General features: G+C 41.2%; 1 protein-coding gene across 1 annotated transcript; it reads right to left on the reverse strand.

Annotated features, from left to right (window-relative positions):
- Positions 1-25,722: 25,722 nt before the first annotated feature.
- ptger3 (prostaglandin E receptor 3 (subtype EP3)) lies at positions 25,723-39,304 on the reverse strand. Its single transcript, XM_024136032.2, is given in 2 exon segments — positions 25,723-29,582; positions 38,452-39,304. Coding segments are annotated over 2 exon segments (1,095 nt in total). The 5' UTR covers positions 39,244-39,304; the 3' UTR covers positions 25,723-29,279.
- Positions 39,305-72,089: the final 32,785 nt, after the last annotated feature.

Raw genomic sequence — 72,089 nt, forward strand, 5'->3', positions numbered from 1 at the left:
TAAATAACAAAGTGAAAAGAAGGAAGCTTGTACAAAATCGTAGAGAAAAACCTGGTTCAGTCAGCATTCAGCAGGACAATAACCCAAAACACAAGGCCAAATCTACACAGGAGTTGCTTACCAATATGGCTTTGAATGTTCCTAAGTGGCCTAGTTACAGTTTTGACTTAAATCGGCTTAAATATATATGGCTGTCTAGCAATGATGAACAATTAACTTTTTTGTAATTTGGACCCCCTTTTTCGTGATTACGTGTACCCCCTTGTCTCATCGCTGCAACTCCCCAACAGGCTCGATAGAGGCAAAGGTCGAGTCATACATCCTCCAAAACATGACCCACCAAGCTGCGCTTCTTAACACCCGCTCGCTTAACCCAGAAGTCAGCTGCACCAATGAGTCAGATGAAACACTGTTCAACTGATGACCGAGGTCAGCCCACCACAAGGAGTCGATAGGGCGAGATGAGCCAAGTAAAGCCCCCCTGGCCAAAACCTCCCCTATCCCGGACGACGCTGGGCCAATTGTGCACCGCACAGTARTACATAGCGCCATGGCTACATGGAACTCTATTTTACATCATGTAACTCACGTAAGCAGTAAAATCATATATTTTTTTAACGATACAAATGCACATTATGGAACAGTGAGGACTGTGAAGAGTCACACACACAGGTACAAATATACAAACACGCATACATACTATACACACGCGTACACCTGGATTGTGTATTGTAGTTGCTGGAGTGAAATCTGATGTGAAATGTATTTTCATGTTTACAAATTGTATTATAATGTATATTACTGTCTTCATTTTTMATGGAAGAGTAGGCAGAGTAGGGAGCAAGAAACACAAGCATTTCGCTACAACCGCAATAACATCTGCTAAACACGTGTATGTGACCAATAAAATTTGATTTGATTTTTAATAGATCAAACAAAAATGTGCTCCTCTCTACTCCCCAGTCCTACACCATCAATTACCCTCCCCCAAATTCCCTGGCAATGACACATCTGATGAAGCTGCATTTATGACCATCTCAGAGACCAAGACGTAAAGACCCCCACGTTTACCTGCCATTCATTTCCTGCTCAGAGCTGTCCACACCTCTCCATTTCCCTATTTCCTCATCAGCACAAGCTTTCAATAAAAAAATATTTTGAATGTGAGGCTAAGGATCTCATCCCAGCTCAACAGCAGAGGGAAGGTAAGGAAATTCCTCCTTGAGGAGACAAACAAATGATGTGGCGTGAGCCGCGGCGCCACAAACACACACAACACAAACACACACACACACACACACACACACACACACACACACACACACACACACACACACACACACACACACACACACACACACACACACACACACACACACACACACACACACACACATACACATACACAACACACACGCATCAAATACAGATGGATCCAACAAATAACATCAGTCAGGGAGTGGAGTAGACAAGGCTTCAGTAACTCCAAGACCACAGTCTTAGAAATGATACCCCCCTACTGTCATTTCACATGGGAGAACAGTGTGTATATAGTGTATATTGATGTGTATGTTTGATACATGGCTCATTTGGTCTCAGCATGACTTGTCAAAATAAAGGTTGAATAAAATAAAACAATATGTTTTGGGTGCCTCAAAGGTCATTCCGGCAAGCCTTTTACGAGCCTCCTGATGTTTTATGATTCTTTTGATTCACACGAGTGGCCACTAGCCAGTAAAGGGATAGCTATCCTTCTTTCACATGCAATAACAGACCTGTCCTGGATGTCTTGTAGACATGATGCAATTCTCCTTCTCAACAGGTCTATGTCTTTAGTCAGAGTTGCTCTGCTTTCTGTTGACTTAATGACGATAGTCATCTACACCTCTCAAGGGCTTCCCAAATTCAAGAAACAAACGAGGATAATGGTGATGATAATATTGTTGGTAGGGATTTCAATCTCTGTTCGATCTCACTTCTTACTATGAGAGTACTACAAGTGTAGGCTTCCCCACGCGTGTGTGGCATTGCTGGAGTTAAAATAATGCATTTAGGGTTTTGAAGATAATGGTATTTGTTATGTTGTTTGTTTTGTCTTCATCCTCTGTTATCCCACTGCAGGTTCAAACAGGTTCTCCATGCAGGTTCTCCATATGAAAAGCAATAGTTGCACAGGTATTTGTTCTCAACTTGCAAAGCCTTTCCACTCTCTTCCTCTTTGTGTGTTTCCCATTCCAGTGGTATTGACAAAACCAGTTCATCCTTCAACTAAATTATAGATGCTAAACAGTCAATATTTTACGTGAAGCAAACAAGAATTGTTCAACAAATGATCAATTGGGATTGTCATTACAGAGAAACAACACAAATCAATTGGCAATTTCAGAGATGACTACCACTGGTCATAAATCCATGCAAAGCCAATGTTGAATATTGGTTATTGTGTCGTTCCAATTAGGTCAGGGTTGCTTGCATCCATCACACAATTAGCTAATTATTACAAACCATTGAAAAAAAATCTATGTCTATGTCCATTCCTTGGAAGTCTGTCTGTGTCCATTCCTTATATACAGACCTTGAATGTATAATTCCATCTGAATAGAATAGAATGAAAACTCCACAAAAAAAGATGAAGAGGAATAGCTATGTTTCCTTTAACTGGTCCAGTCATTTTTTTGTTGACATTTAGAAAGCTGACATAGAAAATAGATGTGCCAATTGCTTGCTAGGGTGCGTTTCCATGTAACTATCTTGTGTCCTACATAATGACGTCACACCAATAAAAAAAAGAACTACATTGTTGAATACAAATGTAATGGTTGAAGTGTTTCCATTACCCATTTAGGTAAATTGCGCATGAATAAATTGGCATCCTGTATGCCCTCCCACCTTTCTGTTTCATATCTCAGGTAGCACGCGAAAGCTAGCATGGATAGAATGCAATAATTGATTAATATTTGCCATATTCTAATAATTCTCATGTGCCAGCGTATCACCACGGATCGGCTGGCTACGCTAGTCCGTGCCATTGTGAATCTTACACTCCTGTAGATCTGAAATAGTTGAATGGTGAAACTTGCTAGCCAACCAGAAAAYGCAAGGCGAAGCAATTCAGGCATTCCTGAAAGTCAGAACAATCCTTGTCCTACAAAGAAACATTTTTACAGCTGAAAAAATATATTTTATAAGACGTAGGCATTTGGAATGAATTGTGGAGTGGAACTTTATAGTTATGCGGTGCCCAGCGCACCTTAAAAATGATTAGCAAATCATAATGTATTAGAAAAACACTTTTTCCATCATAATTTGTCGCAATAAAGAAGTAAAATATCCACCCCTGTCGAATGGATAAAAATGTTGTCGATCTTTAGAAAGTTTCTCCTATATCTATTTTTTGCGTCATTACTTTTGTAAAATAAACCCATCTACTGTATGAACTCCACATCCAAACCTGACTTGTTTGGTCCAAACCTAGACAACGGGAGAGTGAGAGGGCTATTATGAAAATATGTGGTTCAATCTGCTGCTTTACAGTCGTAGGATCTCCAGAGGGACTGCAGAATGCAACACTCATGTCTATTCCAGAGCTACAGTATCTGGGAAAATCAATACAATCAGCCACTGGAATTTCGGATGCAGAATTTAGATGAACGAGGGAGCAGCTAATTTAAACATCCAAGAGATGGAAGAAAAAAAAGGGCAGAGGGCATTTTAGACATAGACTCAKACATCAAAAACAAGATAACATCACTGAAATACTAGAGAATACTGATTGAACCACACAATCTAGTTAAGAATTATTGTGGTTATAAGGCAAAATCTTATCGTTCTTTAATACTATTTTGGAGAACATGCATATGTCAGCAAATGATAAAATCAATTGAGATATGAATACCTCATGTGTGGGCTATTACAAGACTGACTGTCCAAGAACCATATCCATAAAACATTATTATAATCTCATTTGTTGGATTACCGTCAATAAATATAGGTGTATTGTTACTCTCACAGAATTAACAGATCAGTCAGCAGTACCAATGTGCATTGATGTATTTCCTTTTAATCAAATTAATATTCAGTACACAAAGTATCTGATTATGTTATCATTATTCATAAAATGCTTTATCAACAGAATGCAAATTACTCTCTTAATTGACTACAACAATATGTTCAAACAATTTGGTGTGGCAGCACAGTTAGTCAAGGTGAGAGGAAAAGTTATCATGTGGTTGGAGTTGGGCATATGCATGTAGAATAGTTTTGGTCAGCTATAGATTGTAGATAAAACAAAACAAACTGTATTAAACCAGGTGAGTTGACTGAGAACACATTCTCATTTACAGCAAAGACCTGGAMAAAGTTACAAAACATACTGTAATAAAAAACCTAAGTTAACCTACAAAAATATGCTGTATTAGAAAGCAAAAAACACAAACACAATCAAATAAACATAAGATCAAGCATAGAATCATCAGAAACAAAGACATTATTCCTTTAAAAGGTCTTCACAAAGCCTTTTGAACGTCCTCGGAGGCACCAAATCCTCTAATTTCAGTGAACTCTTTAGACCATTCAACAAGCAAGGTACTAAATAATGTATATATATTTATTACATTTAAAAAAATGTGAATCACATCGCAAGTATTACATTTTTTTAATGAAAACACAGTGACACTAGAAGTTGACTGACCTTCCATCAAGCCAACTGGAGACAGGGAAGACCAGTTGACTGACTGACCATGATCAATTAAACCAACATTTCTTTCAAATTTAAAGCCTGCCAAGATAAAATGCTGATTAAAAGCATCAGTTATCTATTTTTCAGTAATGATGGCAGATTCTGCTTAGGCAGGGAAGGAYAGGAATTTCTACCCTTCAGATAATTTTCTGTTTTCCAAAATGTACACAGATCAGCAGAGTCTGAGTTAGAACTTAAAATGTAGCTCGTCAAAAAGTTCTGATATGGTGTCAATCTTTACGCATATGTATTGCAAAGTGGATCTTATTTGTGGTATAGGCTACACAATAATACAATAACATTATCAGATTTCTCTGAGTTGGAATGAAACACAATACTTTTGGTTGATTGTGTCTTCGTAAACACTATTATCCTTGGAATCATCGTAATCACTCCCCATTGACAGCCAAACAATAATGGAGCTGAACAATTCCTTGGCACAGTTGTTATTTGTTTTCCACATCCAGAAAGAGTTGTTCCACTTGTAACAAGCAAGCAGTGGTGTTACCATGGCAATTTACCATCAAAGTGTGCATTTACGCTTGTTTTCTTAGAGCATCAGAGTGAGAATGTTAACTTTAGACTAATCCTATTAGTAGTTCACCTTACAAAACCACTGAGTGTGCAAATTATTAAATGTTTGTCTTGTCAACATTCCCGGTTTGCTTTGAGCCACCTCAACATTGATGCAATAAGCGACTAAAAGGTCATAAAAATAGGCATAGCTTTTTCCACATAACTTTGAGAGTTTGCGAAATAACCTTTCCTGTAATTCTGGATGATTTTAGTATGCAGACAGTATTGTTATGACTGTGATTGACCTTGATGCAATGAATACCGATTTCAATTGTGCATATACTGGATGGGAAATTTGCTATTTCCACTTGATTGATCATATTTCATGCATAATAAAGTGATGTTATTCTCAACCTGACCCAGACTCCATAAACTCTGACTGATACTGACAATCTAGGAAGTTTTAATACTCCCTAACATAGTTGGAGTTGTCCTTGATTCAAGGTTTACAACTGGGCGTTATGGACGTCAACATTTTCATACATCAAGACAAAAATAACAATTTCCGTAAGCATTACATTAGCTGAGAATAAGTCTCTGACTCATTGACAAAGTTTTTAATATCAGTAATGATGAAGATTCAACGGCAGCTGTCAAAACAAACGTATCCTAAGCCATTGTTTAACAACTCCAGTCCTCGGGGGTACTCCGGTCCTCGAGTACCCCCAACAAGATGGCACCGACAGAGAGGGCCTCCAATCCTTAGGAAACTGCAGTATTTAAAAAATATATATTGTTAGCACATAAAATCTTAACATACAGCCGGGAAGAACTATTGGATATCAGAGCGACGTCAACTTACCAGCACTACCACCAGCACTATGACCAGGACTACCGACCCAAAACAAGCAAAATGTGATTAAAAAGACAAAGTTGAGTCCCAATTCAATGGCTCAGACACGAGACACACGTGGCAGGGTCTACAGACAATCACGGACTATAAAAGGAAAACCAGCCACGTCACAGACACCGACATCTTGCTCCCAGACAAACTAAACATCTTATTTGCCTGCTTTGAGGATAATACAGTGCCACCGACATGACCCAGACGTTATCCGTAGCCACGTCCTCAGAGCATGTGCAAACCAGCTAGCTGGTGTGTTTGCGGACATATTCAATCTCTCCCGATCCCAGTCTGTTGTCCCGACATGCTTCAAGATGGCCACCATTGTTCCTGTACCCAAGAATGCAAAGGTAGCTGAACTAAATGACTATCACCCCGTAGCACTCACTTCTGTCATCATGAAGTGCTTTGAGAGACTAGTCAAGGATCATATCACCTCCACCTTACCTGTCACCCTAGACCCCCTTCAATTTGCTTTCCGCCCAGTAGGTCCACAGACGATGCAATCGCCATCACACTGCACAATGCCCTATCCCATCTGCACAAGAGGAATACCTATGTAAGAATGCTGTTCATTGACTACAGCTCAGCATTCAACACCATTGTACCCTCTAAGCTCATCATTGAGCTAGAGGCCCTGGGTCTCAACCCCGCCCTGTGCAATTGGGTCCTGGACTTCCTGACGGGCCGCCACCCAGGTGGTGAAGGTAGGAAACAATATCTCCACTTTGCTGATCCTCAACACTGGGGCCCCACAAGGGTGCATGCTCAGGCCCCTCCTGTACTCCCTGTTAACCCATGACTGCGTGGCCATGCACGCCTCCAACTCAATCATCAAGTTTGCAGATGACACAACAGTAGTAGACTTGATTACCAACAACGATGAAGAGACAGCCTACAGGGAGGAGGTGAGGGCTCTTGGAGTGTGGTGTCAGGAAAATGACCTCTCACTCAACGTCAACAAAACAAAGGAAACTATTGTGGACTTCAGGAAACAGCAGAGGGAGCACCCCCCTATCCACATTGACCGGACAGCAGTGGAGAAGATGGAATGTTTAAGTTCCTCAGCATGCACATCACAGACAAACTGAAATGGTCCACCCACAGTGTGGTGAAGAACGCGCAACAGCGCCTCTTCAACCTCTGGAGGCTAAAGAAATTTGGCTTGTCAACTAAAACCCTCACAAACTTTTACAGGTGCACAATTGAGAGCATCCTGTCGGGCTGTATCTTCGCCTGGTATGGCAACTGCACCGCCCACAACCGCAGGGCTCTCCAGAGGGTGGTATGGTCTGTACAACGCATCACCAGGGGCAAACTACCTGCCCTCCAGGACAGCTACAGCACCCGATGTCAAAGGAAGGCCAAAAAGATCATCAAGGACCATCACCCGAGCCACTGACTGTTCACCTGTTTACCATCCAGAAGCCGAGGTCAGTACAGGTGCATCAAAGCTGGGACCGAGAGACTGAAAAACAGCTTTTATCTCAAGGCCATCAGACTGTTAAACAGCCATCACTAGGACAGAGTGGCTGCTGCCTACATATAGACTTGAAATCATTAGCCACTTTAATAAATGGAACACTAGTTACTTCAATAATGCCACTTTCATAATGTTTACATATCTTGCATTAATCATCTCATGTACAGTTGAAGTCAGAAGTTTACATACATCTTAGCCAAATACATTTAAACTGAGTTTTTGACAGTTCCTGAAATTTAATCCTAGTAAGAATTCCCTGTCTGAGGTCAGTTAGGATTACCACTTTATTTTAAGAATGTAAAATGTCAGAATAATAGTAGAGAGAATCATTTATTTCAGCTTTAATTTCTTTCATCACATTCCCAGTAGGTCAGAAGTTTACATAAACTCAATTAGTATTTGGTAGCATTACCTTTAAATTGTTTAACACCCTCTGTCGGATATGTCCGCATGGCCATCATCCAGTGAAAATGCAGAGCGCCAAATTCAAATAAATTACCACTAAAACTAAACTTTCATGAAATCACACATGCAATACACCAAATTAAAGCTACACTTGTTGTGAATCCGCCAACATGTCAGATTTCAAAAAGGCTTTATGACGAAAGCACACCAAACGATTATGTTAGGTCAGTACATAGCCACAGAAAAACACAGCCATTTTTCCAGCCAAAGAGAGGAGTCACAAAAAGCAGAAATAGAGATAAAATTAATCACTAACCTTTGATGATCTTCATCAGATGACACTCATAGGACTTCATGTTACACATACATGTATGTTTTGTTCGATAAAGTTCATATTTATATCCAAAAATCTCAGTTTACATTGGCGCGTTACGTTCAGTAATGTTTTGCTTCCACAACATCCTGTGATTTTGCAGAGAGCCACATCAATTTACAGAAATACTCATTATGAATGTTGATGAAAATACATGTGTTATGCATGTACCTTTAGATAAACTTCTCCTTAATGCAACCGCTGTGTCAGATTTCAAAAAAGCTTTACCGAAAAAGCACACCATGCAATAATCTGAGTACAGCGCTCAGAGCCCAATCAACCCAAGAAGATATCCGCCATGTTGGAGTCAACATAAGTTAGAAATAGCATTATAAATATTTACTTACCTTTGATGATCTTCATCAGAATGCACTCCCAGGAATCCCAGTTCCACAATAAATGTTTGTTCCATAAAGTCCATAATTTATGTCCAAACACCTCCTTTTGTTCGCGCGTTTGGTAACCAATCCAAACTGACGGTCCAGGCAAAGATCAGACGAAAAGTCATATTACAGTCCGTAGAAAAATGTCAAACTAAGGATAGAACACATCTTTAGGATGTTTTTTATCATAAATCTTCTATAATGTTACAACGGAGAATTCCTTTGTCTTCAGAAATGCTATGAAACGCAAGCTACCTCTCATGTGAATGCGCATGACCAGGTCCTGGCACTCTGCCAGACCTCTGACTCAATCCCCTCTCATTCCCCCCTCCTTTATAGTGGAAGCATCAGACAAGGTTCTATAGGCTGTTGACATCTAGTGGAAGCCGTAGGAAGTGCAACATGACCCAATTTCCACTGTATCTTGGATAGGCAAAGAGTTGAAAAACTACAAACCTCAGATTTCCCACTTCCTGGTGGATTTTTTCTCAGGTTTTTGCCTGCCATATGAGTTCTGTTATACTCACAGACATCATTCAAACAGTTTTAGAAACTTCAGCATGTTTTCATAATATGCTTATATTAGCAACTGGGACTGAGGAGCAGGCAGTTTACTCTGGGCACCTTTTCATCCAAGCTACTCAATACTGCCCCTGCAGCCATAAGAAGTTAAGCCATTTTGCCACAACTTTGGAAGTATGCTTGGCGACATTTTCCATTTGGAAGACCATTTGCCCACCAAGGTTTAACTTCCTGACTGATGTCTTGAGATGTTGCTTCAATATATCTACATAATTTTCCTCCCTTATGATGCCATCTATTTTGTGAAGTGCACCAGTCCCTCCTGCAGCAAAGCACCCCCACAACATGATGCTGCAACCCCTTGCTTCACGGTTGGGATAGTGTTCTTCGGTTTGCAAGGTGTCCTGCTTTTTACTCCAAACATAACGATGGTCATTATGGCCAAACAGTTCTATTTTTGTTTCATCAGACCAGAGGACATTTCTCCAAAAAGTACGATCTTTGTCCCCATGTGCAGTTGCAAACCGTAGTCTGGCTTTTTTATGGTGGTTTTGGAGCAGTGGCTTCTTCTTGCTGAGCGGCCTTTCAGGTTATGTCGTTATAGGACTCGTTTTACTGTGGAAATAGATCATGTTGTACCTGTTTCCTTCAGCATCTTCACAAGGTCCTTTGCTGTTGTTCTGGGATTGATTTGCACTTTTCACACCAAAGTACATTCATCTCTAGGAGACAGAACGCGTCTCCTTCCTGAGTGGTATGATGGCTGCGTGGTCCCATGTTGTTTAGACATGCGTACTATTGTTTGTCCAGATGAACGTGGTACCTTCAGGCATTTGGAAATTGCCCCCAAGGATTAACCAGACTTGTGGAGGTCTACAATTATTTTCGGAGGTCTTGGCTGATTTCTTTTGATTTTCCCGTGATATCAAGCAAAGAGACACTGAGTTTGAAGGTAGGCCTTGAAATACATCAACAGGTACACCTCCAATTGACTCAAATGATGTCAATTAGCCTATCAAAGCTTCTAAAGCCATGACATCATTTTCTGGAATTTTACAAGCAGTTTAATGGCACAGTCAACTTAGTGTATGTAAACCTCTGACCCACTGGAATTGTGATACAGTGAATTAGAAGTGAAATAATCTGTCTGTAAACAATTGTTGGAAAACTTACTTGTGTCATGCACAAAGTAGATGTTCTAACCGACTTTCCAAAACTATAGTTTGTTAACAAGTAATTTGTGGAGTGGTTGAAAAACGAGTTTTAACGACTCCAACCTAAGGGTATGTAAACTTCCGACTTCAACTGTATATCTGTATTCTATACTATCTATTGCATCTTAGCCTATGCCGCTCTGTCATTGCTCATCAATATATTTATATTTATATATTCTTCCATTCCATATTCTTCCTTTACTTAGATTTGTGTGTATTAGGTATCTGTTGTGGAACTGTTAGATATTTCTGCACTGTTGGAACAAGAAGTACAAGCATTTGCGCTATACTCGCAATAACATCTGCTAACCATGTGTATGTGACCAATCAAATTTGATTTGATTTGAACAGCACGCATTCTTGTCGTAGGTCCAGACAAAGTCACCTGGTTCAACCGTGTCAACTTATCATCAAGCCCTGGATGAGTTGAATCAAGTGAGTTTGTCCGGTGCTACAACAAAAACGTATGCTGTTGTGGCTTCTCGAGGKCTAGAGTTGTGAAACACTGCACTAAGCTAGTATATTAAACTCAGAGCTATGCCAAAAAATCCCCAAAATGTATGTATCTTACCTGAAAAATCTTTCAAGTAATATATTCACGAACGCATTGAGAAAAAATAGGGTAAATGGGGTAAATTCTAGGTCATGATGTTGGCAATGGCAACCTTGAAAACTGCATGGTGAGCAGAGGACATTGAACATGTTGCTTGTGTCACAAATTGCCCTCCCTTGTTTTTCCCCCAATTGGAGACCAGCKCTTTTTGTGTGTATTTATTARGTATGRGGAGTTTGGAGTGACTTTTCATTTTAGAAATTGTGTGTCTTTTTACTTTGCATAATTTACCTTGGTTTGCAGTGTTTTCTTAATTGACTTTTTGTAGACTCCACTCCCTTGGCTGAACTCCTTGGAGATGAGAATTGGCCCAGGTCTGCCACACCTGGGACTGATTAACTAACCACCTACAAAAAAGTGATAAAGTATTTAAAATAAACTGAAGTAAAAAATAAATACAATTTTTTTTTGAAAAATATAAAAATAACAAAGAGCAACAATAAAATAATCGTAGTGAGGCTATATACAGGGGGTACCAGTACAGAGTCAATGTGCGGGGGCACCGGTTAGTTGAGGTAATATGTACATGTAGGTAGAGGTAAAGTGACTATGCATGGGTAATAAATAGAGAGTAGCAGAAGCGTAAAAGTATGCAAATAGTCCAGGTAGCCATTTGATTAGATGTTCAGGAGTCTTATGGCTTGGGAGTTTAAGCTGTTTAGAAGCCTCTTGGACCTAGACTTGGCGCTCCGGTGCCGCTTGCCGTGCGGTAGCAGAGTGAACAGTCTATGACTAAGGTGGCTGGAGTCTTGGGTAATTGTGATGTAGCCACATGGAAGGAGTCTCTGCCCAGGCCCTGGTAAGGAGAACTATCCGTCAGGCAAAGAGGTCATGTTGGTGTCGGTTCTGTGACACCWTTGGAAGGGCGACACCTGTGGGACAAGTGTMGGGGATGATTAAGAGGATGAGTGGGGTCAGAAGACAGTGGGATTATCCAGTGTTGATGAGTGGGAAGGATGTAATTTGCATTTATTATGGGTCCAAGGCAGCAGCTACTCTTCCTGGGGTCCAGCAAAATTACGGCAGTTATATATTTCTTTATTATTATATATTCTTTAAACATTATAATACATTCACAACAGATTTCACAACATAAGTGTGTGCATGTGTCTGTGCCTATGTTTGTGTTGCTTCAGAGTTCTCACTGTTCCATAAGGCATATTTTATCTGTTTTTTAAAGCAAATTTTAATGCTTGCATGAGTTACTTGATGTGGAATAGAGTTCCATGTAGTCATGGTCTATGTAGTACTGTGCGCCTCCCAAAGTCTGTTCTGGACTTGGGGACTGTGAAGAGACCTCTGGTGGTATGTCTTGTAGGGTATGCATGGGTGTCCGAGCTGTGCGCCAGTAGTTCAAACAGACCGCTCGGTGCATTCAACATGTCAATACCTCTCATAAATACAAGTAGTGATAAAGTCAATCTATCATATTATAAATGTTAGCTTTCTGTGTACATACAACGGGCCAGCCGTGCTGCCGTGTTCTGAGCCAATTGCAATTGTCCCTCTTTGTGGCACCTGACCACACGACTGAACAGTAGTCCAGGTGTGACAAAACTACGGCCTGTAGGACCTGCCTTGTTGATAGTGCTGTTAAGAATGCAGCGTTTTATTATGAACAGACTTCTCCCCATCCTAGCTACTGTTGTATTAATACGTTTTGACCATGACATTGTGACCTTCTCCTCAACTTGCTCAATTTCCACATTATTCATTACAAGATTTATTTGAGGTTTAGGGTTTAGTTAGTTGAGATTTAGGGTTTAGTGAATGATTTGTCTAATGCCTTTTGATTTTGGACTAACATTCCTTGTCACCCATTCTGAAACTAACTGCAACTCTTTGTTAAGTGTTGCAGTCATTTCAGTCGCTGTGGGAGCTGAGTTAGTAGTGTTGAGTTATAGTGTTGAGTTATCTGCATACATAGACATACTGGCTTTACTCAAAGGCATGTCGTTAGCAAATATGGACCAAAGTAAGGGGCCTAGACAGCTGCCCTGGGTGAAATCCTGATTCTACCTGGATTTTGTTGGAGAAGCTTCCATGAAATTACTATAATTAGTTTTATCATTAATATCTCTCAGCCAATCATGAGTCATTTGTYTAAGTGCTGGGCTTGTTTAATGTCCTTCCCTATAGGCATGCTGAAAGTATGTCGATTTGTTTACTGTAAAATAGCATTGTATCTGGTCAAACACAATTTTTTCCAAAAGTTTACTAAGGTTTAGTAACAGACTGATTGGTTAGCTATTTGAGCCAGTAAAGGGTGATTTCCTATTCTTAGGTAGAATAACTTTTTCTTCCCTCCAAGCCTGAGGGCACACCCTTTCTAGTAGGCTTAAATTGAAGATATGGCAAATGGGAGTGGCAATATCGTCTGCTTTTATCCTCAGTAATTGTCCATCCAAGTTATCAGACCCCGGTGGCTTGTCATTACAATTTTTCAATTCCTCATCAATCCACTGGGGATTACATTTTTAATTTAAAGTCCATTTTCTTAATGGGTGCATGCTTATTAGTAACTGGGATAAACCATTTCATAAATGTGTCAATTGCAGCATCTGGTTGCTCATCATTAAACACCACGAAACAACAAATATTCTTTACATCAAAAACATAGGAATCACTACAAAACTTATTGAATGACCTCTTATACACTATATTAGGCCTAGCCTTTGGAACTTTGGTTTTCCTAGATATGGTTACTATATTGTGATCACTACATCCGATGCATTTGGATCCTGCTTTCTAACAAATTTCTGCAGCATTAGTAAAGATGTGATCAAAACATGTTGATGATTTTAATTCCTGTGCTGTTTGTAACTAGTGCAAAGGAGCAAAATAAATAACAGATAGGGATAAGATAGTTAGATGGTGTTATGTCCGTTGTTGAAATGAGACCAAGGCGCAGCGTGGTAAGCGTACATCTTTCTTTATTTAGACACCAAAAAAACAACAAAAGATAAACGAACGTAATGTTCTGCAGGCTACACAGTAACTATGCAAAAACAAGATCCCACAAACTAAGGTGGGGGAAAAGGCTGCCTAAGTATGATCCCCAATCAGAGACAACGATAGACAGCTGCCTCTGATTGGGAACCATACCCGGCCAACAAAGAAATAGACAAACTAGAATGCCCACCCAAATCACACCCTGACCTCACCAAATAGAGAAATAAAAAGGCTCTCTAAGGTCAGGGCGTGACAGATGGGCTATTTACAGATGGGCTATGTACAGGTGCAGTGATCTGTGAGATGCTCTGCCAGCTGGTGCTTAAAGCTTGTGAGGGAGATATGAGTCTCCAGCTTCAGTGATTTTTGCAGTTTGTTCCAGTCATTGGCAGCAGAGAACTGGAAGGAAAGGCGGCCGAAGGAGGAATTGGCTTTGGGGGTGATCAGTGAAATCTACCTGTTGGAGCGCGTGCTACGGGTGGGTGCTGCTATGGTGACCAGTGAGCTGAGATAAGGCGGGGCTTTACCTAGCAAAGACTTATAGATGATCTGGAGCCAGTGGGTTTGGRGACGAATATGAAGCGAGGGCCAGCCAACGAGAGCATACAGGTCACAATGGTGGGTAGTATATGGGGCTTTGGTGACAAAACGGATGGCACTGTGATAAACTGCATCCAATTTGCTGAGTAGAGTGTTGGAGGCCATTTTGTAAATGACATCGCCAAAGTCAAGGATTGGCAGGATAGTCAGTTTTATGAGGGTATGTTTGGCAGCATGAGTGAAGGATAATTTGTTGCGAAATAAGAAGCCAATTCTAGATTTAATTTTGGATTGGAGATGCTTAATATGAGTCTGGAAGGAGAGTTTACAGTCTAACCAGACACCTAGGTATTTGTAGTTGTCCACATATTCTAAGTCAGAACCGTCCAGAGTAGTGATGCTGGACGGGCGGGCAGGTGTGGGCAGCGATCGATTGAAGAGCATGCATTTAGTTTTACTTGTATTTAAGAGCAGTTGGAGGCAACGGAAGGAGAGTTGTATGGCATTGAAGCTCCTCTGGAGGTAAGTTAACACAGTGTCCAAAGAAGGGCCAGAAGTATACAGAAGAAGGTTGCAGGCACTAGTTACAGTTTGAAGCTTTCTCTTGAGTGAGCAGCCTGATGAAAGCAGACAGAGTAGTTATTTGCTCTGATTCATGTGCAGTGTTGAGGACTGCAGGAGTCTGCAGTCCTTTAGCTCACATAGCAGACAAGACCTGCTTTATGAGGTTCTACAAACCCATGGAAGGATTAGACGGATGGGTATACAGATAAGATTTACTTGTGTCCCAGCCCATGTGGGGTTGGAGGAGAACGAGGCAGTTAATGTACTGGCTAAACAAGCACTTAGTAGTCGGGATGTTGATGTTGTTGTTTCAATGAGCAAGGCAAAAAGCCTAATATAGACAGTGATGGTGCAGAGATGGCAGGGGCAGTGGAATAGAGATACTAAGGGCAGGCATTTATTTCAATTACAGAGGAAAGTCGGGGAGGGGAGGACGGCAGGAAGGGACAGAAGAGAGGAGGCTATTTTTACAAGATTAAGGGTGGGACACAGATGGTTGAATAGACTATAAATGTGATAGGAAAGAATCCAACAGGAAAGTGTGATTATTGCAAGGAAACAGAGACCGTGGAGCATGTATTGCTACACTGTGGGCAGTATCAGAGGGAAATAGAGAGGATTATGTATAGTATGAGGGAGAAGGGGATAGAGGAAATTAGTTTAGAGTACATTGAGTAGAACTTCATGAGATATAGTCTCAAATATTTAAGATTTTTTAGAGCAACGGGGCTGGCAGGTAGGATTTAGTTTCTCCCCGTCGCCGCCCCACACTCCATTACAGTAGGTGGCGGTAATGCACCATAACGTTGGATGCCAACCGCCGATAAACCCCACCGAAGAAGAAGACTGGAGCTGCTAGATGGTTTGTCGAAAAAGAATGGTAGAAAGTGTAAGCAAATTGAGTCGTATGCCGGATCGAGGTCTGGAGGAGAAATGGAAGTGAGTGCGAGCAAATTATCGGAGCTGGCAGGTGTGGGGAAATCCTCGGAGCCCGAGGCGTGTGTGTAGTAAATCTTAATCACTACAGAGGTATAGGCCAAAGAGTGATACATATGTATTCAGTAAGATTGGCTTTTTAGCGTTCATAGCAATGGTGATCAACTGTACTGCAGGGATGGAACTTGAGTCACAGAAAATATAAGTTGTGGAGGCAGTTTCGGAGAAATATTTGGGTGTACGAGATTTGACGTCAGAAGAGTTACAGGGTGTTGAGTGGTGGTGTCCCATCCTGTCCTTTCAGGCTGTTGGCCTGATGTAGGACTAGATCGGATTAAACAGTGGAGTAGGGTGGTGGGCTTTAAATTAGTCTAGGGTTAGATGGTAGGATATTTGTTGATTTATTTAAAGAAAATCATGATTCCATATGTGTTATTTCATAGTTTTGATGTCTTCATTATTATTCTACAATGTAGATAATAGTAAAAAATTAAGAAAAACCCTTGAATGAGTAGGTGTGTCCAAACTTTTGACTGGTACTATATAAGGAAGTCATACTCCAGTATACTTGGTGGCGGTAATGCTACATTTATTAGATGCCAACCGCCGTTAAACCTCATCGAAGAAGACTCTGGGGCTGCTGCTGGAGGAGGACGACTGACAAATTTCTGCCGCCACTACCGCTACCGGGATCATCGCACCCAGCCTCCGATGAACTCGCAGCCAGAAGGGGATCAAACATGTAAGTGTGGTCGAACGCTTCAGTTCAGAATGGCTCTGTGTGTCATGTAAAAATCGTACATCATGTAGCTAGCTAATTAGCTATAGAGACTTCACTAATCCGTTTTTGTGTAGTAGCCTAGCTTCAGTTTATGTTGGTTACAGGTGTTGAAACTTTTTACCTCTGTCATGTCAGAGGTGCTCTGTTAAGTATGATTATGTATTGGTGCACACATGGCGCTGATTAGTGCCTTAGATTCTTATTCACTCTTCTCTTTTATTTTTTATTTAACCTTTATTTATCTAGGTAAGACAGTTAAGAGCAAATTCTTATTTCCAATGATGGCCTACCAAAAGACAAAAGGCCTCCTGCGGGGACGGGGGCCTGGGATTAAAAATACAAATAAAATATAAAAATAGGACAAAACACACATCACGACAAGAGAGACAACACTACATAAAGTTAGACCTAAGACAACAACATAGCAAGGCAACGACACATGACAACACAGCATGGTAGCAACACAATATCACAACAACATGGTAGCAACACAACACGGTAGCAGCACAAAATATGGTACAAACATTATTGGGCACAGACAACAGCACCAAGGACAAGAAGGTAGAGACAACAATACATCATGCAAAGCAGTAATCTAGCATGGGTAGGATGGTCATCTGAATCAGGGTTAGTTTGGCAGCTGGGGTGAAAGAGGAGCGATTACGATAAAGGAAACCAAGTCTAGATTCAACTTTAGCCAGCAGCTTTGATATGTGCTGAGAGAAGGACAGTGTACTGTCTAGCCATACTCCCAAGTACTTGTATGAGATGACTATCTCAAGCCCTAAACTCTCAGAGGTAGTAATCACACCTGTGGGGAGAGGGGCATTCTTCTTACCAAACCACATTCAGAACAAAGTTAAGGGTAGAGAAAGCTTGTTGGACACGAAGAAAGCTTTGTTGTAGAGCATTTAACACAACATCCGGGGAGGGGCTAGCTGAGTATAAGACTGTATCATCTGCATATACAGTGGGGCAAAAAAGTATTTAGTCAGCCACCAATTGTGCAAGCTCTCCCACTTAAAAAGATGAGGCCTGTAATTTTCATCATAGGTACACTTCAACTATGACAGACAAAATGAGAAAAAATCCAGAAAATCACATTGTAGGATTTTTTATGAATTTATTTGCAAATTATGGTGGAAAATAAGTATTTGGTCACCTACAAACAAGCAAGATTTCTGGCTCTCACAGACCTGTAACTTCTTCTTTAAGAGGCTCCTCTGTCCTCCACTCGTTACCTGTATTAATGGCACCTGTTTGAACTTGTTATCAGTATAAAASACACCTGTCCACAACCTCAAACAGTCACACTCCAAACTCCACTATGGCCAAGACCAAAGAGCTGTCAAAGGACACCAGAAACAAAATCGTGACCAATCGTGACCAATTATCTTCGATTAATTCTGACTATTTTGAGGAAGTGTACTGGCTATGTTGTTGATACAGCATCTCAAGAGGGAAATGGGTAAGACGTCTGTGCATATTGCTGTTATGATCCATTTTAAGATGAGTTTGCCTTCTGTCAGAACTAATGTACCGTAAAACTTAAATGAAACGGTGAGTCTCAAATAGTCACTTGTCCGATTTAATAGCCGGGTTGTTTGAGGTTACAATGAATTACCATGAATTGTTAGAGGTTTAATGTTTGATTTTTTACATTAAATAATTCAGCAATGTCTCTGAAAAATGATGCCATTTTTATCGTCAGTAAGAAACTGCTATCTATTGGCTGCTAACAGCTGAGAACTGCTAGCTAACTGGCAAGCACAAAAATTGTCAACAACTTTGGGAGTAGAGACCCCTAGAAATCAGCAGATGTATATGCCATACCTGTCAGGTGGATGGATTTTCTTGGCAAAGAATAAATGCTCACTAACAGGGATGTAAACTAATTTGTGCACAACATTTGAGAGAAAGAAGCTTTTTGTGCGTATGGAAAATGTCTTGGCTCTTTTATTTCAGGACCAACACTTTACATGTTGCATTTAATTTTTAGTCAGTGTATTTTAATTGACTGATTTCCTTATATGAACTGTGACTCAGTAAAATCTTTGAACATGTTGCGTTTGACTGGAAGTCCATGGGTATCTGCTAGCATGACATACACATCTGACTCTGGGGAAGTAGATAAAGAGCCCTAGTCTGTTAGATATTCAAATTGTATTTTTCCACAAGGACCCAACAAATTAGAACTGGAAATGTGGTAATATGCTAACTTGAACATGTGTTATGCCAACTAAATATCCAATAAATAACATTCAGCATATTGAAAAGTATGTTCATAATCTTTAATGGGATTTTCAATGATGCAACATCACATACGCAATAATATAATATTACAGAGCATGAATCAAAAGTGCATTTCATGTTTTCATATCTATGAGTCAGGTATGAGGATACTGACCCACCCAGAGGACAGTTTAATCAATGGTGGTAAGGAGCATATGCCACTCTTTCCCTTATGTTACATAATCCTCTTTGACAGCGATATTTGGCAGCAGGAAACTCAACCTATACATCACAATGACTTACACAATGAAACAAGTTCCAAGSTTCTTCTAACTACAACATTGTGTACCAATACTAAATTACAACTATTAGAATAAAATGTTACATGAACAATTCAAATGTAGGTAGCCCTCATCTAGAGAATTGAGTCTCAGAGATCAGAGTTTGTCGAAGGAGTTTTTCCACATACTAAAAATAATGTTCACGCGTCACATTCAGAAGCAAATGCCTTGAACTTGAAAAGACATCGACTTTGCCTGATAGTCATCTGGGATTTTAACATTCACTAGTAGAGCATTTGCTAGTGGGCACAAGCATAATATGTTTGTTTCCATTGCATGGACCATAGTTATACATTTTGTATCCATCAGGTAACATTTAGAAAATCTTTGCAGAGACAGAAGAGTGAAGTATTTTACGCATCACTTGAGCTCTATCAATTGTACAATTATTTCCCACCTAGGCAGTTAAATTGAGCATGGTCAGAACAGGCTTTTTACAGAAGGCTCAAATTAATACATAATATAAGACAAGCTTAACAGCTCAAACAAGTCATCATGAAATGTATGATGGATTTCCTTGTWTTGTTTTTTAAAGGGATTCATTCACTTGGAATGGACTCTAATTACACAAACAGGCACATAGGAATTGTGTATTTCATGAAACAAAATGAGGGTAGAATACAAAAATATCCTCATCTTACGTCTTTCAGCATATATGATATGCCATGTTCTCTCTTATCTTTACCAAGATCCTTTGTCAACTGACTTTGGGCACTGACTGTCCACGGGGAAAACAGGTCATCAGCTACATGCATGAGTGATCTGACAAAGCAACCTGGATTCAGTTAGCAACTGTGGACCCTCCAGGGCTCATAAAACACTATTCTCAAAATTATGCAATTATAGACTGAAGCAGAAGCAGATCTCTATTGTGGATAATTGCTCAGGCTGCATGCTGGTCTGCTCACAACAGGTTATATAGCCCTATTAATCAGAGCTGGTTTCTAGCGGTTTTGGTGTAAGGCAAAAAAAAAAGGAAAAAATTGTATCACTTTTCATTAAGGTACCCAACCTTTACCGTATGCTTCCCAGTCTAAACAGTTTGCGCATTTTTTATGACAAACATTTGTGACGTTTTGGTGTTTGGCAGGGTTTTGTCAAATTTTGGTAGCCGGAGACTACGCCCCTTCGTCGGTAATTCAAACAGTAGGGATTCTTCTATTAAGAATACTAGTTCATGCACATTTTTTCACTTAAAAAATACAGCACCAAACATCTTAGTTAGATGAAAAAAATTGCATGACTAAGACCTCTTTGCTTATGTCAATGAATTACAGATTTCTAAATTATCTTAGATTTCTCAAAAATAGTCTGAATTAGTGTACTGGCTATGTTGTTGATACAGCATCTCAAGAGGGACAAACAGTAATATTGTCGCTTTTGTCTCGTTTCTCAAGCGATTTTAAGGGAGTATGCGAACACAGACGTTCACTTCGCCTAGCCGAGTTCTGCTAGGAGCAAACCAAACCTATGTATGCAGATGACTTTAGGAGGGCTGTAAAGAGTAGTAGTTTTTAGACTGCTAATTGTTATTAACTCAAAGAATGAGGTGATTGTCATTTTGGTGCTTGCTCAAATAGTGAGCTATATGTATTTGTATTTATTATGGATCCCCATTAGCTGCTGCATTGCTTCCTGGGTTCCAGCAAAATCACAGATTTCACAACACACTGTGTGCCCTCAGGCCCCTACTCCACCATTACCACATATCTACAGTACTAAATCCATTGGTATGTATAGTGCATATGTTATCATATATGTGTGTGTGTGTCTGTGCCAATGTTTGTGTTGCTTCACAGTCCCCACTGTTCTATAAGGTGTTTTTAATCTGTTAATTAAATCAAATTTGACTGCTTGCGTCAGTTACTTGATGTGGAATAAAGTTCTATGTAGTCATGGCTCGATGTAGTACTGTGTACCTCCCATAGTCTGTTCTGGACTTGGGGACTGTGAAGAGACCTCTTGTGGCATGTCTTAGACAGACAGCTCGGTGCATTAGTAGTTTAGACAGACAGCTCGGTGCATTCAACATGTCAATACCTTTCATAAAAGGTAGTGATGAAGTCAATCTCTCCTCCACATTCAGCCTGGAGACATGCATATTATTAATATTAGCTCTCTGTGTACATCCAAGGGCCACCCCCCGTGCTGCCCTGTTCTGAGCCAATTGCAATTTTCCAAAGTCCTTTTTTGTGGCACCTGACCACACGACTGAACAGTAGGCAAGGTGCGACAATACTAGGGCATGTAGGACCTGCCTTGTTGATAGTGTTGTTAAGAAGGCAGAGCATCACTTTATTATAGACAGACTTCTCCCCATCTTAGCTACTACTGCATCAATATGTTTTGACCATGACAGTTTACAATCTAGTGTTACTCCAAGCAGTTTAGTCATATATGGGTGTGTACAGATGTAGGATCTTAATTTGATCACTATTTTGTTTGCTGATAATGTTTCTGCACCGCAGGAAATGTAGTATAGACTTGGCCCTTGCTTCACACTCGTTTATAAATTCTTCTTAAGTTTGTAATTCCCACTTTAACATGTCAGACTTTATTTGCCCTAATGAAAAATGTATAAACCTCTAAAAACAATTCCATTAATTATAATACACATAGTACTTCACATTACTTCACTGTATACATCAATGATGRCGCTCTTGCTGCTAGTGAGTCTCTGATCCACCTCTACGCAGACGACACCATTCTGTATACTTCTGGCCCTTCTTTGGACACTGTGTTAACAACCCTCCAGACGAGCTTCAATGCCATACAACTCTCCTTCCGTGGCCTCCAACTGCTCTTAAATACAAGTAAAACMAAATGCATGCTCTTCAACCGATCGCTGCCTGCACCTGCCCGCCCATCCAGCATCACTACTCTGGACGGTTCTGACTTAGAATWTGTGGACAACTACAAATACCTAGGTGTCTGGTTAGACTGTAAACTCTCCTTCCAGACTCACATCAAACATCTCCAATCCAAAGTTAAATCTAGAATTGGCTTCCTATTTCACAACAAAGCATCCTTCACTCATGCTGCCAAACATACCCTCGTAAACTGGCCATCCTACCGATCCTCGACTTCGGCGATGTCATTTACAAAATAGCCTCCAATACCTTACTCAATAAATTGGATGCAGTCTATCACAGTGCCATCCATTTTGTCACCAAAGCCCCATATACTACCCACCACTGTGACCTGTACACTCTCGTTGGCTGGCCCTCGCTTCATACTCGTCGCCAAACCCACTGGCTCCAGGTCATCTCCAAGTCTCTGGTAGGTAAAAGCCCATCTGATCTCAGCTCGCTGGTCACCATAGCAGCACCCACCTGTAGCACGCGCTCCAGCAGGTATATCTCTCTGGTCACCCCCAAAGCCAATTCTTCCTTTGGCCGCCTCTCCTTCCAGTTCTCTGCTGCCAATGACTGGAACGAACCCCAAAAATCTCTGAAACTGGAAACACTTATCTCCCTCACTAGCTTTAAGCACCAAGCACTATTTTGCTCCTTTGCACACCATAATTTKTATTTCTACTTTGCACATTCTTCCACTGCAAATCTACAATTCCAGTGTTTTACTTGCTATATTGTATTTACCTCGCCACCATGGCCTTTTTATGCCTTTACCTTRCTTATCTCACCTCATTTGCTCACATTGTATATAGCCTTTTTTTTCATACTGTATTATTGACTGTATGTTTGTTTTACTCCATGTGTAACTCTGTGTTGTATGTGTCGAACTGCTTTGCTTTATCTCTGCCAAGTCGCAATTTTAAATGAGAACTTGTTCTCAACTTGCCTACCTGGTTAAATAAACGTGAAATATATATATATATTTTTAATTAGCTGTTGCTGCAGGGTTATTTTCCTGCTGTGGCAAACATCAATAACAATAACATAAATTACAGTGGAGCAATATAAATCCATTATTTGCCATCACCAAAATGACAAATCACACAATTTAAACTAATATCAAATTTTAGAAGAACTCGTTATTTATAAACTACTAACTGCAGCAAATTCAGGAGTAGTCCAACCAGTATTCAAACCATCAACCCAACATCTTAGCTGTAAATCGAGAGATCCGTACCTCTTGCCTAGAATGGTCCTTCGGAAAGTGCGCCCCTGTGATTCTCTTTCTCAAGCTCCTCAGGGCACCCCGTCAATGGCATCATGGTAGCTTCAACTCATGTCTTACACCGATGCAGCGCATTTTAGGGGTGGCCCTGCTCAGAACTCAAATCCGGGTCCAATGACTGTCAACCCAACAACTTAGCCCTTACAAACCTCTTGGAGAAGMTGCTAGGTGTTGTGTTATGGTCTCTACAATAGGAACTATAATTAAGCGTCTTTAAAACCCCAATAAAGGGTACCTTAATGTAGTACCTCAGTGTTACCCCTGAGGGTGCAACATTGAATTACAGTGTATGCATTATTTTATCTTAGCAGAGATCCTGTTTTGCAAGGCTAAGCCAACATTCAAGTTATTTTTCTCAAAATCCTCTATCCACATATATCTGAGTAGTAGGCCTAATGGTCTAATTCATTCKTATTTTATGAGAGCAAATGATATCTTGCAAAGCTCATTATGGAACTGCAAGTGTTGAAACGGAGCCAGTGTACTCAGCAGGGATCATTATCACCTTTTTTCCTTTCTATTGTGGAAGCACTGCATGAGGAAAATGTCATTTGCCTCCACGTGATTTGAAGAGTAAAGCCTTGGAAAATTGCCTATGGACAATTAAAATGGTATAACAGCATGTTCATCAAAAAATGCAATGATGACGTGACACCTATAGTTTCTTTCAAATCGTACCCGGATCAAAAATCGTGGTTTGATAGGAACCTTGTAGGAAAACTGGGCAAGGTGACCGGGGACAATAGTTTGTTTAAACAGTACAAATATGACTTAGTGTGGAGGAGCAATTCAGCGGGTCGGACACAAGGCGTATGTGACAGGGGCTCATAACGATCACGGATTACAAAAAGAAAGCCAGCCACGTCACCGACTCCAATGCCACCCTACCAGACGAGCTAGACACCTTTCTGAAAAATGGAGCACTATGACCCTGAGTTACCGAAGAGAGCCCCTGATGACAACGTGCGATGACAACGTGGGCTACGCACACAGTCTCCACTGAGGGTGTATGTAAGACATTAAAATGTGTTAATCCTCGCAAGGCTGCCGGCCCAGATGGCATCTCTAGCCGTGCCCTCAGCAGAGCAGCTGGCTGTTGTGTCTGGCATTTTCAATCTCCCCCTAGTTCAGGCCTCTGTACCCACCTGCTTCAAGATGTCCACTATCATCCCTATGCCCAAGAAAGTGAAAGTAACTGAACTGAATGACTACTGACCAGTAGCACTCACTTCCGTAATCATGAAGTGCTTTGAGAGGCTAGTCAAAGACCATATCACCTCCTCCCTCCCGACACACTCGAGCCTCTCCAATTTGCCTACCGCTCTGACAGAGCCACAGACGCACTGCACACTGCCCATACCCACTTGGACAAAAGGAATGCATATGTGAGGATGCTGTTCGTTGACTACACCTCGGCTTTCAATACCATAGTGCCCTATAAGCTCCCACAAGGGTGCATCTTCAGTCGCCTTCTGTATTATCTGTTTACCCATGAGGGAGGAGGTAGGCTCTCTGATGGCATTGTGCCAGGTAAACAACCACTCCCTCAATGTTAGCAAAACAAAGGAGCGGATTCAGGACTTCAAAAGGAACCAGGATGGACTGGACAAGCCCCCATCCTCATCAACAGGGCCGCCGTGGAGACGGGCAATAATTTCTCAGCGTACACATCTCAGAGAAGCTGAAATGGTCTAACCACATGGACGCCGTAGTGAAGAAGGCACGACAGCAACTCTTCAACCTCTAGATGCCGAAGAAATCCGGTGTTCAGTGTTCTGCAGGAGCACCATCGAGAGCATACTGTTGGGCTGCATCACAGCCTGGTACGGCAACACCCCCACCCTCAACTCTCACTTAATTTACCTGTAACAACTCCCCCTATGGACACTCTTTCTCCTGTTSCCCCCCCCCCCCCCCAACAGACTTTACTCTGCCCCCACCCCAATGACATTTATCACTGTTGCAGTTGTTAATATGGAAATGATTACTTTAGTTTTTATTTCACTCACTGGTCATGCTGCTGCTCCCCCTATGGTCATTCCACCCCACCCCCTCAACAGTCTTTACTCTGGATATTTTATTTATTCATCACTGCCACAGTTGTTGTTATGTATATAGTGTTATTTCTATTGTTTTTATGACCATTTTCATTACTTTATTTCACTAGTCCTACATGTTGGAGGTCGAAGCCTAAGATGTCCACTGTACCCTGCAATCACACCTGCAACCCTGTACATTTGGCTCTTAAAACATCGGAATGTTTTCTGTCATGAGAAAGATGACGTAAACTCTGCTTACAAATATACAGTTCATTAAGTTGAAGTTAATTCAATTTGAGAGTAATTGTGTTCATCACACAATCATGTCTCAGGGCAACCTGTACATAATAATTATGTTAAATGCAACCCTGGAGTGAAACTAATTTCTAGACACACAGAGATTAAAATCCCTTCATTAAATTGACCACCTGATATCGTAGAAACTTGCTTCTCAAAATGATAAATTAGCACGTTTTAACACCTGTAATAAACAAATAACATGCACATCCCCGATTGCACATTAACAGTGAACAAAGAAGGCGACGTAAATATAAACCTTACTCAATGTCACAGAAATGTGTTCCTCTGCAAAATGCACTTGAAACACCATAGATAAACTGATCTCCGTGCTGCAAAAGCACAGTATTCAACTCTATCTCTCCTTTCAATCTCAATAACTTCCTACGTTTAAACACTTGAGCTGGTTTCTGAGGCAGACTGGTTTGACAATCATTGAAGAAATTCTGTCTGTAATAACAATGTTGACAGATAATTATAGGCATAGGTGAGAAACTGAAAATACACAAGCTCTCAAGTTTGCCTGCCAGTTAGCATCATTATGTTACCCAAGTAACCAACTAGGTAGTTGGCTCATAAATGTTTTTCAATACGCTAGGCATGGTAAGGCAAGGTGAGGCACTGTACAGTATGACGTCATTCATGTTGTTGTCCAGGACTGATGAAGAAGTAACGGCTCATGGAGAACACCATCCCACTGACATGATTCATGAACTACCATACAACATGAAAGAGGACGTTATCATATCCACTCACAGCATAGGCTGCTGCAGGCATGACCATATGAGAAATATACAGTACATGCTTAAGAAAAATCATTCAATCAGGTCTTCCAAGGCTTTTGTTTGAACATATTCAATCCCTTATAAAACAAGAGATTCAAGAGACAATAGGAATAAACAAAAGCTTTACATGACCAAAATGTAAATTACCAAAATGTAAATAGCAGAAGCTCAATGGGGTCCATAATTATTGGCACCCTTGATAAAGATAAGCATAAAAGACAATCAAATAAATAATATAAATAGTGAGCTATATAGTATGCTAAAAAAATGGGGCAATTTTATTCTGTCTTGGTTAATTGACCACAAAATCAACATTTTGCAATGGCCATCTGTCGGACTTGAACCCCATTGAAAACCTGTGGTTTGAATTGAAGAGGGCCGTCCATAAGCCCAGACAAAGAATATCAAGGATCTGGAAATATTCTGTATGGAGGAATGTTCCAAGATCCCTCCCAAACTGTTCTCCAATCTCATTCATTTAAGGATGGAACCATTTCCCCCCCCAATTTTCGCCTAAAATGACATACCCAAAACTAACTGCCTGTAGCTCAGTACCTGAAGCAAGGATTTGCATATTCTTGATACCATTTGAAAGGAAACACTTTGAAGTTCGTGGAAATTAAATTAATGTAGGAGAATATAACACATTAGGTCTGGTAAAAGATAATATAAAGAAAAAAACATATTTTTTTTTTGTACCGTCTTTGAAATGCAAGAGAAAGGCCAAAATGTATTGTTCCAGCCCAGGCGCAATTTAGATATTGTCCACTAGATGGCAGCAGTGAATGTGCAAAGTATTAGACTGATCCAATGAACCTTTGTATTGATGTTCAAAATGTTGTATCAAGACTGCCCAAATGTGCCTAATTGATTTATAAATACATGTTCAAGTTCATAACTGTGCACTCTCCTCAAAAAATAGCATGGTATTCTTTCACTGTAATAGCTACTGTAAATTGAACAGTGCAGTTAGATTACCAAGAATTTAAGCTTTCTGCCCATGTCCTGGGAAATTGTCTTGTTACTTACAACCTAATCACAGTAGRCTACGTTAGCTCAACCGTCCTGCGGGTGGGACACCAATCTTGTAGAGGTTTTTTAAACAGTTTAGAAAAAAAGTTAAGAACTATTGGAATTAAACATGTCACACATTCCATTTAACATCAACTTTGTTATGTGAAATGCAAATGCAATACCATTAGGTCAAAAACGATATTCCATKAACCGTGGCGTTATCCTCGCAAGGGTAGGAGTAGGCCTACTGCAAACAGGGGTGSCAATAATTTTTACCCCTATCTTTTAGAGTTTTAATTATTATATATTTTTTTTTGTATTTAACCTTTCTCTAACTAGGCTAGTCAGTTAAGAACAAATTCTTATTTACAATGACGGCCTACACCGGCCAAACCCGGACAACGCTGGGCCAATTGTGCGCTGCCCTATGGGACAATTGTGCGCTACCCTATTCCAACCAGGCTAGTGTAGTGACGCCTCTAGCATGCAGTGCCTTAGACCACTGAACCAGGGTGTCTGTAGTGACGCCTCTAGCACTGAGATGCAGTGCCTTAGACCGCTGCGCCACTCAGGAGTTAAACAAAATCTTTCAGAGCAATTGTATTAGCATGAAATAATATACATTTCCTATTTATTTTCTACTGTTTTTTTGCTCATTTTTTATCAAGGGTGCCAATAATTGTGGACCCCCCTGTACATATGACAGCATATCCCCAATAGGTAGCATCTTCAGCACATTGAGTTAAACACACATTTCAGTGTTCAACACAGAAACAACAAATATCAAAGCCTTTTCCATATATCGATGCATTTTGCAATCTTCTTAAATTAGCATATATAATACTGCGCAATCTATTCCAGTTTCGAGTACACTTGCCTTGCACTTCAGATGTTCCCCTTTTTTAAAAATGTGGTTACAAATCTAGTCTATTACAGATGACAAAGTGAAGAATGATTTGAATTAAACATGTCACACATTCCAGCCATCATTACATTTAACGTCAACTTTGTTACATGAAATGCGATTCCAGAAAGTCAAAAACTATATTCCACTAACAGTTGTCAACTGTCAAAAGGCTACATCACATCGCCTTACGAGCACTCCAATAATTCACTGACATTGTTTTAACTTGTTGGTTGAAAAACAAAATGGTATCTTCTGATTGAGAATGTCTGTTTGTGTTTGGTAGGGCTGTAATGTTATTGAGCAACCATGTAAAAAATCCCCCTGGAAGTCATTGGCTTTAACAGTCCAAAGTGAAGGTTGCAGAGGTCACGTTTTCACATGCTGGTTTTGTGAGCCTCACGAGAATATATGCAACCAAACAAAAATGTGTGCACATGGAGAGCATTGCCAGGTCCATTAACACACTAACAAAGTAATTTCTGTCATTAGTGGCACAACATTATTGCACAATAACTGTTTTTGGACTGTGGGTGATCGAAGAAAAAAAAATAGTAATCAGGTCAGGTTATCCTTAAGTTTGATCGGGTCCATTTACTGTTTCTACAGACCGTTAGTGTCAGAAGGCTGCTTGTTGAGAGCATCCAGGGCCACCTGAGTCTCCTTTTGTCCATCTATGGAGCAGTTGGACACAGCATTGGCCACCTGGCAGAACTTGCGCAGTATAATCTCCCTTAGAAGCAGGTAAACCCAAGGGTCCAGGATCTGGTTCAGAGAGGCCAGGCGAATGGCGGTGAGAAAGAAGTTACAGTCCACCTGGATGTCTTGACTAGGAGTGAAAGACACTTCTGCCGGTTTGCAGTGATGTGAAGACGTCTGTGTCGAGATCATTCTTAACATCAGCACCTAAAGAAAAGAGTCAGTGACAATTGAATCAAGATTACCTTGGAGGGTCTCGCTTTACTTAACATCATTACTAATTTATAGATATACGAGATACCATACCTGGTCACAGAGATGGCAAACTCTTGAAATTCTATCTGTCACTACAAATTTCGATAATTGTTTGGTTTTGTCATGCAGGGCTCACTTTTTATTTTATTTTATTATGTTACTTAGATTAACGCACGGGTGCGTCCAATGGATTTGAATCAGCTCTCAAAAGGCGTGGTTAACATGTGGTTGTCCTTCATCTGATTAAGATGATCCGATCACTAACTGATTGAGATTCGTTGTGGCTGCACATGGTAATAAAATGTGTCTCATCTGCCCACTGCAAATTAATCCAACCTGCCTTGAACATCCCCTTATGACAAGCTGTATAAATCGACAGAAAACAGCACAGTTTTATAGTCAATAGCTGTATAATATCATCATTACAACCTACTTTTGTTATCCAACGATTTAAGACTGGTCATAACACTGTTCCGGTAACCTAGCCCTGTCCCCAGCCTGTCCTATCCCTAAGAAAGTCACTGCACAAACAAGCTGAGTATCTGGATGTGTGTACAAAATACATTTAATGCACAGTATAAATACAAATTACACTTAGGCCTTATTGCACACTGTAGAAGCAGAAACAGGTTCAATTATAGAGCACGCCAAAAAGTGCATCTAATGGTGCAACGCATTTACCAAAAAAGCCAATTGTTATTTTCTGGAGTGCATTAAATCTAAACTGGACATCGGAGAAGTCGGCACAGTCTTTTTGGATCTTGAAAAGGCCTTTGAAACTGTGAATCATGACGTCCTCCTATCCACACTATCCTCCCTTAACCTCTCTTGGGCACGTGAGACGTTAGCGTCCCACCTCTTCAACAGCCAGTGACACTGTTGGGCGCCAAATTCAAATACAGAAATACTCATTATAAAAATTCAGAAAACAAAACATATTTTACATAGGTTTAAAGATCAAATTCTTGTGAATCTAACCACGGTGTCAGATTTTAAAAATGCTTTATAGCGAAAGCATACCTTACGATTATTTGAGAACATAGCACACTAGACAAATCATTACAAACAGTAGCCAGCCAAGTAGAACAGTTACACATGTCAGAAATAGAGATACAATTAATCCCTTACCTTTGATGATCTTCATATGGTTGCACTCAGCAGACATMCATTTACTCAATAAATGTTTATTTAGTTCGGTAAAGTCTCTTTATATCCAAAAACCTCTGTTTTGTTTGCGCGTTTTCTTCAGTAATCCACAGGCTCAAACACAGTCAAAACAGGAAGACAAAAAAAATCCAAATTGTATCTGTAAAGTTCATAGAAAAATGTCAAACGATGTTTTAGCCTAAATAATCAATAATATTTCAACCGGACAATAACGTCGTCAATTTAAAAGGTAAACAAGAAACGCACTCTCTTGGTCGCGTGCATGAAAAAGCTCTGTGACACTTTAGGGTCCACTCATTCAGACTGCTCTTACTTCTTCATTTTTCAGAATACAAGCCTGAAACAATTACTGGTGCCTCTCTTATCGTCACTCAATGCCTAGGTTTACCTCCACTGTACTCACATCCTACCATACCCTTGTCTGTACATTATGGCTTGAATCTATTCTTCCGCGCCCAGAAATCTGCTCCTCTTACTCTATGTTCCAAACTCACTAGACGACCAGTTCTTTTAGCCTTTAGCCGTACTCTGTTCCTACTCCTCCTCTGTTCCTCTGGCGATGTATAGGTAACCCAGGCCCTGCAGCCCCCAGCATCACTCCCATTTCTCTGTCGCACTCATTTGTTGAGTTCTGTAACCGTAAAAGCATTGGTTTCATGCATGTTAACATTAGAAGCTTCCTCCCTAAGTTGGTTTTATTCACTGCTTTAGCACACTCCGCCAACCCTGATGTCCTAGCCGTGTCTGAATCATGGCTTAGGAAGGACACCAGAAATCCTGAAATTTCCATCCCTAACTATAACATCTTCCGACAAGATAGAACTGCCAAAAGGGGCAGAGTTGCAATCTACTGAAGAGAAGACCTGCAGAGTTCTGTCATACTATCCAGGTCTGTGCCCAAACAATTTGAGCTTCTACTTTTAAAAATCTACCTTTCCAGAAACAAGTCTCTCACCGTTTCCGCTTGTTATAGACCCCCTTTAGCCCCCAGCTGTGCCCTGGACACCATATGTGAATTGATTGCCCCCCATCGATCTTCAGAGTTCGTACTGTTAGGTGACCTAAACTGGGATATGCTTAACACCCCGGCCGTCCTACAATCTAAGCTAGGTACCCTCAATCTCACACAAATTATTAAGGAACCTACCAGGTACAACCCTAAATCCATAAACATCGGCACCCTCTTAGATATCATCCTGACCAACTTTCCCTCTAAATACACCTCTGCTGTCTTCAACCAGGATCTCAGCGATCACTGCCTCATTGCCTGCGTGCGCGATGGGTCCGAGGTCAAACGACCACCCCTCATCACTGTCAAATATTCCCTAAAACACTTCAGCGAGCAGGCCTTTCTAATCGACTTGGCCAAGGTATCCTGGAAGGATATTGTCCTAATCCCGTCAGTAGAGGATGCCTGGTTGCTCTTTAAAAGTGCTTTCCTCGCCATCTTAAATAAGCATGCCCCATTCAAAAAATGTAGCACTAAGAACAGATATAGCCCTTGGTTCACCACAGACTTGACTGCCCTTGACCAGCACAAAAACATCCTGTGGCGTTCTGCATTAGCATCGAATAGCCCCCGCGATATGCAACTTTTCAGAAAAGTCAGGAACCAATATACTCAGTCAGTTAGGAAAGTTAAGGCTAGCATTTTCAAACAGAAATTTGCGTCCTGTAGCACTAATTCCAAAAGGTTCTGGGACACTGTAAAGTCCATGGAGAATAAGAGCACCTCCTCCCAGCTGCCCATTCACTGAGGCTAGGAATCACTGTCCCACAGATAAATCTACGATAATCGATAATTTCATTTAGCATTTTTCTACGGCTCTGTAGCAACTTTCCCAATGTGGATATAGATAATGTTGTACCTGTTTCCTCAAGCATCTTCACATGGTCCTTTGCTGTTGTTCTGGGATTGATTTGCACTTTTCGCACCAAAGTACGTTCATCTCTAGGAGACTGAACGCATCTCTTTCCTCAGAGGTATGACGGCTGCGTGGTCCCATGGCATTTATACTTGTGCACTATTGTTTGTCCAGATGAACGTGGTACCTTCAGGCATTTGGAAATTGCTCCCAAAGATGAACCAGACTTGTGGAGGTCTACAATTTTTTTCTGAGGTCTTGACTGATTTCTTTTGATTTCCCCATGATGTCAAGCAAAGAGGCACTGAGTTTGAAAGTAGGCCTAGAAATACATCCACAGGTACACCTCTAATTGACTCAAATTATGTCAATTAGCCTATCAGAAGCTTTTAAAGCCATGACATCATTTTCTGGAATTTTCCAAGCTGTTAAAAGACACAGTCAACTGAGTGTATGTAAACTTTTGACCCACTGCAATTGTGGTTCAGTGAATTAAAAGTGAAATAATCTGTCTATAAACAATTGTTGGAAAAATCACTGAGAAATGCCCTGTGACATGTCACAATGTTCCCACCTGTGCTAAAGACCCTGTCTGAAGGGGCACTTGTAGCAGGAATGCACAGGTACTTTTTAAGCAAGCTTACTCAGTCTTGGGAAGTTGGCCTCWTGGAGCCTCCACCACTCAAGTGGGTCTTTGTCTGGGTCTGTGTCAGGGGACATCATCAAGTAACTTGACAACTCAGTTTTGATGTCCTCCTCGGACTGTGGGCCAGACAGCAGTGTCTTCTTGAAGAAGCTTGCAAGTGTTTTCTTGCCCAGGTTCACTTTCTTCTTCTTGGTGCACATTTCTGCTAGAGTGTCGTGTGCTTTCCTCAGCTAGAAGAGACTTCAGCTCCAAAACAGCTCTTTGTTTGATGCTCTCAATCTTGTCATCTGCTATATATATGTTGTCCTGAAACAGGGATCCACCAGCGGGGCCATATCAAGGAGTTCAACTGTAACAGGATCTTCGTACTTGTCATTGAGATACTGTAGTGTGGCACTCTTGATTTTCTTTGTGAGCGTGCCCTCACCTTCCTCTGGCTACAGGAGGTTGCTGTTGAACAGGTTTAGCACAGGCTTGAGGTATGAGACGCTGACGTAGTTCTCCCCAGACAGCGTGTCAGTGAATTCCTGTAGTGGGCCCATGGTTTGTTCACTGATTCCAACACATCAATTTCCTGATAGTTGGGCACCAGGTGCCTGCTTTTTTTCTCTGAGCCCAGGACTCGGGCTATGGCCTTTTCTTGTTCCAGGATTCATTCTATCATCTTCTATCTTGACCCCCACCTGGTTGGGGACTCTGTGATGAGCTGGTGAGTGTGTAGACTGAGCTCAGTCTGTGCTAGAAACAAGTCTCTCTTCTAACAGCTGAAGGAAAAGATACTGACCACCTTCTTGCATAACCCAATGGCACGGTCAACTCGTGTGTCTTTCCCACCATTCTCTGAAAAGAATGAAGAAACAAAGGATTCTAAGAATGGCAGCATGTTCAATAATGTGACAAGTACAGCATTCAGTTGACCTGTCTAACCAACACCACCCCAACCCCCCCCCCACACACATGTCTATTCTATTGTTTAGGAATGTATGACCACTAGCTGTTTGAATATGTAATTGATATAATCATGTTGATTGAAAGTGTATTAATTTAGTTAATTTGTTGTTGTAATTAAAACAGCCTGTGGTTATTTGCTATTGGATTGGCAGAATGACACAACTACTAACACATTAGCCTACAGCTGGCCTGCACATAACCTTTTTGAATGCACTTCAATTATCCAATGTCACACTTACCGATGGCGAGGTCAAGCGCAACGCTTTTATCATGTTGCTCCCGCTGTCAGTTGTCATGCACACCTGTCGGTCTTCGTTCATCTTCCACGATGCCAGAGTCTTTGAGACCCTGGGCTATTACTTCACCCGTATGATCATCGGGGAAGTAAGACGTCTGGAGGCAGACATTTTGCAATTTCCAGTCTTCATTTATGTAGTGGACTTTCAAACTTAGGTATGGCTCTGACGTTCTGCTCGACCATATACCGGCTGTGGTGGAAAAATTTGAAACACTAGCCAGCTTCTCTGTGACTCTTTCGCGTGTAGCAGTGTATAATCGCGGAAGGGCTTCTWCAGTGAAATACTTGCGGCTTGGCAGCTGATATTTGTMGTCAACTGTACCTAGCAGAAGCCTGGCTTTTGTACTGTAAAGATTGGAACCATATCTTTCGCTATGTAATAGGTCACTGCCTCCGTTATCTCCTTCCACCTCAAACTTTTCTTGTCATAAGGGATTAAGTTTGAAAAGGATGCAGCTATGGTAGTTTGTCTTTTAGCAGACGTTTTGGGAATCGGGCGACTGGAATCGGCATTGCGTAACCTCACGCATTCCTCCCATTCCACCGCGTGTTTCAGTTGCAGGTGATGGAAGAGGTTGGTTGTACTGCTGCTTATCGTAGCAATTGTCTTTCGACACATTTTGCACAGGACATTCGTTTGCTGAACATCAGACCTCTTAAACCCGAACCACTTCCATATTACTGAAAAAACATTGCTGCCCTTTTTGGGGATGATTTCATTCTTACGAGAGGCTGAGCTGGCTTCCTCACTTTCCATTTTGGTGGAACTCTTACCGCCGCTACACTTCTCTGCCGTGGATACAATTAGTGAAAGGCTGTCTAGGGTTGTGATTGGTGGATAACCTCTGTGCACCTGTTTTCACACAATTGGGACATGATTCGACATTAGGCTGACAGAGAAGAGACAGTGAGATGCTGCATTTTTTAAATGTTACAACATTGTAACAGAACCTTGATTCTTGCGATACAGGCATTTTCGATATCGCGCTAAAACATAAACTCGAATATATCGGAAAAAAACTTGATATATCGCCCAGCCCTACTTGGTAGTGTGTACTGGTGCTCGACAAGTCGGCGAAAGCCTACATCACCCACGACAGAGAACGGTTGATTATCAAGGGCAATGAATTACATTATCTTGGCATTAATGGGTTTCGTCTTTGAGTTGTCTCGCTGAAATGTTCTTACTCTTTCAAATGACAGCTCGACTTGTTGACTGTTCAATCCACACAGCAGACATTGTGGGCTAGGTTAGGAATGCTGTGTTGCATGTGTAGTGCTACATTTTACGTGGCGTCATTACGTCATGTACCTACGTTATGTAGGTATGCACATCAGCTTTGACATCGGTTTTGCACATCGGCGTTAAACTAGACATCGAGCCGATGCTGATATTGGCGTTTTTAGCTCATATCGTCCGATTCCGATAAGTTCACCGATATATCGTGCTTCCCTAAAAGTAATGATGGACTGTTGTTTCTCTTTACTTATTTGAGCTGTTCTTACCATAATATGGACTTGGTCTTTTACCAAATAAGAATATTGTCGGTATACCACCCCTACCTTGTCACAACACAACTGATTGGCTCAAACGCATTGAGAAGGAAATAAATTCCACAAATTAACTTTTAACAAAGGCCCACCTGTGAATTGAAATGCATTCCAGGTGACTACCTCATGTAGCTGGTTGAGAGAATGCCAAGAGTTTGCAAAGCTTTCATCAAGGGAAAGGGTGGCAACTTTGATCAACCTCAAATAAAAAATGTATTTTGATTTGCTTAACACTTTTTTTGGTTACTACATGATTCCATATGTGTTAATTCATAGTTGATGTCTTCACTATTATTCTACAATGTAGAAAATAGTAAAAATAAAGAAAAACCCTTGAATGAGTAGGTGTGTCCAAASTTTTGACTGGTAATATATGTTCAACTCATAGCTAGTTTATCCAGTGACCATCGCATTTAGAAGGATAGGTACTGACTGAAATGTAGCTGGCTAGTTAGCATGCTGGCTTACAATGGCCATGCAGTAGCCAACTATAGTTAGCTAACACACTTTTGTACATCGCGCTGTAATGTACAATACAATGACCTTATTTTAACGCCCCAAAAACATAATACTTCCAGGTCAACTGTAATATGAATACCATTGTAAAGCACAATTTCTTCCCTTTCCAGTAAAATCAATGACGAGTCCTTCATGCTGCCTGTTTCTGCATGATTGAAGAAGGCAATGAGCTCCGTTGGGTCTTTTTAAAAATGGCGGGTGAACCCTATAAGCCGTGTGGGGAAACTGCTTTTTTCACCCGATCTGTCCAACTTATCACCTCTAAAACGTAAAGAAAACACTATAAAGAGTTTATATAATGTGTCATCACATACCTATTTGAAGGTTTGTGTCGAATTTGAATCGGGTTTTTAGGGCGGCTGTTGTGGGTTTTGAGAGTCATGATGGCTTGCAGTCATGACGCCAAAAAAATGAATGCACTCAGTTGCACAATTGACTAGGTATCCCCCTTACCCTGTCCCTGTCTCTTTCTTGTTTTTAATCTGAGAGAGAAGCGCTACACCTGGTTGAGAGAGGCTGTACGACACAGAATGAGTTGCAATATGCGTGCTGTACGTTACGTCATGATACATCACAATGTAACGTACAGCGTCAGAGGGGTCCGTTTTTTTAAACAATTCTGCAATACTATTGGGCCATTACCATGTCAATCGAAGCTTGAATAGAAACGTGGTTCTCAGCACAGACTGATGCCCACACAGTCCCATTAGGTTTCATTGCAGCCTTGTTTGAATGCAGCGGTTGTGCAAATTTGTACAGAATGGGTTTAGTCAACAGTAGCTAGATAGCTAATCGTGGACACCAAAAGACACAGCTACCTAGACGTGGGAGCTCATGGGCACACAGGCTACATTAGCCAACTGGTTAGACATGATTACACCACGGCAACAATAACTAACTTTTTCACTTAGCTTTACACTGACCACCGCTTTTAGGAGGATAGCTAATTACTGAAATGTAGCTAGCTAGACCACTGGCCAGGCAATAGCCACAAACTTATTGTGGACACACAACCTATTATTTGATACATTTGGGTTAACTTGCTCACATCAAACAACACATACCAGACCATTTGTGGAAAGGTCAAAATAACAATTAGTGGSCTAATTTGAGTTAAACTAAAATAGATTGGTAGCTAGCTGATGAGGTTTTCATTTGGTTCAACAATTATGGACAATAACCGTGAACTCCAAAAAAACATCATAATTTTCTTAATATATATATTTTAGGAGAAGGGAAGATTCAACTTTATTTATGAAGATAATAACATTTTTTTTTTCAATTTTATGAGCAGAATGGCACTGTTGGGAGGAGAAGCTTCATTTCCAAAACGAATTTTCAAACGTGCGATATGATGCATTACAAGAAAAAGACTTACGACAATAATCGTGTACATTTATCGTTAATTAATCGTTACCCAAAATGCCATAATCGTCACAGCCCTATTTATTTCCCCAACTAATTTGGTGATCAAACTGAAGCGGTTTCCCAAGTTGTTCGGTCGGTGTTAACTCCTGGGCGGTGTGCGCTAGGTAAACAGGCTAAACAGACTGCTCTGTAGAGCATCTGTGTGACATCAAGCACTCAAGAACGTTAACTAATCACCTCAACCAATCACATGTGTGTGTCAATAAGGTTGGAACTGAGACCATTCCTTTGGAACTTTAATTAAAATGTACGTTCTGTGAATTATTTGTAGTATAGGCGTGCCTTGTTAAATATGATTTTAGTATTTTAGAGAGTTCTACACCACATTAACAAATGCTATAAAACAAGAGGAAAACCACCAGAATTTACCAGTAGAGGAAAACCACCAGAACTTACCAGTAAAGGAGCCCAGCATATAAGCAGTACACACATGATTCCCAATAGTTGAATGACTGTCTCCGTGGTTAATCGTTCCCACTGCTTGGATGAGTGAGATGTGCCCGATTTCGTTTTGCAACGAATAAGTAATCCACGAATTGTGACGACGTTGCAGGAGAAAGTCACAAGAAGTGAGAATATCCCAAGAACAGCGAAAGTGATGGAGAAAAACATGTTGCCCGGGACTTCTCTGTCTCCAGTGCTTATGAAGCACCAAGTGCCTGGCCATTGCAGCGTATAGTGCCCAACTCCTGCGACCGGCAACAGCGAGAAAAACAGAACAAGACACCATATAACTGCCAGAATTTGCTTTGTCACACGTGTCTTCATGTGATTGGAYTACCAATGAGGACTTGTAATCGCCAATGCCCTCTCAATTGCCATTGCGCTGGCAAAGAATAGAGAACACAAGCCAAAAGTTGTCATACAGACTCCAAAGAAAGCACACAGACTCCCCGATGAGTCTATGCGGTCCCATTTCAAATCGGCTCTGTAAACCGATATAACTATCGGGCTGGTGAGAAGCTGTCCAAACAGATCAGTCAATGCCAGCGACCCTATGCAGAGTAGGAAAGACTTTTTCCTGTTATTTTCTTTTTTTCTGTACGAGCTATATACCAGCATAAGAGCGAGAGAATTGCCCACCATTCCCGTTACCATCATAGTAATGGGGAAAACAACTGATACGGATCCACAGTTGCCACTTTTGGTGGCATTGCTCTCACGCAAGGACTTGTTGGATTCCAACATCTCTCCGGGAGAAGAGTTGCGCCAGGTATCCAGAGTCTCAGTTGTCGGAAGTCATCCTCTATGTGAGGATATATACAGGCTAAGTCCACTGTACATGCCCAGCAGCCTCCAAGTGTAGTCTMCAAAGCTACTGTGCGTAAAAACGCGTCACACTTTTTAAAGCACGGGAGGTGGGACTACCTGCAAGAGCATATGCACAATTTCAAAATTCGGCAGGCCTAACTTTCAACACCAATTGCTCCAGGAGGCTAATTTTGGCAGCTGGACAAGGGCCTAATTTAAAGTGCATGTTCACTTTTCTGCTGAAATTACATTGTAAATGTTTTGGCATAGGCCTATACCTAGTCGGCAACTATGCCTTACATTAAAATATGGCCTAGGCTATTAATGGCTTTGATATAGTTATCTTACCTGAACTAGGGGTTCTGATCCATTCTGAGTTCCACTGAAAAGCTTTTTTAAAATTAGACATTTTGGCCTTGCTGCTGTTTTACTCAATCTTAGTTTTATCACAGCTTTTTCAGGGACCCCATGGAAGCTCCCTAAACCACATGGTTGGAAATCACTGACCTAGGATTATTCAGAGGCATGGGATAAGCCTAGTTGTTGCATTTAAGAAAATGTAGGCCTACTAGCCTAATTATCATAAGGCAAGGCTATATCCTTCACATTGTAGTTTACTTTTAATGCCATTCAATGCCATTTGCTAGCCTGATGTCTCAAACTAAATTATTCTGCTGCTGTGTCATTCACTACATACAATACTAATTACCCTTTAAATCGAGAGGTATTTCATTACGCTGTATGTCGCCTTCAAGGAGTCTTGCCCTGCTACTGCACAGAGAAGTGTAGTGTTTGTAAAGCCACACCATCATAAACTTAAACGGGAGGCAATTTGTCATGATATAATTGGCTTTACAGGCAATGTGTATCATTTAACAGTGGCTAGTTAAACCATAAAGCCATCACTGAAAACCACACATTTTCCATCTTCTATGTTTTGGTAACTTACTGTTTTTCAACAAGACCGAAGAGAGACTGCAAAGTTTAAAAATGTTCAAAGCAATGTCCATCTCGCAACAGAGCCTTCAACAGCAAGGGGGCGTTAGGTTTCCACTCCGTTGTGGATGTCCCCATTGAAATGCATGACATCTGGCGCAATGTAAAGGAGTGCTTATGGGTAACGTGAACCAGGCTTGTGCCTGGAACACACCTACAGCGTCATTGCGCAAAATGGTACACAGCATCATCTTGATATGTGTGCAACAAAACTTCAACATTCACCTTCTGTTACCATTTCTGACAAGCCGTCTATGCATACAATTTGATGCATACTTTAGGTGTATCCAATGTATGCACCACACAGAACTCACTGCAACTTCCTCTGCAACGCTGCAAGTCAAACGCATTGTTCCATTGGAAATGAATGCACTGTACATCTGGTGTACCAAAACGCAAAAACACTGTAGGTGTGATCGAGGCATTAACTTCCATTGGGCATGGCATAGCGTTTGGCCTGAGCTAGGAGTGTCTGTAGCCAGGCAAGCCATTTGCTGAACTGAAAATAGCTTTAGAATATTTTTGTCACACATCAACCTAACATGAGTGGATCATTCTTCCTCACTATGCACTTGGTTGATAGGCCGATCCCATCATCACAACATTTCTACATAGCTGTCACGGATTCCCCRGGTAGGTACTGTTGCTCATTCTGTACACCAGCTCCGGAGGTCTATGTCACCAGCCTCTAGGCGTGCTGAACTGTTTCATTACGCACACCTGGTTCCAATTCCCCTGATTAGTAATTCTATATATGTGCCCTCTGTTCACCATTGTCTTGTTGGTTGTTGTTCCCATGTCCGTTGGTCTTTAGAGTGCCTGTGCTTTGTTGGTTTGGCTTTCGTGCTGCGTATATAGTGTACTTGTTATTATGGGTCTTGTCCTGTGTATACATTAGAGGTTTAACCTCGCTCTTTTGTTTGGGTTACATCCCTGTGTTTTTCTATACATGTTTGTTTTGGGCTTCGTCCCCGTGCCTTTTCATGGCATGTATTTTTGGGTGGAGTATTAAAACCCCCTATTACATATTCCTGTGCCTGTCTCCAATCATTTATACAATGTGACAATAGCCTCATGACACAGGAGGTTGGTGGCACCTTAATTGGGGAGAATGGGATCGTGGTAGTGAGTGGAATTATTGGAATGATATCAAACACATGGTTTCCAGGTGTTTGATGCCATTCCATTTGCTCCGTTCCGGCCATTATTATTTGCCATTCTCCCCTCAGCAGCCTCCTGAATAGTATTAATCAGTCAGAAAATGAGTTTAAAAGTACCAAGTGCCACCTACAGACAAGACTGAGAACAGCAATCAAATATGATTAAACCATAACATGTGCTTTGTTTGTAGAAGTGACCTGTATTTAAAGGTCCAATGCAGCCATTTTTATCTGAATTTCAAATAATTTCTGGGTAACAATTAAGTATCTTACTGTGGTTGTTTTTCAATTAAAATGGTCAAAATAACTTCCTTGCAAAGAGCCATTTCTCAAGTAAGAATGTTGCTAGGACTGTCTGGGAGTGGTTTTAGTAGGGAGGGGGAAACTGAAAACTAGCTGTTATTGGCTGAGGTTTGGAACTCTTTCTTATTGGCCTATTAACTAATTTATCGCCTGGTGAAGTCACCAGGCAGGCCAGAACTCCGTCTCACCAAAACAGGCATTTCATGCGGTCTTTTCAAACAGCTTTTACACTTAAAAGGCATTATCATCCAACCTGTGTGGAAATCTATATACAACACTGGAAATCATGTTTTTGAACGCACTGGGCCTTTAAAGATGGTCTCATGATCACACCATAGTTTTGCATGAAAAATACCACAGCAATGAGTTTAACAGGACTTAATTCACATTTTGCTTACGTTTCAGTTTATTTTTAGTGATCAASATAAGACCTCGTCATCACATTCTATTGATGCTGTCATAAAACAAATGGATGTTAAAAAAATTGCCTGAGCTGTTCGAGTATACAGCAGAGAAACAAAGCGAAAAGATTTTAGCTCGCACAATATTAAAAAATGAAGTAATTTCATAAGGTAAACGCTTACCAAAGTTGAGTAGCGTGCTTGTAACTTAATGACATACACCGTGTACAAAACATTAGCAATATCTGCTTTTTTCCATGAGACTGACCAAGTGAAAGCTATGATCCCTTATTGATGCCACTTGTTAAATCCACTTCAAATCAGTGTAGATGAAGGGGAGGAGACAGGTTAAAGAAGGATTTTTAAGCCTTGAGACATAGATTGCCATTCAGATGGTGAATGGGCAAGGCAAAAGATTTAAGTGCCTTTGAACTGGGTATGGTAGTAGGTGCCAGGCATACCGGCTTGAGTGAGTCAAGAACTGAAACGCTGCTGGGTTTATGACTTTTTCACGCTCAACAGTTACCTGTGTATATCAAGAATGGTCCACCACCCAAAGTACAGCCAAATTGACAACTGTGGGAAGCATTGGAGTCAACATGGGCCAGCATTTATTTGGAATGCTTGACACCATGTAGCGTCCATGTACCGACGAATTGAGGCTGTTCTGGGGGCAAAAGGAGATGCAACTCAATATTAGGAAGGTGTTCCTAATGRTTTGTACACTGTGTGTACACTACATGACAAAGTATGTGGACACCTGCTCGTCAAACATCTCATTCCAAAATCATAGMAAATAATATAGTTTGTCCCCCCTTTGCTGCTATAGTAGCCTCCTCTCTTCTGAAGGCTTTCCACTAGATGTTGGAACATTGCTGCGGGGACTTGCATCTATTCAGCCACAAGTGCATTAGTGAGGTCCGGCACTGATGTTAGGATGACTCGCAGTCAGCTTTCCAATTCATCCTACAGGATTTTGAGGAGGTTGAGGTCAGGGCTCTGTGCAGGCCAGGCATGTTCCCGAACCATGAAAAACAGTCGCAGACCGATATTCCTCCTCCACTAAACTTTACATTTGGCACTACTATGCATTCGGGCAGGTAGCGTTCTCCTMGCATCCGCCAAACCAAGACTCGTTCGTCGGACTGCCAGATGATGAAGTGTAATTCATCACTCCAGAGAACGCGTTTCCACTGCTCCATGGTGATCTTAGGCTTGTGTGCGGGTGCTTGGCCATGGAAACCCATTTCATGAAGCTCCTGACGAACAGTTATTGTGCTGACGTTGCTTCCAAAGGCAGTTTGGAACTCAGTAATGAGTGTTGCAACGGAGGACAGCCAATTGTTATGTGTGCCAGRACTCGCCGGTCCCGTTCTGTGAGTTTGTGTGGCCCACCACTTCGCGGCTGAGCCGTTGTTGCTCCTAGACCTTTCCACTTCACAATAACTACCCTTACAGTTGACCGTTGGCAGCTCTAGTAGGGCAGACATTTTACAAACTGACTTGCTGGAAAAGTGACATCCAATGACAGTGCCACGTTGAAAGTCACAGCTCTTCAGTAAGGCCATTCCACTGTCAATGTTTGTCTATGGAGATTGCATGGCMGTGTGCTCAATTTTATACACCTGTCAGCAACAGGTATGGCTGAAATAGCAGAATACACWAATTTGAAGGGGTGTCCACATACTTTTGTATATATATAGTGTACTTAAGCCAACAATTAGTTAAGGAGGTAAAATGAATGATTAAACTGTCACCTACAAGTAATGTGTTTGTTTCCTAAGCCTAAAACGACACCATCAGAATTCCTTGCACTTATTCAAAAAAAAGAAATATCAGAAAGTAAAGAAAATGACTTACCTTCACCTCAAAACAGAGAAAGACTAAACATTAAATCAAATCAGTTTAGCAAGCTTCTTGGTGAATACAATAGACATTTCAAGATGGTTTTACAGACCTGAGTTGGTAATATTTTTTCCCTCACTTATACAATTGCACACACAAGAATGTTCCTAAATCACAGAAAATCTGGGTTTATGCGACCAACATCTGTAAAACATCCTTGGTAAAAATGGAACCTCATTCTATGATATTCTCATTTCTCAAAGCCTAATGAGTGGATTTAAAATGTAGCCTGCCATGACACTGTGCAATTTGGATAAAAACATGTATGTTGCCTCTTCACAATATTATAAAGTTTCCCTAAAAAGAAACTGACACCATAATCAAATCAAATGTATTTACATCAGCTGATATCTCAAAGTGCTGTACAGAAACCCAGCCTAAAACCCCAAACAGCAAGCAATGCAGGTGTAGAAGAACGGTGGCTAGGAAAAACTCCCTAGAAAGCCCAGAACCTAGGAAGAAACCAGGCTATGAGGGGTGGCCAGTCCTCTTCTGGCTGTGCCGGGTGGAGATTATAACTCAACATGGCCAAGATGTTCAAATGTTCATAGATGAACAGCAGGGTCAAATACTAATAATCACAGTGGTTGTTGAGGTTGCAACAGGTCAGCACCTCAGGAGTAAATGTCAGTTGGCTTTTCATAGCTGATCATTCAGAGTATCTCTAACGCTCCTGCTGTCTCTACAGAGTTGAAAACAGCAGGTCTGGGACAGGTAGCACGTCCCGTGGACAGGTCAGGGTTCCATAGCTGCAGGCAGAACAGTTGAAACTGTAGCAGCAAAACGGCCAGGTGAACTGGGGACAGCAAGGAGTCATCAGGTAGTAGGTAGTCCTGAGGCATGGTCCTAGGGCTCAGATCTTTCCGAGAGAGAAAGAGAGAAAGAAAGAGAGAAAGAGAGAGAGAATTAGAGAGAGAGCATACTTAAATTCACACAAGACACCGGATAAGACGGGAGAAATACTCCAGATATAACAGAATGACCCTATCTCCCAAACACAAACTACTGCAGCATAAATACTGGCGGCTGAGACAGGAGGGGTCGGGAGACACTGTGGCCCCATCCGACGATACTCCCGAACAGGGCCAAACAGGCAGGATATAACCCCACCCACTTTGCCAAAGCACAGCCCCCACACCACTAGAGGGATATCTTCAACCACCAACTTACCATCCTGAGACAAGGCCGAGTATAGCCCACAAAGATCTCCGCCACGGCACAACCCAGGGGGGGCACCAACCCAGACAGGAAGATCACATCAMTGACTCAACCCACTCAAGTGACGCACCCCTCCAAGGGACGGCATGGAAGAGCACCAGTAAGCCAGTGACTCAGCCCCTGTAATAGGGTTAGAGGCAGAGAATCCCAGTGGAGAGAGGGYCTCCAGTGCCTTTCCGTTCACCTTCACACTCCTGGGCCACACTACACTCAATCATAGGACCTGCTGAAGAGATGAGTCTTCAATAAAGACTTAAAGGTTGAGACCGAGTCTGRGTCTCTCACATGGGTAGGCAGACAATTCCATAAAAATGGAGCTCTATAGGAGAAAGCCCTGCCTCCAGCTGTTTGCTTAGAAATTCTAGGGACAGTTAGGAGGCCTGCGTCTTGTGACCGTAGCGTACGTGTAGGTATGTACGGCAGGACCAAATTCGAAAGATAGGTAGGAGCAAGCCCATGAAATGCTTTGTAGGTTAGCAGTAAAACCTTGAAATCAGCCCTTGCCTTAACAAACATAATCGATAATATTTCAACCGGACCGTAACCTATTCAATAAAAGAGAGAAAGAAAATGGAGAGCTACCCCTCTCGCGCGCAGGAACTAATCAAAGGACACCTGACTAYTTTWGAAAAATCTCGCTAATTTTTCAAAATAAAAGCCTGAAACTATGTCTAAAGCCTGGTCACAGACTGAGGAAGCCATTGGAAAAGGAATCTGGTTGATACCCCTTTAAATGGAAGAAAGACGGGCAATGAAACAGATAAAAATAAAAATAAATCACTTCCGGGTTAGATTTCCTCAGGTTTAAGCCTGCAAAATCAGTTTGTTATACTCACAGACAATATATTGACAGTTTTGGAAACTTTGGCATGTTTTCTATCCTAATCTGTAAATTATATGCATATTCTCCGATCTGGACCTGAGAAATAGTCCATTTACCTTGGGAACGTTATTTAAAAATAAAATAAAAATCTGTCCCCTATCGTCAAGAAGTTAACAGGAAGCCAGTGTAGAGAGGCTAGCACTGGAGTAATATGATAATTTTTTTTGGTTCTAGTCAAGATTCTAGCAGCCGTGGTTAGCACTAACTGAAGTTATTTAGTGCTTTATCCGGGTATCCGGAAAGTAGAGCATGGCAGTAGTCTAACCTAGAAGTGACAAAAACATGGATACATTGTTCTGCATCATTTTTGGACAGAAAGTTTCTGATTTTTGCAATGTTACTTAGATGGAAAAAAGCTGTCCTTGAAACAGTCTTGATAAGTTTGTCAAAAGAGAGATCAGGGTCCTGAGTAACGCCGAGGTCCTTCACAGTTTTATTTGAGACGACTGTACAACCATCAAGATTAATTGTCAGATTCAGAAGATCTCTTTGTTTCTTGGGACCTAGAACAAGCTTCTCTATTTTGTCCGAGTTTAAAAATAGAACATTTGCAGCCATCCACTTCCTTATGTCTGAAACACAGGCTTCCAGCGAGGGCAATTTTGGGGCTTCACCATGTTTCATCGAAACGTACAGCTGTGTGTCATCCGCATAGCAGTGAAAGTTAACATTATGTTTGCGAATGACATCACCAAGAGGTKAAATATATAGTGAAAGGTCCTAAAATGGAACCTTGAGGAACACCGAAATYTACAATTGATTTGTCAGAGGACAAACCATCCACAGAGACAAACTGATATCTTTCCGACAGATAAGATCTAAACCAGGCCAGAACTTGTCAGTGTAGACCGATTTGGGAATCCAATCTCTCCAAAAGAATGTGGTGATCGATGATATCAAAAGCAGCACTAAGGGCTATGAGCACGAGGACAGATGCAGAGCCTCAGTCTGACGCCATTAAAAGGTAATTTACCACCTTCACAAGTGCAGTTTCAGTACTATGATGGGGTCTAAAACCAGACTGAAGCATTTTGTATACATTGTTTGTCTTCAGGAAGGCAGTGAGTTGCTACGCAACAGCTTTTTCATTTTTTTTTGAGAGGAATGGGAGATTCGATATAGGCCGATAGTTTTTTATATTTTCTGGGTCAAGGTTTGGCTTTTTCAAGAGAGGCTTTATTACTGCCACTTTTAGTGAGTTTGGTACACATCCGGTGGATAGAGAGACCGTTTATTATGTTCAACATAGGAGGGCCAAGCACAGGAAGCAGCTCTTTCAGTAGTTTAGTTGGAATAGGGTCCAGTATGCAGCTTGAAGGTTTAGAGGCCATGATTATTTTCATCATTGTGTCAAGATATATAGTACTAAAACACTTGAGTGTCTCTCTTGATCCTAGGTACTGGCAGAGTTGTGCAGACTCAGGACAACTGAGCTTTGGAGGAATACGCAGATTAAAGAGGAGTCCGTAATTTGCTTTCAATTGATCATGATCTTTTCCTCAAAGAAGTTAATGAATTTATTACTGCTGAAGTGAAAGCCATCCTCTCTTGGGGAATGTTGCTTTTTAGTTAGCTTTGCGACAGTATCAAGAAGAAATTTCAGATTGTTCTTATTTTCCTCAATTAAATTGGAAAAATAGGATGATCGACCAGCAGTGAGGGCTCTTCGATACTGCACGGTACTGTCTTTCCAAGCTAGTCGGAATACTTCCAGTTTTGTGTGGCGCCATTTCCGTTCCAATTTTCTGGAAGCTTGCTTCAGAGCMCGGGTATTTTCTGTATACCAGGGAGCTAGTTTCTTATGACAAATGTTTTTTGTTTTTAGGGGTGCGACTGCATCTAGGGTATTGCGCAAGGTTAAATTGAGTTCCTCAGTTAGGTGGTGAACTGATTTTTGTACTCTGACGTCCTTGGGTAGGCGGAGGGAGTCTGGAGGGGCATCTAGGAATCTTTGGGTTGTCCGAGAATTTATAGCATGACTTTTGATGATCCTTGGTTGGGGTATGAGCAGATTATTTGTTGCGATTGCAAACGTAATAAAATGGTGGTCCGATAGTCCAGGATTATGAGGAAAAACATTAAGATCAACAACATTTATTCCATGGGACAAAACTAGGTCCAGAGTATGACTGTGGCAGTGAGTAGGTCCGGAGTCATGTTGGACAAAACCCACTGAGTCGATGACGGCTCCGAAAGCCTTTTGGAGTGGGTCTGTGGACTTTTCCATGTGAATATTAAAGTCACCAAAAATGTGAATATTATCTGCCATGACTACAAGGTCCGATAGGAATTCAGGGAACTCAGTGAGGAACGCTGTATATGGCCCAGCAGGCCTGTAAACAGTAGCTATAAAAAGTGATTGAATAGGCTGCATAGATTTCATGACTAGAAGCTCAAAAGACGAAAACGTCGGGGMTTTTTGGTAAATTGAAATTTGCTATCATAAATGTTAGCAACTCCTCCGTCTTTGTGGGATGTGCGGGGGATATGGTCACTAGTGTAACCAGGAGGTGAGGTCTCATTTAACACAGTAAATTCATCAGGCTTAAGCCATGTTTCAGTCAGGCCAATCACATCAAGATTATGATTAGTTCATTGGCTATAACTGCCTTGGAAGTAAGGGATCTAACATTAAGTWGCCCTATTTCGTGAGGTATCACAATATCTTTCAATAATGGCAGGAATGGAGGAGGTCTTTATTCCAYTGAGATTGCTAAGGTGAACACCGCCATGTTTAGTTTTGCCCAACCTTGGTCGAGGCACAGACACGGTTTCAATGGGGATAGCTGAGCTGACTACACTGACTGTGCTAGTGGCAGACTCCACTAAGCTGGCAGGCTGGCTAAGCCTATTGAACACCTAGTTGCGATCTTGCTGAGCTTTAAAAAAAGGCAGCATGTAATGAACTGTAAAGAGAAAACATACGGCACCACTTTCTTTTGATGATAATATGTGTGTACTGCAACGCTCTGTTAAAATGAACAGCATAATGAACTGATCTGTCTTGTTTTTTGTTTAACACATCCCTTAAGATTCCTTTTTCCTGTTGTACGGGCTGCTTGAAAAACATGTTTTATTTTTTACCTTGAGCCGGAATGGTAAGATCCAGAGGACTGGCCACGGCGCCTGAAACAAGACAAAATACCAAAGAGTTGAGTAAGGTGGAAAGGCCTCTACCTAAGCATCAATTCAGCACATGCACCTGATATAACAGCATTAAGATAAGGTACTGTACTAAGTCACATAATTTAAACAAAATCTTGACCCCCGTCGTGAAGAGGGTAGTAGGTGGCAAGGCTAATATTCAATACACCATTTGCAGTATTCCACAGAAACCCAAACCTTTCGGACGATCGTGATCTAGAGCGCCTTTTTTTCCCTCTCTCCAGATGAGGACCCGGAGCGACTGCGCATTTTATTTTCTGAAATGTTGTACACCAATTTTTTTACATCCTTGTTYGTGAACATTTCTTCTTTGCCAAGATAATGCATCCACCTGACAGGTGTGGCATATTAAGAAGCTGATTAAACAGCATGACCATTACTAGGGATGATCCCATTTAGTCAATTGGTCGATAGTCTGTTGGTTAACCAATCATTTTTTAGTCGAGTAGTGGCAAATATATGAGTAACTTAATGAGACACCTGTCTGATTCACGCCTGTCTGAGTGGACCAAACCATTGCGGAGGCCGCGGGGATGGCACACCAATATCACCATTTGGACGTACTGCCTAAGTTTTTACCGTTAATTACCATAATTTCTAATCTAAAATGTTTGTTTGGTTATGGTAATTTCTGTTAATGCATTCTYTATATTATTACAGACTTACTGTTATCATTGTAGGAGTGGCTCAGCGCACACCCTAAGCTACACTTGTGAGAAAAAGTTTCGGTTTATTTCATTCTCCATTTATGAGTTGTTGTTGTTGGGGTCAGCTCTAATTATTACACAGGTGCACCTTGTGCTGGGGACAATAAGGCCACTCTAAAATGTGCAGTTTTGTCACACAACACAATGTCACAGATGTCTGACATTTTGAGGGAGCGTGCAATTGGCATGCTGACTGCAGCAATGTCCACCAGAGCTGTTGCCAGAAAATGTCATGTTAATTTCTCTACCATAAGCCGTCTCAAAAGTAATTTTAGAGAATTTGGCAATACGTCCAACCGGCCTCACAACCTCACACCACGTGTAACCATGCCAGCCAGCCCAGGACCTCCACATCTGTCTTTTTCATCTCCGGGATCATCTGAGATCAMCCACCTAGACAGCTAATGAAACGGAGGAGTATTTCTGTCTGTAATAAAGCCCTTTTGTGGGGAYAAATTCATTCTGATTGGCTGGGCCTGGCACCCAAGTAGGTGGGCCTATGCCCTAACAGGCCATGGTTGCACCCCTGCCATAGATCCATAGATTAGGGTCTAATCTATTTATTTCATTTGACTGATTTCCTTATATAAACTGTAACTCAGTAAAAGGACATTCAGAGTCCTATCCCGAAGCCACTTCTGCGTTGTCTTGGCTGTATGCTTAGGGTCGTTGTCCTGTTGGGAGGTGAACCGTCGCCCCAGTCTGAGGTCCTGAGCGCTCTGGAGCAGGTTTTCATCAAGGCTCTCTCTGTACTTTGCTCCGTTCATCTTTGCCTCGATCCTGACTAGTTTCCCAGTCCCTGAAAAACAACCCCACAGCATGATGCTGCCACCATGCCTCACCGTAGGGATGGTGCCAGGTTACCTCCAGACGTGTCGCTTGGCATTCAGGCCAAAGAGTTGAATCTTGTTTCTTTATGTGCCTTTTGGCAAACTCAAATCGGGCTGTCATGTGCCTTTTACTGAGGAGTGGCTTCCGTCTGGCCACTCTACCATAAATGCCTGATTTGGTGGAGTGCTGCAGAGATGGTTGTCCTTCTGAAAGGTTCTTCCATCTCCACAGAGCAACTCTAGAGCTCTTGGTCACCTCCCTAACTAAGGCCCTTCTTCCCCGATTGTTCAGTTTGGCCGGGCGGCCAGCTCTAGGAAGGGTCTAGGTGGTACCAAACTTCTTCCATTTAAGAATGATGGAGCCCACTGTGTTCTTGGGGACCTTCAATGCTGCAGAAATGTTTTGGTACCCTTCCCCAGATCTGTGCCTTGACACAACCCTGTCTCTGAGCTCTACGGACAATTCCTTCAATCTCTTGCTTGGTCTTTGCTTTGATATGCACTCACAACAGTTGGCCTTATATAGACAGGTGTGTGCCTTTCCAAATCATGTCCAATCAATTGAATTTACCGCAGGTGGACTCCAATCAAGATGTAGAAACATCTCAAGGATGATCAATGGAAACAGGATGCACCTGAGCTCAATTTCGAGTCTCATATCAAAGGGTCTGAATACTTATGTAAATGCATTTTTTATATATATATATATATATATATATATATATATAAATGTCCAAAAATTGTTATTATGGGGTATTGTTTGTAGATTGCTGAGGATTTAAAAAAAATGTAATACATTTTAGAGTAAGGCTGTAACGTTACAAAATGTGGAAAAAGTCAAGGGGTCTGAATACTTTCCGAAGGCACTGTACTCTACCGAAGAGTTTCCGAAGGCACTGTTCACCACCTTGACGAACACAAACCAATGGTCACTGACTACTTTGGACCATGTGACAGAAATGCATTCAAACAACTAAACTGACAATACCAGGGATGCAACCTTAAAATAAAGCAATCTGACACAAGCATAAAAAGGTCAATCTCAACAATAAACCAAGTATTAAACTGGTGAGTTTAAACCAACTGTTCTAAAACATGAATAGAAGATGCATATGGATGTAAATACAAGACCACCCAGATCCTGCCATTTGATGTCATAAGCACTTTTGCGTCCACTCTTACATCATGGTGGTTCTTACATTGATTTCATCTTTATTACAYTTTAGTAGACGCTCTTATTCCAGAGGAATTTACAGTATTGAGTACATACATTTTCATACTTTTTTTATACTGGTCCCCGGCGGGAATCGGACCCACAACCCTGGCATTGCAAGCACCATGCTCTACCAACTGAGCCACACAGGACCAGTTGACAACAGTTGAAACAACCCTTTCACATTGCCAATTGGGGGGTAAACCCACACACACATACTAAGTCACTTAAACAGGAGAAAAAAAAGAAAAAATGACATAATTCATGTGAATCAATAGGTTAGAAGGAATATACTGACATTTTGCCTGGAGTTATCCTTGTACCCTTTTACCTGGACCTGGACCGAGAGCTGGAGGGGCCAGAGGAAGATCGGGAAGACCCCGGGGGGCTATCCTTCTTCACCGCAGCTGGCTTGTCCTTCTCCCCCTCATCACTACTGGCATCAGATCGTACTTCGACAAGTCAGCATCATCATCGTCATCATCCTGGGGAACCAGAGGAATATATATTTTTTAATTTTTTATTTTTTTAACTCTGTTTATTCAGTTTTACACACAAGACAACACAAAACATTATAAATAATATACTCAACTACAATTTTTTTTAAATAAATTAGCTTTAAAGATACTGCACTTTAGACAAGTTAAACACACCAGGTAGAAGGCTACAAAGGTTAAAGGGCAATCTGCAGTACAGGGACTGAGCAAACACCTCACCATTGTTCCTGTAAACAGTCAAGGGATAGGGGTGGAGAAATGCAACCACTCGCAGACAGTCATGGCCACAGACCGACCATCCACTGGGCCAAAAACAAAGTTTACAATGCTTTAAAAGAAAAACATTTACAATAATAATTATATGTAAGCGTGAACAGCATTTTTTTTTGTAACAGGGCAAAACAAGGCTCACATTTTAGTCTCTGACCTGGCAAGATGAACAAGGCATCCGCAGGTCACAATCAATAATTACATCATCAACCTTAATGCCCCCCCCCCCCCCCAAAAAAACCCAAAGAAATGCTCATCCAACCCTTAAGTCACAAGGGAGTCAAATACAGACTTATTTTTGTTTTAATGATTGCATATACATCTGAAATTGCGCCACTAGGAAGCTTGTTCAGCTCAAAGATGCTCTCTATAGCTCTATTTTCAGGCCTATGGGAAAATGCAGGTGTGTTAGCTCTGATAAAGATCCTAGTCTGGAGATAGGAGGAGGTTGAACTTTTTCTGTAGCTGAGCAAAAGAGGCAAATGTATCATCAAAGAATAATTGGGCTAGTGAGGAGAGGCCTAGTGAGTGCCAGATGGCAAAAGCCCCATCATTCAAAGATGGAGGAAATAAAATGTTCTGATTGATTGGGCCTGATAGAGAAAAGCCTCGGAGGCTAAAGGCTAAACGGAACTGATTCCAAATTTTAAAAGACATCTTTATAATTGGCTTGACACACCTTTCGCCTAGGGACACTGGGAGAGATGAGCACAACACAGAAGAAAGTGCAGCAGGTTTACACGATTCAAACTCCATCGGAACCCAGACTGGTCTAGGGCCAGAAGGATCAGTCTGCAGCCAGTACAAAAGGGCTCTGAAATTTGCAGCCCAATAGTATGTCTGAAAATTTGGTAGAGCTAAACCACCCAATGCCTTAGGCTTCTGTAAATGTTTTCTACCAATCCATGGTACCTTGCCATCCCAAACAAAAAACAACAATGTTTGATCCAGTGAATTAACTTCTCTAGGGTAGGGGGCAGCATTCGGAATTTTGGATGAAATGCATGCCCAAATTAAACGGCCTGCATCTCGGGCCCAGAATATATCATATGCATAATACTGGTAGATTTGGATACAGAACACCCTAAAGTTTCCAAAACTGTTAAAATAGTGTCTGTGAGTAAAACAGAACTGATTTGGCAGGCAAAAACCTGYGAGAAATCCTTTCAGGAAGTCTTTTTTTTTCTATATWTTTTTTTCTCTATTCAATCCCAATACAGTATCCATTGACTTAGGACTCAAAATGCAGTTTCTATGCCTTCCACTAGATGTCAACAGTCTTCAGAAAATGAGAGTGCGTTTCTTGTATACATTTTATATTGACGACGTTATTGTCTTTTTGAAATATTATTGATTATTTAGGCTAAAAACAACCTGAGGTTTGAATATAAACATCGTTTGACATGTTTCTATGAACTTTACGATAAAATTTGGATTATTTTGTCTTTCCGTTTTTACTGCTTTTGAGCCTGTGGATTACTGAAGAAAACGCGCAAACAAAACAGAGGTTTTTGGATATAAAGAGACTTTATCGAACAAAAACAACATTTATTGAGTAAATGAATGTCTGCTGAATGCAACCATATGAAGATCATCAAAGGTAAGTTATTAATTTTATCTCTATTTCTAAATTGTTTAACTGTTCTACCTGGCTGGCTACTGTTTGTAATGATTTGTCTAGTGGGCTATGTTCTCATAATCGTAATGTATGCTTTCGCCGTAAAGCATTTTAAAAATCTGACACCGTGGTTGGATTCACAAGCAGTTACTCTTTAAACCTATGTAAAATATGTTTTGTTTTCTGAATTTTTATAATGAGTATATCTGTATTTGAATTTGGCGCGCAGCAGTTTCACTGGGTGGTGTAGAGGTAGGACGCTACCGTCTCACGTGCCCAAGAGAGGTTAAAAAAAGATTTTGGAATAAAAATGGGTTAAAATAACTACGTTATGATGTTTCTAACACCTATATCGAATAAAATCAGAGCCGGATATATCTAACGCCGATAACGTGAGCTTCTCAGAATGCCATCCTGAGGTCTGTCTTGCGTCATGGCGAACGATGAAAAGGGTGCACCCCTCGTGCCAAGCCTATTTATACTGCCTCAGATCTACCTAGCAACCCCATTCCAATTCTCAACGCTTGCTGACATCTAGGGGAAATCGCATGCAGTGCTTGTCGACCAATAGAATAATTGCAAATTATTTAACTGACCCAGGAACAGAGTTCCCAATTTCAGATTTCTCACTTCCTGACAGGAAGATTGCTCCAACTCGAGTTCTGTGGCAGTTTAATTTGGGAACGAAATTTTTACAAAGTCGAAATGGCCCCCCCTATTGACAAGAAGTTATTAACACTGAAATAAATATAAAAATGTGGGCAACATTGATTTTAATGACATTAATCCTTCCAATAAGAGAAAGAGGTAGCAAATTCTGAAAAGTAAAACATTGTTTCAAACTGTCTGCTAGAGATACAATGTTTTCCTGAAATAAATTTGAATATTTCCTTGTCACTTTAACTCCCAAGTAGGTGAATTGATCCCAGACATTCCTAAACTGAAAAAGCTCACTCTTGCCTAGATTCAGCTTGTACCCTGAGATTGATACAACCTTTTTAAGAACAGATAAGGCACGTGGCAATGAGGTATCAGGGTTGGAGATAAACAAAAGGAGGTCGTCAGCATATAGTGAGACTTTCTGCTCTAAGCCCGTCCTGATTATACCTTGAATGGCATCATTAGAGCGCAGTGCAATGGCGAGAGGCTCGATTGCCAAAGCAAACAACAAGGGGGAGAGTGGACAACCCTGTCTGGATCTGTGGTGCAATGGAAAATAGTCAGAGGACAAGTTGTTAGTCCGTACCGAAGCCATGGGAGAAAAATAAAGAATCTTTATCCACGCAATGAATTTGGGGCCAAAGCCAAATCTAAAAGGGCAGCTGTTAGGTAGTCCCACTCAACGCGGTCAAAAGCTTTTTCCYCATCAAGTGAGACCACCACCTCCGGGTCCCCCAACGCTGGGGAGTACAGTATATTCATAAGACGTCTAATATTGAAAAACAAGTGCCTATTTCTCACAAAGCCAGTCTGCTCAGATTGTATTACTTGGTGCAGCGAGCCTTCCATACGGATGGAATGTCATTAAAGAATTAATCAATCAACAAAGGGTCTTGAGGAGATTCAGAGATGTATAGTGCAGAGTAAATTTTTTGAATTGATCATTGATCTCCTTATGTATAACTGTGGTGGCACCAGACCGGATCCTTATTTGTGGGATTAAACGTGAGGCCTCAGATTTATGGATCTGATGTGCAAGGAGTTTACTGGCCTTGTCACCTTGTTCATACACTCTGTATCGAGCTCGCAAGAGTAACTGTTCAGCTTGCCTGGTAGAAAGCTCATCAAATTGAGATTGGAGTAGTTGGATCTCTTTATGTAAATCAGAGGAAGGATCCGTAGCATACTTCTCATCCAATGTGGCTATGGCTTCGCTCAGGTTCCAAAGTCGCTGAGAGCGAGCTTTGTTTTGGTTGGCTGTATAAAAAATAATTTGGCCACGTAGGTATGCTTTGAGAGACTCCCATATGGTAGAGCAGGAAATACCTGACGTTCTAATTAACATGAGAATAAAAGGGATACTGTCTATCTGTAGGGTGTAGGAAACGCCAGGCCTCACACATAGCATATTTCTGAAGAAAAGGTTGAATAAGCAGGGCACATTTACAGTTGAAGTCGTAAGTTAACATACGCTTAGGTTGGAGTCATTATAACTCGTTTTTCAACCACTCCACAAATGTATTGTTAACATTGGTGTGACAATACTTTGACTCAAGTCAGTGAAACAATCCTGGACATGTTATTCCTTGTTACCACTTCCTAACGCATGAATTGTCGGATGTGCTCTGACACTAGTCAAATGTGTCAGGGCTTGCAAACTATCATGGACTACAAAGGGAAACCCAGCCGCGAGCTGTCCAGTGACGCGAGCCTACCACACGAGCTAAATGCCTTCTATGCTCGCTTTGAGGCTAGCAACACGGAACCATGCATGAGAGCACCAGCTGTTCCGGACGACTGTGTGAACACGCTCTCCATAGCCGACGTGAGTAAAACCTTAAAAACAGGTTAACATTCACAAGGCTGCAGGGCCAAACGCATTACCAGGACATGTACTCCGAGCATGCTCGGAGTACAGCTGGCAAATGTTTTCACTGACATTATCAACCTCTCCCTGACCCAGTCTGTAATAAAATACCTACAAGTTTCAAGCAGACTACCATAGTCCCTCTGCCCAAGAATGACAAAGTCACCTGCCTAAATGATTATCGCCTCATAGCACTCCGTAGCCAAGATGCTTTAAAAGGCTAGTCATGGCTCACATCAACACAATCATCCCAGACACCCTGGACCCACTCCAATTCGGATACCGGCCCAACAGATCCAACTTTCCCATTTGGACAGAAGGAACACCTACGAGAGAATAATTTTCATTGACTGGTGGTGAGGTGGTGAGGGTAGTCAACAACACATCCGCCACGATGACCCTCAACACAGGGGCCCCTCYGGGTTGCGTGCTTAGTCACCTCCTGTACTTTCTGTGGCCGCGCACGACTCCAACATCATCATTTAGTTTGCCGACAACATAACAGTGGTAGGCCTGATCACCGATGACAATGAGACAGCCTACAGGGAGAAGGTCAGAGACCTGGCAACAACAACTTGTACCTCAACGTCAGCAAGWAAAAGGAACTGATCGTAGACTACAGAAAACAAAGGGCCGAGCACACCCACATTTCCATGTTCGGGTCCCTCTTGGTCAGTTCAGAGTAATGATCGGAGACCTCCATGTTGATTAATGTGTCTTTTTCTTCATGTTTTGTAATTTTGTACATTGTATGTACAGTCGTAGCCAAAAGTTTTGAGAATGACACAAATATACATTTTCACAAAGTCTGCTGCCTCAGTGTTCTTAGATATTTTTGTCAGATGTCACTATGGAATACTGAAGTATAATTACAAACATTTCATAAGTGTCAAAGACTTTTATTGACAATTACATGAAGTTGATGCAAAGAGTCAATATTTGCAGTGTTGACCCTTCTTTTTCAAGACCTCTGCAATCCGGCCCTGTCATGCTGTCAATTAACTTCTGGGCCACATCCTGACTGGTGGTAGCCCATTCTTGCATAATCAATGCTTGGAGTTTGTCAGAATTTCTGGGGTTTTGTTTGTCCACCCCCCTCTTGAGGATTGACCACAAGTTCTCTATGAGATTAAGGTCTGGGGAGTTTCCTGGCCATGGACCCAAAATAACAATTTTTTGTTCCCCGAGCCACTTAGTTATCACTTTTGCCTTATGGCAAGGTGCTCCATCATGCTGGAAAAGGCAATGTTCATCACCAAACTGTTCCTGGATGGTTGGTCAGAAGTTGCTCTCGGAGGATGTGTTGGTACCATTCTTTATTCATGGCTGTGTTCTTAGGCAAAATTGTGAATGAGCCCACTCCCTTGGCTGAGAAGCAACCCCACACATGAATGGTCTCAGGGTGCTTTACTGTTGGCATGACACAGGACTGATGGTAGCGCTCACCTTGTCTTCTCTGGACAATCTTTTTTCCGGATGCCCTAAATAATCGGAAAGGGGATTCATCAGAGAAAATGACTTTTCCCCAGTCCTCAGCAGTCCAATCCCTGTACCTTTTGCAGAATATCAGTCTGTCCCTGATGTTTTTCCTGGAGAGAAGTGGCTTCTTTGCTGCCCTTCTTGACACCAGGCCATCCTCCAAAGTCTTCGCCTCACTGTGCATGCAGATGCACTCACACCTGCCTGCTGCCATTCCTGAGCAAGCTCTGTACTGGTGGTGCCCCGATCCCGCAGCTGAATCAACCTTAGGAGACGTCCTGGCGCTTGCTGGACTTTTTTGGGCGCCCTGAAGCCTTATTCACAACAATTGAACTACTCTCCTTGAAGTTCTTGATGATCCGATAAATGGTTGATTTAGGTGCAATCTTACTGGCAGCAATATCCTTGCCTGTGAAGCAAAGCAATGATGACGGTTTCCTTGCACATAACCATGGTTGACAGAGGAAGAACAATGATTCCAAGCACCACCCTCCTTTTGAAGCTTCCAGTCTGTTATTCGAACTCAATCAGCATGACAGAGTGATCTCCGGGTGGCGCAGTGGTCTAGGGCACTGCACCGCAGTGCTAGCTGCGCCACCAGAGTCTCTGGGTTCGCGCCCAGGCTGGGCTGGGTTCGCGCCCAGGCTCTGTCGCAGCCGGCCGCAACCGGGAGATCCGTGGGGCGACGCACAATTGGCATAGCGTCGTCCGGGTTAGGGAGGGTTTGGCCGGTAGGGAGGGTTTGGCCGGTAGTATGCACTCTACTGTAAGTCGCTCTGGATAAGAGCGTCTGCTCTTGGCCGGTAGGGATATCCTTGTCTCAGTATGTAAAAAAAATGTAATAAAATGTATGCACTCTACTGTAAGTCACTCTGGATAAGAGCGTCTGCTAAATGACTAAAATGTAAATGTAAATGTAAATCTCCGGCCTTGACCTCGTCAACACTGACACCTGTGTTAACAAAAGAATCACTGACATGATGTGAGCTGGTCCTTTTTGTGGCAGGGCTGAAATGGAGTGGAAATGTTTTTTGGGGATTCAGTTAATTTGCATGGCAAAGAGGGATTTTGCAATTAATTTCAAATCATCTAATCACTCTTCATAACATTCTGGAGTATATGCAAATTGCCATCACACAAACTGAGGCAGCAGACTTTGTGAAAATTAATATTTGTGTAATTCTCAACTTTCGGCCACGACTATGTATTTGATGTGTTCACGAAGGGCTGATCTGTAAAAGAGACCCTAGTCTCAGTATGACTTCCTTGTCAAAGTAAATGTTAAATCAAACATTTATCCACGTTAACTTCTCTGGGATATGTGGGACGCTAAACGTCCCACTTGGCCAAAAGCCAGTAAAAATGCAGAGCGCCAAATTCAAATAAATTACTATAAAAATCTAACTTTGATGAAATCACACATGAAATTAAATTACCAAATTAAAGCTACACTTGTTGTGAATCCAGCCAACATGTCTGATTTCAAAAAGGATTTACAGTGAAAGCACACCAAACAATTATGTTAGGTCAGTACATAGCCACAGGAAAACACAGGCATTTTTCCAGCAAAAGAGAGGAGTAATAAAAAGCTTCARCAGATGACACTCATAGGACTTCATGTTACACAATACATGTATGTTTTGTTCGGTAAAGTTCATATTTATATCAAAAAATCAGAGTTTAGGCGGGACGCTACTGTCTCACTTGGACAAAAGCCAGAGAAAATGCAGAGCGCCATATTCAAATACATTACTATAAAAATCAAACTTTCATTAAATCACACATGAAAGATTCCAAATTAAAGCTACACTGGTTGTGAATCCAGCCAACGTGTCAGATTTCAAATAGGCTTTTTGGCGAAAGCAAACGATGCTATTATCTGAGGATAGCACCATAGTAAACAAAGAGAGAGAAGCATATTTCAACCCTGCAGGCGCGACACAAAACGCAGAAATAAAAATAAAATTCATGCCTTACCTTTGACAAGCTTCTGTTGTTGGCACTCCAATATGTCCCATAAACATCACAAATGGTCCTTTTGTTCGGTTAATTCCGTCGATATATATCCAAAATGTCCATCTATTTGGCGCGTTTGATCCAGAAAAACACTGGTTCCAAATTGTGAAACGTGACTACAAAATATCTCAAAAGTTACCTGTAAACTTTGACAAAACTTTTCAAACTACTTTTGTAATACAACTTTATGTATTTTTTTACGTAAATAATCGATAAAATTGAAGACGGGATGATCTGTGTTCAATACAGGATTAAAACAAACTGTAGCTAGCCTTCTGGTCATGCGCCTCTAACAAACAGGACACAACAAGTGACCCTGATTCAAAATGGCCGTACTTCTTCATTACACAAAGGAAAAACCCTCAACCAATTTCTAAAGACTGGTGACATCCAGTGGAAGCGGTAGGAACTGCAAGAAGATCAATTAGAAAMCTTATTCCCAATGAAAATCCATTGAAAAGAGAGTGACCTCAAAAAAGAAAATCTGAATGGTTTGTCCTCGGGGTTTCGCCTGCTAAATAAGTTATGTTATACTCACAGACATGATTCAAACAGTTTTAGAAACTTCAGAGTGTTTTCTATCCAAATCTACTAACAATATGCATATTTTATCTTCTGGGGATGAGTAGCTGGCAGTTGAATTTGTGTATGCTTTTCATTCAAACGTGAAAATGCTGCCCCCTATCCTAGAAGTTAACGGGGCTGTAGTGGAGCAGGTTGAGAGCTTCAAGTTCTTCGGTGTCTACATCGCTAAGGAATTATCACGGTTCACATACACCAACACAGTCCTGACACGAGCACGACAATGCCTCTCCCCCTCAGGAGGTTGAAAAGATTTGGCATGGTCTCTCAGATCCTCAAATCTTCTACAGCTGAACCACTGAAAGGATCTTGACTGGCTGCATCACTGCTTGGTATGTCAATTGCTTGGCATCCGACCGCAAGGCGCTACAGAGGGTAGTGCGTACAGCCAGTACATCACTGGGGCAAGCTTCCTGACATCCAGGACCTATATAATAGGCCGTGTCAGAGGAAGGCCCAAAAAATAGTCAAAGACTCCAGCCAACCAAGTTATAGACTGTTCTCTCTGCTACCGCATGGCAAGCGGTACCGGAGCGCCAAATCTAGTATCAAAATCTCCTTAACAGCGTCTCTTCCAAGCCATAAGACTGCTGAACAACTAAACATTGACGACCCCCGCCCCCCCTGCGCCCTTTGTTTTTACACTGCTGCCTACTGCTGTTTTATCTATGCATAGTCACTTTCAAATTACTTTGACTAACCTGTACCTCCGCACATTGACTCGGTACCGGTACCCCCTGTATATAGCCTCGTTATTGTTATGTAGATTTATTGTGTTACTTTTGATTGATTCAACAATTTTTTTGTTTAGTTTATTTAGTATATATTTTATTAACTTTACCTATTTTGAACTGCATTGTTGATTAAGGGCTTGTAAGTAAGCATTTCACGGTACCTGTTGTATTGGGTGCATGTGACAAATAAAATGTGATTTGATTTGTTGTATACATTTGAAAATACTGTGCCAAATCATATGTGAAGAATGCAACAAAGATGCAGAATCATCTAGCAAAGTGCATAAAGTTCCATCAGCACTCACAACAAGCAACCTTTGACAAAAGTCCCTCTACTTCTATTCGAGGTGAAAATGATGAATCAGACACCTTATCGATGGCAACAGCTCATGGTCCTCCTGGAATCTGATTTTTTTTTGACTCAATGGAGGAACGTAGTCAGAGAAATGCTGATGAATGTCTTGCTCGAGTTGTGTATGCAATTGGTTCACCTCTGATACTCACAGGCAATGGGTATTGGAAGAGATTTCTGAATGTTCTTTTCCCAGCATACACCCCTCCAACCAGACATGCTTTATCTACTCATTTGCTGGATGCAGAGTTCAACAGAGTTCAAGTGAAGGTCAAGCAAATCATAGAGAAAGCAGACACTTTTGCAATCATCTCTGATGGGGGACAAGATTTTTTGTGGACAAGAAATAATTAACATCATCTCCACCCCTCAACCCGTATTCTACAAGAGCACAGACACAAGGGACAACAGATACACTGATCTCTACATTGCAGATGAGCTGAAGGCAGTCATCAATTACCTTGGACCACAGAAGGTATTTTCACTGGTGACAGACAATGCTGCGAACATGAAGGCTCCCTGTTCACCCATGACTGCGTGGCTATGTACAACTCCAACATCATCATTAAGTTTGCCGACGACAACGGTGGTAGGCCTGATCACCTACAAAGATGAGACAGCCGATAGGGAGGATGTCAGAGACCTGGCAGTGTGGTGCCAGGACAACAACTGCCCCCTCAACGTGGGCAAGACAAAGGAGCATATCGTGGACTACACGAAATGGAAGGCCAAATTTGCCCCCATTCAAATCAATGAGTCTGTAGTAGAGGGGGTTGAGAGGTGCAGGTTTCTCTAAGTCAACCTCACTAGGGACCTATTGTGGTCCAAACACACCAACACAGTCGTGAATAGGGCACGACAATGCGTCTTCACCCTCAGGAGGCTGAAAAGATTTGGCATGGGCCCTCAGATCCTCAAAAAGTTCTATAGCTGTACCATTGAGAGCACCTTGACTGGCATAGACTGTTATCTCTGCTACCGCATGGCAAGCACTACCGGAGTGCCAAGTCTGGGACCAAAAGGCACCTGAACAGCTTTACTCCCAAGCCATAATACTGCTGAACAGTTCATAAAATAGCTACCCGGACAATTTACATTGATCCCCTTTATTTATTTATCTTAATTGTTTTGCATCAACTCCCTTGCACTAGCTCTATATTGTGGCATTGAATGGTTCAGCAGACTTTCAACCCTCCATAACTGGCTACGAGACTATTGCAGCTCTGTGGGTGTAACATTTATTGACAATTTTGATACCTTCTGGAAACAAAGCTTGTATTATATAAGGAGGATCGGATCCACCCAAATCTATGGGTTCCTGGATCCTTTCACAGCATTATAAGGCTGTGTTGAGACAATTACTTATCAACGACCCAAGCCCAGCTCATTTAATCCCTACCATTGTGTCGCTGAGTTGTCATAATGCTTCAGCAAATGTACATTATCCCAGGGGCGTTGGAAGACACAATGTAAATAACCTAATTTATGTCCCTCTTACTGCCCTGAATGTCTCTGCTGATCCCACAGTTATTGTATGCAGTAATCATGTGCCTATGAACCAGAGTGATACTGTTATCACTGAGGCGGTGTGCCCTAGTAGGAAGTCCACTGTGTGCAGCTCAACCTGCACTATCATAAATGACATGATCACGTCTACCTCTGGTAAACTTCCCAGAAAAGCAATAAAACAATCAAACATCCCAGAAAAGTGCTAAAAATAGCCCACGCTCAAATATGTAGCTTAAGAAACAAGGTTCATGAAATCAATAATTTGCTAGTAACTTATGACATTCATATTCTGACAATCTCTGAAACTGTTAGATTATAGCTTTAATGATACAGTGGTAGCAATACATGGTTATCAGATCTACAGAAAATATAGAAATGCCAATTGTGGAGGTGTGGCCATTTTTATATTCAGAACCACATTCCTGTAAAGCTTAGAGAGGATCTCATGTTAAATGCTATTGAAGTAATATGGCTACAGGTTCATCTGCCTCACCTGAACCCCATTCTGGTGGGAAGCTGCTATAGATCACCGTGCTAACAGTCAGTGTATGGATAACATGTGTGAAATGTTTGATAATGTATGTGATATCAACAGAGAGGTATATTTTCTGTGATTTAAATATTGACTGGCTTTCATCAGGCTGCCCACTCAAGAGGAAGCTTCAAATTGTAACTAGTGCCTGCAACCTGGTTAAGGTTTTCAGTCAACCTACCAGGGTAGTTACAAACAGAACAGGAATTAAATAATCAACATGTATAGATCACATATTTACTAACAGGCTGACAACACCTCTCGTGCCGCGTGGGCGAGCGTCGCAAAATAAATGTAGAAAACAATATTATTCAATTATTGCACCCACACTGCTCGCGCGCGCCAACGAGCATCTGCGTTGCCCAGGGCTAAAATAAAAGGCAGCTCTATTTCTGACGCAGATCGTGCTGCAAGTCCTGCCTCTCCCATCTCCTCATTGGTTTATAGAAGCGGGTACCCACGTGTCATCTCCTCATTGGTTATACCCACGTGGGTGACTGAAAGACAAAATAGGTCGGTGGCGGTAATGCACCTCATTTATGAAAGTTGCCAATCGCAATATAAAGTCAAGAGAGGAAAACGCCTGGAAGGAGAAGAGATGACTAGAAACGATTCGTTTGACCGTTTAATGTGTGATTTAATTGGTGGAGTAGAGGACCTTGTTCATTTCAGGTAAAATAACAATAGCAAGGTAGCTAAATAGGACAAATTAGCTAACAAGTGCAAGCTAGCTAGCTAAATTGCCATAAATGTTAAATGCTTTTCGACCTGTCATCAAATTAATATAATTGGTTCAGAGTTTTTTTAAATATTTTAACCTGTGTGTCGTGATCGCGTTTGGTGTGGGGGGACAAAAAATAKATTTATGCACGATGGCGCACGCGGGCAGCCGGTTTGGGTTCTGTGTAATGCTGCAGAAATGTGCTTTAATTAACCTTTTTTCAATATGGGGGCGCCATTTCGACTTTGTAAAAATTTGTTACCAAATTAAACTGCCTCGTACTCAATTCTTGCTCATACAATATGCATATTATTATTACTATTGGATAGAAAACACTCTCTAGTTTCTAAAACCGTTTGAATTATTTCTCTGAGTGAAACAGAACTCATTCTGCAGCACACTTCCTGTCAGGAACTGAAAAATCTCAAATCGAGGTCTCTGTTCCAGGGTCAGTTTATAAATTAGCATGTATTCTATGGGGGGACATGCACTGCATGCGCCTTCCCCTAGATGTCAGCAAGCAGTGAGAATTGGAATGGTGTTGCTAGGCAGATCTGAGGCCATATAAATACTCATGGAACCTGGGGTGCCCTCTTTTCGACGTTCGTCATGGCGCAAAGGAGGACCTCACGATGGCATTCTGAAAAGCTCTCGTTATAGGCCTTAGATATATCCGGCTCTGATTTTATTCMATATAGGTGTTAAAGACATCATAATGTCGTTATTTTAAACCGAGTTATATCAGTTTATATCAGTATATTGCGATTTTTGGTATTTCATTTGTGCTGCGTTATAGTGAGTTGGACACGTCTTCGCCACATGGCTAATGTTTGCTGCTAATTCCTAAGTTGAAGACGGCAATCTACAACCGAGCAACGATGATTCTGGACAAAGGACCACTTGCCCAAGATTCTGATGGAAGCTCATCAAAAAGTAATAACTATTTATGATGTTAATTCGTAATTTCTGTCGAAAAAGTGAAATTATTATTCCGCCATTATTTTCGGTGCGGTCTCGCTTTACCGCACGCTGTATGTCGTAGTAACGTTAATTTTAAAAATCTAACACAGCGGTTGCATTAAGAACTAATGTATCTTTCATTTGCTGTCCAACCTGTATTTTTTAGTCAAGTTTATGATTAGTTATTGATTAGATTAGGTGCCTCTCCCAAGATGTCTCCCGACATTTTGTTTGCATTTTGGCCACTATTCACATTGTATAACCACGATTTGTGCCGCTAAATATGCACATTTTCGAACAAACAATATATGTATTGTATAATATGATGTTATAGGACTGTCATCTGATGAAGTTTTTGAGAAGGTTAGTGAAAAAATTAATATCTTTTGCTGGTCTATTCGCAATCGCTAACGTGCATGAATCAATGCTGCGGTGTGGTTGGCTATTGTAGTAAGCTAATATAATGCTATATTGTGTTTTCGCTGTAAAACACTTAAAGAATCTGAAATATTGGCTGGATTCACAAGATGTTCGTCTTTCATTTGCTGTACGCTGTGTATTTTTCATAAATGTTTTATGATGAGTATTTAGGTAATTCACGTTGGTCTCTGTAGTTATTCTAGCCGCTTTGGTGAGATTTTGTGATGGTGGCTGCAATGTCAAACTATGATTTATACCTGAAATATGCACATTTTTKGAACAAAACATATGCTATACAATAAATATGTTTTTTTTCCCAGAATGTCCAGATATATTTCTGACACTCACCTAATCTGACCAAATAACTTATCATAAACTTTACTAAAAAATACATGTTGGACAGCAAATGAAAGATACACTAGTTCTTAATGCAACCGCTGTGTTAGATTTTTAAAAATAACTTTAGTACGACATACAGCTTACGTTATAGCGAGACAGCGCTCAAAATCAGGGCGGAAAATAAGTCTTATTCACCCAGGTGCTTTAAACTAAATTAAAGATTTCTATCAAATTTAAGATTTTTATCAACATTTCTTTAAATAGTTTTTCAGATGGACAAACCGTTGCTGTGCGGCTCTCCAAAAAAATCAAGTGGACATTGGAGAGAATAAAACAGCAGATCAACGCCTACAATGGAAGGAACAAGTCACCTCAATTCCCCCCAAGACTGGAGTACGTGGATGTTCTCCAGCAAGACTATAATACAGTCTGGTCCCAGGTGTCCAACAGCTTGGGGGACAGTCTGCTCCGGGCAAAGCAGCATGCAGTGGTGCTGCATAACATGTGCCTTAGGGCAGCGGAGGAGAGGCAAATTATACAGGCAGACCTATACAATGGCCTTTTGTATTTGCAGCGAGAGCTGGGGCTTTTTGAAGAGGCCCTTGCTTCTCCTGGGCAGTGTCAGGCCGAGCCAATGCARTTTCACCTGGGTCTTCTCTTGGGCAGTGTCAGGCAGAGCCAACGCGCTTTCACCTGGGTTTTCTCTTGGGCAGTGGAAAGTTCTATAGGGACAAACTATACACTGAGTATTGCAGACATTAGGAACACCTGCCTTCAGAACAGCCTCATTTCGTCAGGGCATGACCTATGGTATTGGTACCCACTGTATATTGCCTCGGTATTGTAACTTTTTTTACTTTCGTTTATTTATAAAATATTTTCGTAACCAATAATTTAGTTAAGAAATAGTTAAGGGCTTGTCAGGAAGCATTTCACGGTAAGGTCTATCTATGCCTGTTGTATTCGGCGTATGTGACAAATACAATTTGATTTGTCGAAAGTGTTCAACAGTTATGCTGGCCCATGTTGACTCCAATGATTCCCACAGTTGTGTCAAGTTTGCTGGATGTCCTATGGGTGGTGGACCATTCTTGATACACGTGAAACTGTTGTGTAGAAAAACACAGCAGCGTTGCCGTTCTTGACACAAAACGGTGCGCATGGCACCTACTACCATACCCCGTTCAAAGGCGCTTAAATAATTTGTCTTGCCCATTCACCCTCTGAATGGCACACATACACAATCTCAAAAGTCTKAATTGTCTCAAGGCTTAGAAATCCTTATTTAACCTGTCTACTCCCCTTCATCTACACTAATTTTAAGTGAATTTAGCAAGTGACATCAATAAGGGATCATAGCTTTCCTCTGGATTCACCTGGTCAGTCTACTGTATCTCATGGAAAGAGCAGGGCCYAGATTCATAAAACCTTAAGGTTCATTAAATAGCACCCGCAAAACACCAGTCTCAACGTCAACAGTGAGGAGGCGACTCTGGGATGCTGTCCTTCTAGGCAGAGTTCCTCTGTCCAGTGTCTGTGTTCTTTTGCCCATCTTAATCTTTTATTTTTATTGGCCAGTCTGAGAAGTTTTTTTCTTTGCAACTCTGCCTAGAATGCCAGCATCTCGGAGTCACCTCTTTACTGTTGATGTTAAGACTGGTGTTTTGCGGATACTATTTAATGAAGCTGCCATTTGAGGACTTGTGAGGTATCTGTTTCTCTAGCTAGACACCAATGTACTTGTCCTCTTGCTCAGTTGTGCACCGGGGCATTCCACTCCTCTTTCTATTTTGGTTAGAGACAGTTTTCTCTGTTCTGTGAAGGGAATAGTACACAGCGTTGTATGAGATCTTCAGTTTCTTGGCAATTTCTCGCATGGAATAGCCGTCATTTCTCAGAACAAGAATAGACTGATGAGTTTCAGAAGAAAGTTCTTTGTTTCTGGCCATTTTGAGCTTGTAATTGAACCCACAACTGATGACGCTCCAGATAGTCAACTAGTTGTAACGTCCTGACCAGAGTTCTTATGTGTTTTGCTTGTTTAGTGTTGGTCAGGACGTGAGCTGGGTGGGAATTCTATGTTGTGTGTCTAGTTTGTCTGTTTCTGTGTCCAGCCTAATATGGTTCTCAATCAGAGGCAGCTGTCAATCGTTGTCCCTGATTGAGAATCATATATAGGAGGCTTGTTTTGTGTTGGGGATTTTGTGGGTGATTGTTTCCTGTCTCTGTGTTTGTGTTCTGCACCAGATAGGACTGTTGTCGGTTTTCACATTTGTTATTTTGTATTTTGTGTTCACGTATTCGTCTCTTTGTTTATAAAATATGTTGAATACTAGCCGCGCTGCATTTTGGTCCTCTCCTTCARCCCAGGAAGAAAGCCGTTACACTAGTCTAAAGAATACCAGTTTTATTGCTTCTTTAATCAGGAACAACAGWTTTCAGCTCTGCTAACATAATTGCAAAAGGGTTTTCTAATAATCAATTAGCCTTTAAAAATGATAKACTTGGATTAGCTAACACAACGTACCATTGGAACACAGGAGTGATGGTTGCTGATAATGGACCTCTGTATGCCTATGTAGATATTCCATAAAAAAATCAGTTATTTACAATATTAATGTCTACACAATTTCTGATCAATTTTGTTATTTTAATGGACAAAAATTTGCTTTTCTTTCAAATACAAGGACATTTCYAAGTGACCCTAAACTTTTGAAAGGTAGTGTACTTGTTTTGGAACATGTCCCATTTTCATGGTCTGTTGATTCGTGCTAATAGTTGTAAAAATGTCCCAAATACTTCTAAATAATTGCACCAGRGATTGAAAAAAACTGTAATAAACACCACGGGAGACCAGGACAATGCTTTTTCTACAGTATAACTTCTCTCTTTTTGCCAAAATGAATAAGTTTACAATGTATGGTAACACTGTATTTTGATAGTCCATGCTCTACAGACTATCAGTAACATGTCCACTAATTATCTACTAACCATTACCCTAACCCTTAATCTAAACCAAACTGTAACCGTAGCAAGAAGTTGCTTGTCAACACATAGTTTATTAATAGTATGACGATCTGTAGAGGATCTACAGATGGAAATTCCAGACTCTCCAAATAAATGTGACCCGGTGTATCGATGACAATCATTTTATAAATCAAATATACACTTAACCCATTCCAGCAGGTCATTGTAAACTACACCATAATTTTCAATTGTGGCTCGTTCCATCGTGCCTCATGATTTCTCCATATAGCCGAATGGCTTGCTTCGTTTRAAGCACGGTTTCAAGCCATTCGGCTAATAGCTTTGAGTAAAAATATAAAGCGAAATATAACCACTAACCCTAACGAGTTCACTGTCGCCAGCCATTTACAGTGTGAAATGCTCAGTCTGAAGCCATTCGGATATTGGTTTCAGAGCCCTATCTTAATAATACAAGTCATACCAACCTTTTAAAGGTTTTATTTACAACCTCTGGGGTAGAACGTTGGCCAAAGTGGTATAGGACCATCTGAGCCATATSACGTGGATCATTGTAATGTTATTTGATATACTGTATACACTTCAGTAAAAAAATAACACCATGGTTGCAATACAATTTTAAAAAGGTAGTTCATAAATGTGTAGAATGTGTTTGTTTTGGGTCCAGGCCYGTAAGTTAACCAACCTAGACACTGATTTTCTTCTGAATAACTGGTCAGGGCATAAAACCTTCCATTCTGCTTCAGGCAACTTTGACGTAAGGCTTGTAGTGACGACTTCTCTCCGTTATGCTCAACCAGTCCTGTTCAGTGTTGCTTATACAATGTTCACTCGATCTATCAATGTAATTACACCCATCACAATGATGAATAACAGATTTGATTAAAAAACAATTAATTGTGGCTAAGTAATAATGGAGTTCATTGCAAGGAAGCCTGTATATGACTGAGATAAACACAATACAGACAATTACAAAGTGATACATTAATTGTAAGGTAATAAAGTATGTTCTTCATAATCAAAGACAAAATACAGGTTGACTTGTTGGCTACATTTACAGTACACTGAAAAAATAACATCAAACAGATGTTTTTAATATAGTGTCTGCACTGAAACACCTCATCCATTACYTAGTGTGGTAAATGAGTTTACACAGATTTACCCAATGTCTAATTCTGAAATTACTCCTTCTACGCCAGTATTCTGGTCATTAACTACAATTACTATTATATATTTTACTCTTATTGTAACGGCCGTCTGAAGAAGAAGGAGTGGACCAAAGCGCAGCGTGGTAAGTGTTCATGATTTATTAATAAAACTGAACACTAAATAACAAAACAACAAAGAGAACGAACGAACGAAACCGAAACAGTTCTGTCAGGTGCAGAAACACAAAACAGAAAACAACTACCCACAAAACACAGGTGGGAAAAGGCTACCTAAGTATGGTTCTCAATCAGAGACAACGATAGACAGCTGCCTCTGATTGAGAACCACACCCGGCCAAAACCAAAGAAATACAAAACACAGAAAATGAACATAGAATGCCCACCCAAATCACACCCTGACCAAACCAAAATAGAGACATAAAAGGATCTCTACGGTCAGGGCGTGACACTTATCATGCAGTTTTCACTGAATCACTGAAGCTGGAGACTCATATCTCCCTCACTAGCTTTAAGCACCAGCTGTTTGTGCAGCTCACAGATCACTGCACCTGTACATAGCCCATCTCTAAATATCCCATCCTTATCCCCATACTGTTATTTTATATATTTTTCTACTTTGCACCCCAGTATCTCTACTTGCACACTCATCTTCTGCACATCTATCAGTGTTTAATTGCTATATTGTAATTATTTCGCCACTATGGCCTATTTATTGCCTTACCTACGTTATCCTACATCATTTGCACACACTGTATATAGACTTTGCCTATTGTATTATTGACTGTACGTTTGTTTATGTGTAACTCTGTGTTGTTGTTTTTGTCGCACTGCTTCGCTTTATCTTGGCCAGGTCGCAGTTGTAAATGAGAACTTGTTCTCAACTGGCCTACCTGGTTAAATGAAGGTGAAACTTTAAAAAAACAGATAGAGCAGTATTGATTTGGGCAGCTAGTTCATCAGGTGAGTTGGGGGCATGGTCAAGGGACAGGGCAGAGCAGATGGCATCAGAGAGTTGGAGGCGGTCAACAGCTTTGATGTTGCGTAAGGAGATGAGGTTTTTGTCAGTGTTTTGGGGTGAGTATGAGGTAAGAGAGAAATTAAGGATATTGTGGTCAGGGATGGGGGAGTATGAGTTAGGTTGAGGCCAACAGAGCAGACGAGGGCAAATATGTGTCCCTTGATGTGAGTGGGAAGATTGACATTTTGGGTAATATTGAAACAGTCCAGAATAGCAATGAAATCAGTGGCAAGTTTTGAGTTTGAGGAGTCCATGTAAATATTAATATCGCCAA

The sequence above is a fragment of the Salvelinus sp. IW2-2015 genome, unplaced genomic scaffold (assembly GCF_002910315.2).
Source record: "Salvelinus sp. IW2-2015 unplaced genomic scaffold, ASM291031v2 Un_scaffold757, whole genome shotgun sequence".
Lineage (NCBI taxonomy): Eukaryota > Metazoa > Chordata > Actinopteri > Salmoniformes > Salmonidae > Salvelinus > Salvelinus sp. IW2-2015.